This window comes from Notolepis coatsorum (assembly GCF_963971535.1).
Source record: "Notolepis coatsorum genome assembly, chromosome: 4".
In the NCBI taxonomy this organism is placed as follows: Eukaryota; Metazoa; Chordata; class Actinopteri; order Aulopiformes; family Paralepididae; genus Notolepis; species Notolepis coatsorum.
In genome coordinates this window covers 202,995,743-203,067,831 of record NC_140168.1, presented here as the reverse complement: position 1 = coordinate 203,067,831, position 72,089 = coordinate 202,995,743, and the positions used below count along the sequence as shown (strand labels likewise).

Genomic DNA, 72,089 nt, shown 5'->3' with positions numbered 1-72,089 from the left:
AGAAATGATTCTTATTGGGGATTGGAACACGGATATGCAACAAAAAGATGCACCCGTCTTCAAATCCTACAATAGGTTTTGTGATCTGCACGGCCTCAGCCAACTAATCACACAACCCACACGTGTGTGTGAGTCAACTCAGACTACCATTGACCTCATCCTGACCTCTGACAAGTCCAAGATCGCCAATAAAGGGGTTATAGCATGCGGGTTAAGTGATCATTATATGATATTCTGTACCCGCAAAAAGCTAAAACAAAAGGCTGGCTGTCACAAAACAGTCACATCTAGAGACCTAAAAACCTACTCTAGCGAGGCCTTTAATCCTTGAACTGGAGGGTCTGGACTGGTCAGATGAGCTCAATGGTACACTGGTTGAAGAAACATGGCTTGGCTTCAAAACCAAATTTTCAACGATACTAAACAACATGGCCCCCCTAAGAACCACCAGGGTAAAAAAATCGCGCTGAGCCGTGGATGCACGCTGAAATACTGACCGCTATGAAAACCAGAGACAAAAAATGCTCTGAGTTTCGTAAAAGTCAGTCAAAGCTTAACATAAGCACGAGCAGTGAACTCCAAGCCCACGTGACTGAACTCAAACTGCAAAGAAACAGACTAAGAAATGATGTAAACTCCATGATCAAAACAGCAAAGAAAAAATTCATCAATGACAAAACCGAGGAAAACAAAAACAAACCGCGTGAACTTTGGAAATTACTCAATAACCAACTAGGCTGCAGTAAAAAACTTAAAACCAGATTCTCAAACATAAACATAAAGACGGACAACACGCTCATCACAGAAAAGCTGGATGTAGCCAATTACTTAAATAGTTTCTTCACAAACATAGCCACAACACTGGTAAACAAACTACCCTCCCACTCAGGGCATTATGGGGTAGAACACATAGTAGCTTACTACAAAAACCTAGGGGTCCACAAAGACGACTTCAAACTGGAAATGGTAAACAACAGATGAGGTACTCAAAAAACTGAGCGCCCTCAACCTAACAAGGCCACTGGCCATGACAACATCCCCTCCAAATTCCTCAGAGACTCAGCAGCCGCCATCACCCCAGTCATCACACACATAATAAACCTCTCTATAAAACAGGGACACGTCCCCAAGGACTTCAAAATAGCGATTGAGTGACCCCTCTGCACAAAAAAGGCAGTAAATTAGACCCAGGCAACTACCGCCCTGTTTCTATCCTTACCTCCATCTCGAAAGTCATGGAAAAAATTGTATACGAACAGGTCGAAAAATACCTTGCGGAAAAAAATCTAATCTACGAATTCCAATCTGGCTTCAGAACATCCCACTCCACTGACACATGCCTTCTCTATTTAAACGACCACATCAAACAAGAGGTGGACGCGGGCAAATACTGCGGCATGGTCATGCTGGACCTACAAAAGGCCTTCGACACTGTCAATCACACCATTCTGATTGACAAGCTAAAAGCAATTGGTTTTGATAGTCTATCAGTGAGCTGGATGCAATCCTACCTGGAGGGGAGAGAGCAGATGGTGGAGGTAAACGGTACCCTATCCCCCCCCCTCACAGTAAACTGTGGTGTTCCACAAGGAAGCATACTAGGTCCGCTACTGTTCCTAATTTATGCAAATGACATGTCGTCAGCTTGTGACTGCAACTTGTTCCTGTTTGCGGACGACTCAGCCCTGCTGGTCTCTGACAAGAACAAATTACAGGTTGAAAAAACCCTCAGCTCAGAACTAAGCAAAATCTGCATATGGCTCGCTGATAACAAACTATCATTACACATGGGCAAAACAGAGTCCATTCTCTTCGGTTCAAATAACAAACTCAGCAAGACCGACGGCTTCTCAGTTACAGTGGGTGACAATATTGTCACAAGGAAAGAAGATATTACCTACCTGGGTTCCATCCTAGAGGCAAATCTTTCCTGTGACAAAATGGCATCCAATGTAATAAAAAAAGTCAACCAACGAACTCGTTTCTTGTACCGGATCTCCTCACTGGTAAACAAGAATACCCTGAAGACTCTAGCAGGAGCACTCATTCAAGGGTACTACGACTATGCTTGCACCTCATGGTACCAAAGCACCTCAAAGGCGCTAAAAACAAAATTACAAACATCTCAAAACAAACTGGTCAGACTACTGCTTGACCTTACTCCTAGAACCCACCTCACCCCTGCCCACTTTGACAACCTAGGATGGCTTAGAGTAGACGACAGAGTACAGCAACTTGCAATGGGCCTGGTCTACAAGATACACTACACGACCAAGGTACCCATGTACATGACTAAATACTTCCCAAAGGTCAGTGAATACCACGATCACAACACCAGAGGGAGCTCCACAAATCATGTTAAACCCAGATTCGGCTCAAACAAGGGACTAAACACGTTTCGCAATTATGCCACATCAATGTGGAACGCCCTACCCAAAGCTGTAAAGGAATGTGAATCACTACCCACTTTCAAAAACACTCTCAAAAAACACCTAAGGGAGACTGCAACTCGAAACTGGCCCCTGTAAATGTCCGAACACAACCCCCGCCAACACCCCCCCCCCCCCCACTCCTACCCCCCCCCCCCCCCCCCCCAACCACCTCCAATGTACAGTCCCACCCCCACCTACCCAATCCAATGTACAGTTTCTACGCCTAATGTATATACTCTTTTCTTTCTGGACTCTTTTTGTATCACAAATACAGTACTGTAATTGCAAATCTGGTATGTCATAAATGTATAGATGTAGCAGTACTGTCTATCTGTATGTCATGTATGTCATATATGTTACGATGAATTGGAAATGGGGGACCCTGGTGGAAACAAGACGAAAGTCTTTCTCTGGTCTGCATCCCCTTAACAATTGTATGTATTGAGCTGTACTGCACTGTACCCATTCTGCAATCTGTTAATAAAGTTTTCATTCATTCATTCATTCATTTTCAAGATGCAAAGCAAGTCAATACAATGAAAAACAGCAATGATCACTTACCACCACTAGATGTCGCCAAAACATACAAGAATGAGGATCTTGAGGATTACCACAAAAAAAAGATATAGTCAACACTTCTTATACTGATTACATGGTTTCAATTTTCAAATTCAAGTTTCTTTATTAGTTGTCATAGTAAAATACAGAATACTTTTCCATTAAATGCTTTTTTTTGTATGAGCTCTGGGAGTGTGCTAGATAAGAATAAATAAAATAGAAAGTCAAAAGTATGTAAACAAAAGGTGTTCAGTCAATACAGTATACTCTGTTTACTATATACATATATATACAATACAGAGTAAAAAATAGTAACAGTACAATACAGTATAAAGTACAATGGTCTGCTTTGGTCTCTTGGATTAAATGCCCTGGACAATGGGAAGCATTGTGCAGTTCTCTTTGTAGACCTCTCAAAGGCGTTTGATACAGTAGACCATCACTTGCTTTTGAATAGTCTAGCTAGCATTGGCCTGGATAAAGCCGCTTGTGCTTGGTTTCAGGACTATTTATCTTCAAGGTGTCAATCTGTGAATTCAGGTAACTTTCAATCTGATTTCCTGCCATTGTCTAAGGGTGTACCACAGGGTTCGGTATTGGGGCCGGTCCTCTTTACAATCTATATTAATGATATTGTTTCTAGTCTTTCAGCACTAGCAGGTTGTCAGGCTCATCTTTATGCGGATGATACAGTTGTCTACTGCATTGCGGATACTGTTCAGGAAGCTATTGTGAACCTGCAGCTTGCGTTTGACACTCTCCAAAATGCTCTAGCTAAGCTCAAGTTAGTGCTTAATGCTAGTAAAACCAAGTCTATGATGTTTTCTAGAGCCAGGGTTATAGATTATGACATGCTACACCTAACAACAGCAAATGGTTTGTATATTGAAAGAGTTAGTGAGTATAAATATCTTGGTATATGGCTGGATGATAAACTTTCTTTTAAATTCCATATAGATAACCAAGCTACAAAATTACGGCAAAAGATTGGTTTCTTGTACCGTAACCGCGCTAGTTTTCCTATGTTCTGTAGGAAAAGAATTATACAGGCTGTTTTTTTGTCAATATTGGACTATGGTGATGTCATTTACAGGCATGCGTCTGCGTCTACATTAAGGCCTTTGGATTCTGCCTACCACTCCGCCCTAAGATTTATTACGGGTGACAAATATGATACTCACCATTGTCTTTTGTATGAGAGGGTAGGCTGGCCATCTCTCTCGTTGCGACGTAGTTATCATGGGTATCTTTTTATCTACAAAGCAATTATTGGCAAACTTCCACCTTATATTACATCTTTGTTGGTCTGGAGTGCTGTCACCTACCAAACTCGTTCGAATGATCGGCTTGTGCTCAGGGTGCCTCGAGTTCGGTCTGAGCTTGGAAAATCTGCCTTCTCCTACGATGCTCCATACACATGGAATACCCTGCAAAAGACTCTAAAGCTCGGAACTTTCCCGTCATTCATGGAGTTTAAAGGCATTGCACTTGACCTATGTACTGAATCATGTAATTGTTTTTAATCCATCATTGTAGTAATTGTAATTCATTGTAATTATTAACTGTTATGATATTTGTGTCCTTTGTTAACTCGTCATCACTGTAAATGAGGGAAACCTCAGTGCTTTCACGAGTATAAATAAAGGTTTGAAATGAAATATAGTCATCACACAAGTATTCCTGGTGTGTTTAGGTTTTGTTTGTTTTGTTTTTTGTTTTTGTATGAAGCACATTCCATTAATATTAATGTAATTGAATTACATATACATTTAAATTAAAAGAATATATACTGCTGGATTGACAATACAAATATGGTTTCTTCTTTCTCTGAGAGAGAACAAGCCTAGATGTCCATGATGTCCGCGCTGGTCTTTAGACATCCTAGATGTCAACCTCAGAGGACCATTGAACTTCAAAAAACCTGTGATGAAAACCAACCTGAAAATAATGTGTATCTCCTCTTACGGAGCCACCCTGTGGAATGGGCTAGAAGAGGATGAACTAAAATATTGTGAAAACATAAATCAATTCAAATCTAGACTAAAAAAATCTATTTTTGATAGGTACAGAAGGGAAGAAGAGCTTTAATTGCGTATTAATAAAAAAAAAGAATACGTATGATACTGTATTGTACGTTATATCATAATACATTATATAATCATATTATAATTAATTTGTATATTATATTGAACTATATTTGCAGTATATACTATTATATTATGGTACTATATTATATTGTATATATCATGTACTATATATCTCATATCACATTATATATGTTGTATACACTATTATGTACTATATACTATTATATATACTATTATATACTGCAGGTATACTATACTGTAATGTGTACTGTAATGTATACTATATGTGTGTACTGTAATGTATACTATATGTATGTACTATGTATGTATGTAAATAAAATAAAAAATAAAGAAAAGAAACGTAAGTCTTCAGGGGTAGGGCCCGACAAGCCTAGTGCTTCTCCCTAGCCCTTTTCGGACAATTGGACAATGGTGCAATAGCAGCTGGTAAAACGTTGGCGATTTATGGAATGACCGTTGTTATGTGTCCAAAGCCCGAAATAAAAAATAACTGAACTGAACTGATGTCCACGCTGGTCTTTAGACGTCCATGATGTCAGCGCTGGTCTTTAGTCGTCCTAGATGAGGTCCACGCTGGTCTTTAGACGTCCATGATGTCAGCGCTGGTCTTTAGACGTCCTCGATGATGTCCACACTGGTCTTTAGACGTTCTAGATGTCCACGCTGGTCTTTAGACGTCCATGATGTCCACGCTGGTCTTTAGACGTTCTAGATGTCCACACTGGTCTTTAGACGTCCATGATGTCCACACTGGTCTTTAGACGTCCATGATGTCCGCGCTGGTCTTTAGACGTCCTAGATGATGTCCACGCTAGTCTTTAGACGTCCTAGATGATGTCCACGCTGGTCTTTAGTCGTCCTAGATGATGTCCACGCTGGTCTTTAGTCGTCCTAGATGATGTCCACGCTGGTCTTTAGTCATCCTAGATGATGTCCACGCTGGTCTTTAGTCGTCCTAGATGATGTCCACGCTGGTCTTTAGACGTCATAGATGATGTCCACGCTGGTCTTTAGACATACTAGATGATGTCCACGCTGGTCTTTAGACATCCTAGATGATGTCCACGCTGGTCTTTAGTCGTCCTAGATGATGTCCACGCTGGTATTTAGACGTCCTAGATGATGTCCACGCTGGTCTTTAGTCGTCCTAGATGATGTCCACGCTGGTCTTTAGTCGTCCTAGATGATGTCCACGCTGGTCTTTAGACATCCTAGATGATGTCCACGCTGGTCTTTAGTCGTCCTAGATGATGTCAGCGCTGGTCTTTAGACGTCCTAGATGATGTACACACTGGTCTTTAGATGTCCTAGATGATGTCCACACTGGTCTTTAGTCGTCCTAGATGATGTCAGTGCTGGTCTTTAGACGTCCTAGATGATGTCAGCGCTGGTCTTTAGACGTCCTAGATGATGTACACACTGGTCTTTAGACGTCCTAGATGATGACCACACTGGTCTTTAATCGTCCTAGATGATGTCAGCGCTGGTCTTTAGACGTCCTAGATGATGTCCACGCTGGTCTTTAGTCGTCCTAGATGATGTCCACGCTGGTCTTTAGTCGTCCTAGATGATGTCCACGCTGGTCTTTAGTCGTCCTAGATGATGTCCACGCTGGTCTTTAGACGTCCTAGATGATGTACACACTGGTCTTTAGTCGTCCTAGATGATGTCCACGCTGGTCTTTAGTCGTCCTAGATGATGTCCACGCTGGTCTTTAGACGTCCTAGATGATGTACACACTGGTCTTTAGACGTCCTAGATGATGTCCACGCTGGTCTTTAGACGTCCTAGATGATGTACACACTGGTCTTTAGACGTCCTAGATGATGTCCACGCTGGTCTTTAGTCGTCCTAGATGATGTCCACGCTGGTCTTTAGACGTCCTAGATGATGTACACACTGGTCTTTAGACGTCCTAGATGATGTCCACGCTGGTCTTTAGTCGTCCTAGATGTCCACGCTGGTCTTTAGTCATCCTAGATGATGTCCACGCTGGTCTTTAGTCGTCCTAGATGATGTCCACGCTGGTCTTTAGTCATCCTAGATGATGTCAGTGCTGGTCTTTAGTCGTCCTAGATTATGTCCACGCTGGTCTTTAGTCGTCCTAGATGATGTCCACGCTGGTCTTTAGTCGTCCTAGATGATGTCCACGCTGGTCTTTAGTCGTCCTAGATGATGTCAGTGCTGGTCTTTAGTCGTCCTAGATGATGTCCACGCTGGTCTTTAGTCGTCCTAGATGATGTCCACGCTGGTATTTAGTCGTCCTAGATGATGTCCACGCTGGTCTTTAGTCGTCCTAGATGATGTCCACGCTGGTCTTTAGTCGTCCTAGATGATGTCCACGCTGGTCTTTAGTCGTCCTAGATGATGTCCACACTGGTCTTTAGTCGTCCTAGATGATGTCCACGCTGGTCTTTAGTCGTCCTAGATGATGTCCACGCTGGTCTTTAGTCGTCCTAGATGATGTCAGTGCTGGTCTTTAGTCGTCCTAGATGATGTCCACGCTGGTCTTTAGTCGTCCTAGATGATGTCCACGCTGGTCTTTAGTCGTCCTAGATGATGTCCACGTTGGTCTTTAGTCGTCCTAGATGATGTTAGCGCTGGTCTTTAGTCGTCCTAGATGATGTCCACGCTGGTCTTTAGTCGTCCTAGATGATGTCCACGCTGGTCTTTAGTCGTCCTAGATGATGTCATTGCTGGTCTTTAGTCGTCCTAGATGATGTCCACGCTGGTCTTTAGTCGTCCTAGATGATGTCCACGCTGGTCTTTAGTCGTCCTAGATGATGTCCACGCTGGTCTTTAGTCGTCCTAGATGATGTCCACGCTGGTCTTTAGTCATCCTAGATGATGTCCACGCTGGTCTTTAGTCGTCCTAGATGATGTCCACGCTGGTCTTTAGACGTCCTAGATGATGTCCACGCTGGTCTTTAGTCGTCCTAGATGATGTCCATGCTGGTCTTTAGACGTCCTAGATGATGTCCACGCTGGTCTTTAGTCGTCCTAGATGATGTCCACGCTGGTCTTTAGTCGTCCTAGATGATGTCCACGCTGGTCTTTAGACGTCCTAGATGATGTCCACGCTGGTCTTTAGTCGTCCTAGATGATGTCAGCGCTGGTCTTTAGACGTCCTAGATGATGTACACACTGGTCTTTAGATGTCCTAGATGATGTCCACACTGGTCTTTAGTCGTCCTAGATGATGTCAGCGCTGGTCTTTAGTCGTCCTAGATGATGTCCACGCTGGTCTTTAGTCGTCCTAGATGATGTCCACGCTAGTCTTTAGTCGTCCTAGATTATGTCCACGCTGGTCTTTAGACGTCCTAGATGATGTACACACTGGTCTTTAGACGTCCTAGATGATGTCCACGCTGGTCTTTAGACGTCCTAGATGATGTACACACTGGTCTTTAGACGTTCTAGATGATGTCCACGCTGGTCTTTAGTCGTCCTAGATGATGTCCACACTGGTCTTTAGTCATCCTAGATGATGTCCACGCTGGTCTTTAGTCGTCCTAGATGATGTCCACGCTGGTCTTTAGACGTCCTAGATGATGTCCGCGCTGGTCTTTAGTCGTCCTAGATGATGTCCACGCTGGTCTTTAGTCGTCCTAGATGATGTCAGCGCTGGTCTTTAGACGTCCTAGATGATGTACACACTGGTCTTTAGACGTCCTGGATGATGTCCACGCTGGTCTTTAGTCGTCCTAGATGATGTCAGCGCTGGTCTTTAGTCGTCCTAGATGATGTCCACGCTGGTCTTTAGTCGTCCTAGATGATGTCCACGCTGGTCTTTAGTCGTCCTAGATGATGTCCACACTGGTCTTTAGTCGTCCTAGATGATGTCCACACTGGTCTTTAGACGTCCTAGATGATGTCCACGCTGGTCTTTAGTCGTCCTAGATGATGTCCGCGCTGGTCTTTAGTCGTCCTAGATGATGTCAGCGCTGGTCTTTAGACGTCCTAGATGATGTACACACTGGTCTTTAGACGTCCTAGATGATGTCCACGCTGGTCTTTAGTCGTCCTAGATGATGTCCACGCTGGTCTTTAGTCGTCCTAGATGATGTCAGTGCTGGTCTTTAGTCGTCCTAGATGATGTCCACGCTGGTCTTTAGTCGTCCTAGATGATGTCCACGCTGGTCTTTAGTCGTCCTAGATGATGTCCACGCTGGTCTTTAGTTGTCCTAGATGATGTCCACGCTGGTCTTTAGTCGTCCTAGATGATGTCCACGCTGGTCTTTAGTCGTCCTAGATGATGTCCACGCTGGTCTTTAGTCGTCCTAGATGATGTCCACGCTGGTCTTTAGACGCCCTAGATGATGTCCACGCTGGTCTTTAGTCGTCCTAGATGATGTCCATGCTGGTCTTTAGACGTCCTAGATGATGTCCGCGCTGGTCTTTAGACGTCCTAGTAGATGTCCACACTGGTCTTTAGACGTCCTAGATGATGTCAGCGCTGGTCTTTAGTCGTCCTAGATGATGTCCACGCTGGTCTTTAGACGTCCTAGATGATGTCCACGCTGGTCTTTAGACATCCTAGATGATGTCCACGCTGGTCTTTAGTCATCCTAGATGATGTCCACGCTGGTCTTTAGACGTCCTAGATGATGTCCACGCTGGTCTTTAGTCGTCCTAGATCAGGGGTGGGCAATTATTTTTCCCAGGGGGCCGAATGAGCAACTGAAAATATGTTGGAGGGCCGGGCCAAAATTCCAAACTCAATTATGCATAATATACATTTTATTTCTATATAAAAAGCAGTAAATGGCATTGTTTTGACCCCTGGTAAGAGTGTATGTTATTATTTGGCAATTAAAAGGTGAGGTTAGCTTTCAAAAATATCATTTATTCAAATAGAATTTATTTCCAAAATGATAAACAAAATGTGAAACATTAATAACAAAGGGCATTTTGAGTTTCATATACTATTGAAACAAGGATTTTCTTAGCTTTCTAAAGACATCACATCATCTTATAGCAAAAATAAACAAGACATGTCACTGAACTGTGTAAAGAAAAGTGTCCCAGTTTTGTAGCCTTTTTTACTTTACATGCCTATATTAAACAATTAATGTTTTCAGAACTGTGCAAAAAGAAGAAAAAAAATATCAAGTGTCCCATTTCACTTGTTATATTTCCACATTTTAGTGTTCTTCAGTTCTTTTTTTTTCATTCAGTGTGAGAAATCCAGTCTCTGTTGAGCTTTAACAAGTCCATCAAAGTCAGGTTGCATGTCTGAGGTGGAGATGCGAAGCACAGCTGCCAGATGTTCATCAGTGAGAGAGGATCTGTACCTGGACTTGGTAAACGTCATGACTGAGAATGTCTGTTCACATATGTAGGTGGATCCAAAGAGAACCAACATCTTCTGAGCATGTCTCCTCATGTTTGGAAAGTTCTCCTCCTTGAGAGCAGAGTAGAACTCTAGCAGTGATGCTGACTTAAAGTGCTCTTTCAGTAGTGAATCAGATTGCAGGTCAATGAGTTCAAGCTGAACAACTATCAACACTGCAGGTAAAGGGAGAGGAAACCAGCTGCATTTCATCCTCAACCTTTTTGAAATCTTGAAAACGCATTGAAAATTCATCATGCAGTGCTCCCAACATGGATGAGTACCTGTGCCGGTGATCAGCTGATGGTTTGACTTCTTTCAGGGTTTTCATGTGTTTGAGATTGTTGCTGCCTAGTTGCCTTGAAATTAATTGCAACTTTGTCATGAAGGCTTTCACATGGCTATGCATTTCATGAGCAAAAATGCCCTTGCCCTGCAGTTGTGTGTTCAGTAGGGATGGGTACCATTCACATTTGAACCGATACGGTACCGGTACCTGTGAATCGATACCGGTACCCAACGGTACCTTTTTTCTGTACTTTAGTCTCTAAAAATGTAATCTACCTACCTCAATTGTGGGAAAGAAAATCCAAACTTCAAATAACCACACTTTCGAACGTTTTCGGCTTGCCCCGACTGCTTTGTTGTTGAATCAAGTAAAATCCTAGGTAAGTGTATATTGTGCGTGTGAACGTTGACATGAAAAAAAAAGTTAAAAAAATAAATAAATAAATATTAAAAAAAATATATTTCTTTAATTTTTTTTAATTATCATGTAATCTTTCGCGGGCCGGTCAGAATCATCCCGCGGGCCGGGCCGTACAATGCCCAGGTCTGTCCTAGATGATGTCCACGCTGGTCTTTAGTCATCCTAGATGATGTCCACGCTGGTCTTTAGACGTCCTAGATGATGTCCACGCTGGTCTTTAGTCGTCCTAGATGATGTCAGCGCTGGTCTTTAGACGTCCTAGATGATGTCCACGCTGGTCTTTAGTCGTCCTAGATGATGTCAGCGCTGGTCTTTAGACGTCCTAGATGATGTACACACTGGTCTTTAGACGTCCTAGATGATGTCCACGCTGGTCTTTAGTCGTCCTAGATGATGTCCACGCTGGTCTTTAGTCGTCCTAGAATCCTAGATGATGTCCACGCTGGTCTTTAGACATCCTAGATGATGTCCGCGCTGGTCTTTAGTCGTCCTAGATGATGTCCACGCTGGTCTTTAGTCATCCTAGATGATGTCAGCGCTGGTCTTTAGACGTCCTAGATGATGTACACGACTCCACGCTGGTCTTTAGTCGTCCTAGATGTCCGCTCTGGTCTTTAGACGTCCTAGATGTCAGCGCTGGTCTTTAGACGTCCCGACACCACAGAGACTAGTGTCCATTGTTGCGTTTTCGTCGAGGGGTAAATAAATAGCATCGGGAGGAAACGTGATCCGTATAAATACAGTCCTTCGTTCTAACTTGTGGCACAACGGGCCCCTCCCCGGCGCCGCCCTCCGCACGGTTCAGTCTTATAGTCCTATATTGAGCTCCCAGTCAACCTGAAACCTCCACAGGGGCCACAATGAGAGGCATTGTGGATTCAGTTTCAGCACCGGGGCCTTCATCTCCAAGAAACCCTCATCGGGCTCATAGGGGATTTCAGGGGAGGAGGGGCAGCGGGGGGGGGGGCATGATGTGAGATAACACTATAGGTACGCTCACAGATACTGTGTGCACCAGGGGCGGCCTGGAGGTTCAGGGGGCCCGTTTCAAGATCAAATATGGGGGCTCTTATGTTATATTACCTTTCACTACCACACGGTTAACCCTTTCACTGCGACAATACAGAAGGTTAACCCTTTCACTGCCACACGACAAAGGGTTAACCCTTTCACAACCACACTACAGAAGGTTAACCCTTTCACAACCACACCACAGAAGGTTAACCCTTTCACTGCCACACGACAAAGGGGTAACCCTTTCACAACCACACTACAGAAGGTTAACCCTGTTAACCGTCTGTAGTATGGTAGTGAAAGGTTAACCTTCTGTAGTGTGGTAGTGAAAGGGTTAACAACGCCCCCATGTACATTTAGAGGAGAATGTGAAGCGGGCCTTGGACATAAAAAGTGATCTACACCATATCTCTATTGTCGTTTTTTATAATTTTTTTGCAGAGTTTGCTACTATAATGTAATTGTTTGATTTATCTCATTATATCATACATTCTAAGAAAAATATTTTTGAAGCACCGTGAATCAAACGGTAAATCAAACAGATACTTCTTTGAATAGTAAATATATTTGTTTCTGTAACTTCTCAGCGTCCCGGGGACCCAGTTTTTCCACGAGCATAGTTTATAGTAATGTATATTTTCATACACCGTAGTTTATAGTAATGTATATTTTCATACACCGTAGTTTATAGTAATGTATATTTTCATACACCGTAGTTTATAGTAATGTATATTTTCATACACCGTAGTTTATAGTAATGTATATTTTCATACACCGTAGTTTATAGTAATGTATATTTTCATACACCGTAGTTTATAGTAATGTATATTTTCATACACCGTAGTTTATAGTAATGTATATTTTCATACACCGTAGTTTATAGTAATGTATATTTTCATACACCGTAGTTTATAGTAATGTATATTTTCATACACCGTAGTTTATAGTAATGTATATTTTCATACACCGTAGTTTATAGTAATGTATATTTTCATACACCGTAGTTTATAGTAATGTATATTTTCATACACCGTAGTTTATAGTAATGTATATTTTCATACACCGTAGTTTATAGTAATGTATATTTTCATACACCGTAGTTTATAGTAATGTATATTTTCATACACCGTAGTTTATAGTAATGTATATTTTCATACACCGTAGTTTATAGTAATGTATATTTTCATACACCGTAGTTTATAGTAATGTATATTTTCATTAGAGCTGGGCATAGATTAATTTTTTTAATCTAGATTAATCTACCTGCAATCCTGGAATTAATCTAGATTAATCTAGATTAAAATGGCTCAAAAAAAAGAAAAAAGTCTGCCGAAGGCGTTCAAAATAGGTGTGTTCTACCCAAATAATGACCAGAGGAGGAGATTTATCCTATCCTCTTCATCTGAGGAGTCACTAGCTGTTCTATCTCCTTGTTCAACAGCATGAACATGTCTCTTCTTTTTGTAATTTCCAGTGTTTCTTTTAAAACCAGATTTATCGTAATTTTCTGTGCCCTTCCTTTGATGCCATTAACATTGTTACACTGATATTGACAGCTCTCTCCAGTGTCAAATCACTCTCTGTCAGTAGTTTCTTCTGTGAACCTTCATTTCTTAATCCACACACAAACCTGTCTCTCAATGTGTCTTTTAGTGAATCTCTAAATTCACAATGCTGCTGACTGGTTGCTCACACACAGACTGCTGCAGAAGCAGGTTTCTCAACAAATTCAGTGCAAGCTCAGTGTAACAGTTGCATGAATGAATGAATGAATGAAAACGTTATTTAAAGGATAACTCCACTATTTTGGGAAATTAGCTTATTTAACATCTTCCCTGGAGTTAGACAAGAAGATACATACCTTTTTTGTCTCTGTGCGTGCATTTTAGCTTTGGGAATAGACGCTCCGTTAGCATAGCTTAGCTTCATCACTGGAAGTGAGGCAGGACAGTAGCCTTACAGTGCCTTACAGTGTATTGCAAGGTCTGACATTGACCAAACTTGATATGCATGACCTTGGTGGGCTCTAGGTCAACTCCTGCAAAGGGGGTCAATGTCAGACTTTGCAATCAAAAGTTAGGGGGCTAATAACCCTTGCCATAATTTCAGTGCGCCCCCTAACTTTTGATTGCAAGGTCTGACATTGACCCCCTTTTCAGGAGTTGACCTAGAGCCCACCAAGGTCATGCATATCAAATTTGGTCAATGTCAGACCTTGCAATACACTGTAAGGCACTGTAAGGCTACTGTCCTGCCTCACTTCCAGTGATGAAGCTAAGCTATGCTAACGGAGCGTCTATTCCCAAAGCTAAAATGCATGCACAGAGACAAAAAAGGTATGTATCTTCTTGTCTAACTCCAGGGAAGATGTTAAATAAGCTAATTTCCCAAAATGTTGGAGTTCCCCTTTAAGGGGATGCAGACCAGAGAAAGACGTTTGTCTTGTTTACATCAGGGTCCCCCATTTTCATTTATTTGCTCCACATTGTCATTAGCCCCTTTCGTGACTGTGATGCACTGAGTGAATCCACAGTCACTTGCTCCTCAATAGGAAACCAACCTAGATTTACCATGAAGGACTGGTTCTGGCCGAACCGTTCGTTATACAAGTATCACAGAGAAATTACAAAGGTACTCACAGTTGCACGAGGGTTTCGGACAGAGATACGGGATGGTGCGCATGCGCTGTGATCACCCAACGGCGTTTATTAGCAACGCAGAGCTTTCAAACCATCCCGTATCTCTGTCCGAAACCCTCGTGCAACTGTGAGCACCTTTGAAACGACTCTGTGATTCTTGTATAACGAACGGTTCAGCCAGAACCAGTCATTCATGGTAAATCTTGGTTGGTTTCCTATTGAGGAGCAAGTGACTGTGGATTCACTCCGTGCATCACAGTCACGAAAGGGGCTACATTGTCATCAAACGGTCCAATATTTCCAATAACCCAAGCCATTTCTGTTGTAAACACTCACGATAGTCCAGTCGATCCTTCCTTTAGTGTGTAAAGTGGATTTCCTCCTCTTGTAGATGTTTCCCAGTGCCGCCCGTATCAACGTGAGCTAACATGCTAACTTGCTAACGTTAATAATGTAAACAAAGCTTGCAACGGACTTCTTTCTTGCATTGCGCAGATTCAGACGTCCTCATCGCCGAATTGTGTTTTATCCTGAGGACTTCTTAACCTCACCTGTATAACAATGATTACCGGACCACATTATTCTGACTACAGCTCCGGTAGTGCAATCACTTCCTGGTACCACAGCTGGGAACTACGGCAAGTATTTAAGGACAATACAGACCCAACGTTGAGAAAAAGATTAACGGCGTCAATTATATTATCGCGCGATACTAGTCTCGCGATAACGCAGCACGTTAACGCCGTTAACGGCCCAGCTCTAATTTTCATACACCGTAGTTTATAGTAATGTATATTTTCATCAGTGTTGGGACTAACGCGTTACAAAGTAACGCGTTACAGTAACGAAGTTACTTTTTGCCGTAAATAGTACTCTAACGCATTACTTTTTAAATTCAGTAACGCTACTTACGTTACTGAATGGTTTGTTAGTTCGTTACTGCGTTCTTTGTATGTAGATTCATAGCGAGCGTCCTTATTTCGCCTGCGTTTGTTTCGGTTACTGTAGAGAGCGTCTATTTCTTTCCGTAGCCTCATTTCTGGTTTGCTCATTTCTGATTGGCCACTGACTGACGTTCTCTGACGTTCTCTGACCAGACTGCGTCAGTCAGTGGCCACTGGCCAATCAGAAATGCGCAAACCAGCCATGAGGCTACGGAAAGAAATAGACGCTCTCTATAGTAAACAACAAGAGGACGCTCGCTATGAATCTACATAATAAGAATGCAGTAATAATAACGAACTAACAAACCATTTAGCAACTACTTGGAGAGATAATTAATATACAACATGGAAACGAGATAAAGAACATGTTTGAAGGGCTGCTGGAGTCAACTGGACTAACGTTACATCTCGACCACCGCAGACTGGTGAGTGCAATGTGTTCACTGAAACTCAAGATCAACGAATTTTGACTGTACGAAATCTGCCAGGGAATCTCATAATACTAATCAAACAATATAAATATAGTCCTTTCATGCACAATTGATATCCTAACTATTCTAACGTTGCAATGCTTTGATTGATATCTTAAACAGCGCTGCAAGATGGTTATGAATGAATGAATGAATGAATGAATGAATGAATGAATGAATGAATGAATGAATGAATGAATGAATGAATGAATGAATGAATGAAAACTTTATTTAACAGATTGCAGAATGGGTACAATACAGTACGGCTCAATACATACAATTGTTAAGGGGATGCAGACTGCAGACCTGAGAAAGACGTTTGTCTTGTTTCCATCAGGGTCCCCCATTTTCAATTCATATAGACATTTATGACATACACAACATACATGACATTTATGGCATATGGACATATAGGTATTTAGTACTGATACATTTGTGACATAAGCGGTATTCAAATATACAGTACTGTTACCCCTAGATCCTGACAGAGTATATACATATGATGGGGAGGGGACTGTACATTAGGAGGGGGTGGGTGGGTGGGTGGGAGAGAAATATACATACGGCGGGGAGGGAATATATAATGAAACGCTCTAGACCACATTGCTTAGCAGAGTTCGGTGATGTGAATGGAAACTGTCAAGTTGATCAACCGATTTTGAGTATATGGGGCATGGGACTTGAGCAATTTTTTTTTTTTTTTAATAACAAAATAGTTACTTTTCACAGTAACTCATTACTTTTGGGTGTAAGTAACTAGTACAGTAACGAAGTTACTTTGAAATGAAGTAACTAGTAAAGTAACTGAGTTACTATTTTTCAGTAACTAGCACAACACTGATTTTCATACACCGTAGTTTATAGTAATGTATATGTTCATACACCGTAGTTTATAGTAATGTATATTTTCATACACCGTAGTTTATAGTAATGTATATTTTCATACACCGTATAGTTTTTCGACAGCTCTTGAGTTGAAAACGTACCACCCCCCCCCCCCCCCCCCCCAAATTACAGACTGCACCTTTAACTCGACCACATTGAAGATTCAGAAACGTTGAAGCCCCCAAAAAAAAGCTGCAATCCGGGGAGCTTGCACGCACGCACACACACACACACACACACACACACACACACACACACCCACCCACCCACCCGCCCCCACCACACACATTTACATTTACATTTAGTTGACGCACACACACACACACACACTCTCTCTCTCTCTCTCTCTCTCTCTCTCTGGAGACAATAAGTGCTTTAAAATGTTTGCTTTGTGTAAGGAATCGATTGCCACTTGGATAACAAGCATCTGTTAGGTTGGTTCATCCACAGTTTATTAGAGAGAGAGAGAGAGAGAGAGAGAGAGAGAGAGAGAGAGAGAGAGAGAGAGAGAGAGAGAGAGAGAGAGAGAGAGAGAGAGAGAGAGTGAGAGATAGTGATAAGTATTTGTCAATGTTCACTGTGTTTATTGTATTGCTTTGGCAATGTAGGTTTTCCCCCTGTCATGCCAATAAAGAGATTTGAGAGAGAGAATTTGTATGCATTTCCTGCTTACTGAATAAGAAAATAACCAAAACTTGTATGCATAATCCGCTGGTTTATTACAAAAGGTATGAAAAAGAGAAATTACCTTTTTGTTTATTCGAAGAGTTCAAACCAAAAACACAGTGTGTCTGTTTTCATTAGCTGCCGTCTACTACAGGGTCGGTCCGAGATCTGTGTTTCGAGACGATCCGGGCGTACTCCCGTCCGGAGCGGTACATGGTCCGGGTTCTCCCCATGTCGGAGAAGTCCACGTGGAAGAGACCGAACCGAACACTGAACCCGTCGGACCATTCGAAGTTGTCCAGGAGGGACCAAGCGAAGTATCCCCTGACGTCCACTCCGTCCCCGATGGCTGAGCGCACACGGAACACAAACAATTATACACAGGGTTCCCCACAGACATTGCTAAATGAAATTCAAGGACTTTCAAGTAATTTTCCAAGCACTCTTTTTCCATTTCATCCAGTAGCTTTTGACCACCGGAGGAATCGGGACAAACCTGGTTCCTGGACTAGCCTGGTGCCTGGACTAGCCTGGTGCCTGGATTAGCTTGGTGCCTGGATTAGCCTGGTGCCTGGACTAGCCTGGTGGCTGGACTAGCCTGGTGCCTGGACTAGCCTGGTGGCTGGACTAGCCTGGTGCCTGGACTAGCCTGGTGGCTGGACTAGCCTGGTGGCTGGACTAGCCTGGTGCCTGGACTAGCCTGGTGGCTGGACTAGCCTGGTGCAGGGTTCCCACAGACAGTGCAATACAATTCACTTTTAAATGCTGTTTTTTTTATATAAAAAAAATCGAATCCAATATGTATGGCTTAAAACCAATTTCCGACAATTAGTTACACTTTAAATAAAAAAAATATTGAATTTCTTGATTCAGAACTATTTAAATCATGGATGAACAAAACTTTCAATGCGAATGGTTGATTTGAATTTCAATGACTTTTTAAGCACCAAAATTTGCTGTTTTCAAGGAATTCCAGGCCTCGACTTTTTCTTGGGTAAGAAATCAAGCACTTTAAGCACTTCAAGGACCTTGTGCAAACCCTGTTTACATGTTACTAAAGTTAAAGGTGGTATAGATAAAAAATTTATGTAGAGTAATCATTCAAAAGAATACATCCACAGAGGTTTTAGAAAGGTGCGGAATAAAAGTATTGCTTTTCCAATCAAAAGTATTGATTAATGAATGTATTCTTTATTTCTTTTTTGTGCGCGTCCAAAATGAATGTTGTTGTTTACATGTTGCAGGCATGTATCCCCTCCCTACTTCCCATTTCCCGACGTGGAATGCACCCGATTGGATAAATGACGTGCGGGTGCTCTACTGCAACATCTAGTGGCTGGATGTAATATATAGCACCTTTAATACAAAAGGTAGAGTATATCGAGTAGAGTAGAATTGTACTGTAGGTCAACAATCCCTCTTTAAGTTTCAGTGGCCATGGCTGTTTTATTTCACACTTCCATAACTTTGGTAAACAGACATTGACGTTGATATGCAGCGATGGAATAATTGAGGTGTCAGAAGCACACTAAGGGAGTGATTTATGTGTAAAATGTTGCAAGGAAAATTAATATAAAAGAGTAGCTAGTGGTCAAATTGGATTTCAGTCGTGTGTCCCAAACGATGACTGACATTAGCAGACTTGTTGTTGAAGCGGCTGGAGTCGGCGGAGAAATGCACAATTTGACGTCTGCCTGAGCGTGAAAATGGTTTGTTTACCTCGTCGAGGAGGAAGCACAATTAGGCGAACGAGATGAGAATGTGGAGAAAGACGTGGGCTACCTCATCGGCCTCGTACTTAGAAGATCCAACTCGAAATCCATTTGTAAACGGGAGGGCATCCCCCCCCCCCCCCCCCACACACTACAGGAAAACAAAACAACGAACCGGCCTGAGGGCGACCGACGGACCACTTAATACAGGGGCAGACGGCTCGTACCAGCTGAACGTGAGTTGTATATACCATCTTAATAATAATAATAATAATAATAATAATAATAACTCAAATTTTTATAGCACCTTTCAGGAAACCCAAGGTCACTTCACAGGGCTAGGGAAATGGGGCAAGTTTACTGTCTTGTTAGTAAACATTGGAGGAGACATGCTCTCTATACGCTCTATGTTTTGGGCCGCGATGGGTTAACAACACACAGAGATCTGCGAGTAATGCGCTTCAAGGAATGATCTATGAGGCCATTTGTATGCTATAAAATAATCTTGATTGGAGCTTAAATAGCATTTTATGGAGAGTCCACTCAGACGGAAGGGAAAGACTGAGAGGGAGTCTGAGTAGAAGAAGCCAAGTCTGGAAAATCTGAGGCGTTTGGCTGGAGGGGGGGGGGGGTTATGTGGTTATCCAGACCCTGTTTCTGGACAGTATCACAGACATCTCAAACGGACATTTAAACGGTTACGTGCGTGTGTGTAATAGCTTGCGAAACATGACATGTTTGTTTTCCATTTTTTTGGCGTCGGATTCGCGTTTTTCTCTTTTCAGCCGACCTTTCATATGGATGGTGAGATAAAGAGAAAGCCGTTACCTTCAGCCACCTCCAGGATGGTGTCCCGGTAGAACTCACAGCGCTGGACGTCCTCCAGCTGCACCGGCCCCACCTGGGAGAAGCCGTTCTCCGTGACGTAGACGCAGGGGCTGCCGAAGGTCTCCTGGGAAGGTCACGGCAGAGCAATTGTCCTCAAAAAACTTGTGGATCACAGCTGATTAGGGGTGTAATGACCTCACAACGATTAATTTCGATTACGATTATTCAGGCAACGATTCAATGCATCATGAAATCTCTTCATTTGACTATGATTCGATTAGATACATTTTTGATACATTTTATATCAGTTAATTCCCCAAAAGAAATTTAATACACAAATGTGGCTGGGGGAACTGATTCACTCAGCATGAATGGACTATAGGTCAATAAAAACAACACACACAAAAAATTTAACAGAAAAAAAATATATATATATATTAATTTAGATTATAATCGATTCTAACATTCAAATTGATGCATCGATTCTAATGTGTTAGAATGTGTTAGAATCGATGCATCGATTTGAATGTTTCGATTAATCGATGCATCGTTACACCCCTACAGATGATTTCAAGTTTCAAGTTTGTTTATTATTTGTCACAACAAAATACAGAATACTTTATGATGAAATGCTCGTTTCTGTATGATAGGGGCTGAAGTGCGATTCATCGAGTTTCAATTTCAATTACGACGTTGGCGTCATGAAGACAGGGCACTCAAGAAGACATAAATCTATTATTGCGCCGTGTGCTGCGTTGCTCTCATTTTGTCTTGTGTTGTAAATGCAGCGCACCCTTCCTTCACACCGGTGCGCTTCCCCCCCCTTCAAGCCCAAACAGTAGTGTCAGCTGGTGTCGAGAGGGAGGAGCCACGGCGCGTTTCTCCAGTTATTTTGAAATATCTTTGGTAACTTGTAGAAGACAACAGAAAGGCAGCCTTTTTGGTCGTGAAGAAAGGTAAAACAAACTCAGTTGTCATGTGATGTTCTCAAATCAATGAGTAATTGTGTTTACTAATGGCAATTTCAATATCAATCAAAATAATCACATTTTGCCATAATCCAGCAGCCCTACTGTTACGACCCTGGCTCAAAGGGACGCAACCTATGTGCAAACCGACACCAAAACCCGTGTTTAACTCAAAATACTACTCTAACAATGAATTACTGGTACAAACTAAAGAACAAATAATGAGAGAACGTGACAACTCTCTGTTAACACACACTCCTCTAGCCACAGACAGAGTGCATGTGTGTCTCAGAGACTGGTTTTAACCTGCCAGCAGGTATCCAATCAGCAGTAATTAGCTAATTAGCAGCCCTCACCTGCATGCCCAGTGACACAGGAGTGATCAAGCTCATGGTACATAACACCTCCCCCACCAAAATGGTTGCCCAAGAGGCAACCATCACACATCAAACCCATAAACAAAAAATATTGTGACCCATTAGTTGTCAGGGACACTACCACAACAGCGATAACGGGCCGGCCCTGTCAAACACGACCACCAACCGTGTCGCATGCTCCCCACTGTGGAACATTTGCCAATGCTGTGTAAAACAAAAAACAACCCTGTCCCGACTCTCGGGCAAGCTAGACCTCACAAAAGGTTCCGCCACTGCGGTATATGGCTGGAGTGGGGCAGGCGCCTCCTCCCCTGAGGCGTAAGACTTAGGACCCCATCGACAAACCAAGACCTTATCATATATGAGCTCCATTTCAACAGGCCCCTCCACCGATACCGACTTGTCAAAAATAGACTGCAAACCAAAATCAATTTGAGAACTAAGCTCACTGCGCTCAACAGGACAGAACACAGAAAAACAAAAACCATAGATCTCTGATACCACCACAGCGCCCATATCCATCCCACCTGGCACTGGCAGTTCAGGATACTGCAAACCGTGAACATCCAGAGTAGGATGTACCGCCTCAGGTACAGCCCCACCGTCCCTGGAACATGGCAATACATCAGTCACAAAAGAGTCTGGAACACCATCTAAAATGGCGTCACACAAAATAACATTGTCCTGATCAAAATGGCTGCCACTCATCAGACCAGGTTGCGAAGGCGGCTCCTGCTCCACAGGACACAGGTAACTAGGTTGACTATCACACCTAGTGCATGGCAGAGAATCAGTGTGGACACGTGAATCAATTTCAGAATCATCAACTGACATACTGGGACCATCCCTGCCCACAAGTGAAACATCAGGGACAATAGAGCTACTGTGGGAAGGCTGGCAGCCTAAGTCAGGCCTTGTAGCCTCTTCAACTAGAACGGTGTCACATGAATCAACAGCATCTCTCATAGCATCCTTCCCACACTCATCCTCCAATTCGTTCGTGGCCTCAGCCACCGTACAGGCTGGGAAGACCTTGAGACACTGCGCTGCCAGATCATCTCCAACCACATGCCTCTCCGGCACGCATGTCAACTCTGGTTTCACCACCGGGCCTGACACAAAGGCACAATCAAGAGAATCATTATGCAGAGGTACATCCACAGTGTGCTTTCCAAAATTCTCAACAGGTACACTTTTCAATTCAACAAAGAATGTGTCACTAAATGTAATGTCCCAAGTCGAAGTATCAACAACATCACTTTTGTCCTTTGACATTGCCCGTGTCACAGCACACACAGGGAACACTCCTGGATGTTTCTGTGCCAGCTCATTAGGGACCTCAGAAACCACAGGAATGGGAGTTACAACTGGAGTAGCCAACACTTTGTCACCAGCCAAATCATTCCCTAGAATGAAAGACACCCCTCTTATGGGAATGTGAGAACATACCCCCACAACAACATTGCCTGATACTAAGGGAGAATTGAGTGTGACCTCATGCAAAGGTGCATCCACAAATCCACCTCCAAAGCCATGAAACACGACACCGGAATGCAAAGAAGACTTTTCTGAAAACGGCAAAATCCCCTCCAGAATGAGGGACTGAAAAGCACCGGTATCTCTCCAAATTGTTATAGCCTGTTTGGACTCTAGTGCATTAGTCAGGGAAACAAATCCATCCATCATAAATCTTGAGGAACCCTCGAGCTCTTTGTCCACACGTTTGATACTTTCCCCATCACCCTCTAACGTTGGCATAGGTGTTCTGCATATGGTTTCTACCAGAGCCACCGTTCTGACATTTTTCTGTTCAAGCACCGGGCACCCAGCAACGATATGACCAGGCTCTTTACAGTAGAAACTAGGCTTGGGCGGTATGTCGGTATTACGGTATACCACGGTATTTAGAAATACCGACGGTATTGAAAATCAATACCGTCAAAATCAGTTGGGTTTCAGTTTATATTTACACTGAAACGGAGTTTCGACGGGGACTGCACACACACAGCACGGCCAGCAGAGGGCAGTTTCCTAATGATTGATTGGCTATTGTGAGTCACGTGAGGAAAACACAGAGGTGCATCACACTAACCTCAGTAACCTGTATGCATTTCCTCTATCTCTGAGCAGACTGCTAAAGCTTAAGCAATAATAATAATACGTTACAATTGAACGATGAAGCGTCGAAGTTAACCACCGTCACTCCAGCCCACGATGAGCTCCCTGACCACAGATGGCTAACGTTTTGTCAAACGAGCTAAACTTGCACACACTGTCGCATTTGGACAATTAAAGGACTGGAGTCTGTTCGGATTTAAGCAAAACCCTCACCTCCACGAGTCGCCAGTGACTTCATCCAGCACAACGAGACTACGAGAGACGGAGGCACTTCTTTGGGAATGTAATATAAAACGGGGTGAGTGAGTGTTGACATTTTTTAATCATAATGCAACTGGCTCACGTTGATACAAGGCTAACTAGCTACCATTAGCTCACGTCGATACCTGGATGGTGCCGGCAGGCGGCAGTGGCTACTGGCTACCTTCTGTGATTTGTTTACTTCGAGGTTGAAGAAAGTGCACTTTCAGGTTGAAAGGACGGCCCTAATCTCGACGTGTTTCAATATAAGCAAGCGTTATGTATGGTGATAATAACAAGTATATTGTTAGCTCCGCCGCTGGATGCTGCGGGCTTCTGGCTACCATTCTGAGAGCTAACGATAGTAGTACTGGATGCTGCGGGCTAACTGGCCATCTCCGTGATTTGTTTACTTGGTAACATGGGTTGCCACCCCCCCCCCCCCCCCCCCGCTGATGAAAATGAAAGTCATACCGTCATATACCGTATACCGGGGTATTAGGTCATCAGATTATGACGGTATGAAAGAAATTATACCGCCCAAGCCTAGTAGAAACATATAATCCCTTCTGGGAATGCACCAGCAGAACCACCCCGCCCAGGAGGTGAAGTTAACTGACCAGCAGACACAGGTTTTGGGAAACGGCCCCCCTGAACAGGACGCCTATCCCTGGACTCAACACAGTAGTCCTCCACAAAAACGGACTTGTGTGTCAACACAAACTCATCAGCGAAGACAGCAGCGTCGCCTATCTTCGATACCCTACGCTCGTTTGGATGAGTGGAAACGGTATCAGGAACACATCTTTTAAATTCCTCTAGGAGAATCAACTGTCTAAGCTGCTCTCTTGACTCTGCTTTCTGAGAGGTGCACCACCTGTCAAACAGGTTCTCCTTCTCTCTTCCAAATTCAACATACGAACATTGCCACAGAATTACAGAAAATCTTGGGAACAGAGATCCTTCCTAATGTACCAGAGGTGGAACAGTGCTTCAGATTGGGGACCCGCTCCATTGGCAATAATGCTAAGCCCAGAGTGATATTGGTTATACTGCGCCAAGTCAGAATAAAAGAAATGATTATTCGTGAAACTCGCAGGATGAAAGGCAATATGAAATACATGGAGGTACCAATACACTGCTTTGAAGATTATTGTCGTGATGTAGTGGAACTGCGTGCCAAGTTCAAGACGGTGATGTCTCAACTATACCTGGAGAAATACAGACCCCTACTAATATACCCTGCAATACATCGCATTGTCGATAAACAAGGAGCAAGGGTTCTCCTCAACTCGCCTGAAGATGCAGCCAAATTCTTGTCTGCACAACACGCAGAATAGTGTATAAATGGCCTTTTAATCTCAGTTATGCAAGGTCACCATATAGTACAATCTTTAATAACCGAGGATTTGGGACAGAGAGACCTACGTGCTCAGAGTTTTTGAATGCTTTCCCCGACGTGTTTATATTATTGCGGACATATTGGATTCAAGATTGGAACACTCCAGAACATACTGGAACATTCAAACAATGTAAAAATTACATATTGGAATAATCTAGAACATCGAAGCATTCTTTGATATTTGGAACATTCTGGAATATCAGCAATACCGTGGTCATTCACTACCAGAAGCCCCTCGGGGGAATAATCAACAGCTATCTAGATGCAGAACCACAGAGCCATCATAGCCAGCCGGCAGAAATATCACTCTACACAACGATCATCGCCCACCCCGGTCAGGGGAAATGCTGCATATACGTATTTAATTAACCAATTTATACTTTAGATGTTTAAGCATAGCAATGCTCTTTTAAGATCTAAGTTAATGTTCTCTTCCTTTTACTTGTTTTTTTTCTTTTTCATCCGCTCTCTCTGATTTATTGAGGCTCTCTCTTCAGTTCAATACCTTCATATTATTCATGGGTTACTATAAATTACACAAGTTCATATAAAATGTAAGTGATTAGGGCATGACAATTGAAGCTTATTTTTGGTCTTTATTTTTAGTTTTATCTCATTTACATTTTTATTTATTTATTTTTTACGGGAAAGTGGCCAAGCCACAGTCGACATTTTACTTATGGTAGAATTTAGAGTGTTAGATCCTATGGTATACATAGGAATGTTAAGGATAATTGGATCATTCTGGGATATCCGGTGGTGCAAGGGAGGGAGTCATACGCAAAGGTTGTGTTCATGGAACACAATCCTGTACGACTCTCGGTGGGAGGGAAGGGTAGGGGATTTTTATTTGTATATATGTATGTTTTTAAGCTCGGCTCTCAACGGGACCTCACTAGTGGGATGTATATCTATTACTGCCTCGCACTCTAGAAGCATTACCAAAAATTACAATGCAACATGTATAGACTATGGCTAGTTTGAATATAATGATATGGAACACCGGGGGAATAAATAACCAACTCAAACGCAAAAGCGTGCTCACACTGATGAAAAAAGAACATGTGGACATTGCTCTGCTAAGCGAAACACACATTCTAGGGAAAGACATAGATAAATTAGCGGACAACATATACCATAATATCAGTCACTCCTCTATTGGTACGAGAACTCGGGGTGTAGCAATAGTCGTTAAACGTAAGTTGAATATTGTACTAAAGGGAGTATGGTCTGATGTAGAAGGTCGGATAACTATAGCTAAGATTGAACATAAGAACAGGAAAATAGCGTTGATAGCGGTATACGCCCCAAATTTGTACGAAGAAGATTTCTTCACTACATTAACCAATGCAATGTTAGACATTCCCGATTACTCATTTATAATAGGAGCGGATTTTAATGCCATCTGGAACCCAAGGATGGACAAATCTTACCTCGCCTTTTCCAGCGAACAAAAGAATTCATCGAAGGCATTAAAGGATTGGTCAAAGATTACAGGTGTAAATGACTTATGGCGGTTACTTAATCCCACGACCCGAAAGTACTCTTGTCGATCTGCGAGACATAATACACTATCCAGAATAGATTATGTCTTTGCATCACAGAGACTATTTGATAATTATGAAGTGGAAATGATACCCAACGCACTATCAGATCACTGTTATTTACTCCTTAAAGGTACATTTGGTATACTATCCTCCCGAGCCCCAAGATGGCATTTAACTCGTTGCTGCTTAATAACAAGGAATTCATTACACAACTCAAAGAAGCTCTTATAGTATTCCAACGGGAGAATGCAAACTCGGTGCAAGACCCCAGAATAATATGGATGTCGGTAAAGGGAATGATCAAAGACTTCACGGATAGCTTTTCCTCCAAAATGCGCAAGAATCAAAGCACAAAACTGGCTGAGCTGGAAACGCTTTACTCAACGTTATTTAATTCTCTGAAATACAACAACTCAAACTCGACTAGAAAATCAAGTTAACGTACTAAAAATAGAGATCAATGCCATATACAGACAACAATCGGAAATACAAATACGCAGCACAAGACAACAGCAGTACTCCCATGGTTCCAAACCCAGCCACCTATTAGCCATGCGATTAAGAATTAATGCAACATTTGCAGATATAACTACCATTAGAGCACAACAAGTACTTGTAACAGATCCTGTAAAAATAAACGATACATTCAAAGTATTCTACTCCGACTTATATAAATCAGAAATGACCTTCGATCAAAACAAAATGGACACATTTCTTAATCAAATTATTCTCCCTAAACTTTCAGAGGATGACGCTAAACAGTTAGAAACACCGATCACACTAGAGGAACTCAAGAAGGCCATAACCGCAATGAAAAGTGGTAAGGCTCCTGGAAGAGACGGTTTCCCATCAGAAATGTACCTTTCTTGTTGGGACATAATTGGCCCCTTATTACTAAATATGATCTTATACTCAGTCAAGGAGGGGAACTTCCATAAAAATGACAATATTGCACTCATAACAGTCCTCCTTAAAAAAGACAAAGACCCCAACGAGTGCGGTAGTTATAGACCTGTAAGCCTCCTCGGAACAGATATCAAACTGTACTCTAAGGTATTAGCCATCAGATTACAAAAGCATATGACGTCTTTAGTTCACCCGGACCAAACTGGCTTCATAGGAGGCCGCCTGATCACTGAGAACATAAGACGTATACTGCACGTACTTGATGCCGACAAGGAGGACACCATACCTAAGGCGATGCTGTCCCTGGATGCTATGAAGGCCTTTGACAGGCTGGAATGGTCGTATCTGTGGGCAGTGCTAGAAAGGATGGGGTTAGGAAAAGGATTCATCGATATGATTAAAGTATTATACAAAGACCCATCGGCCATGATTACAACAGGCACAATCATCTCCCAAATATTTCCGGTATCACGCTCTGCCAGACAGGGTTGTCCTCTTAGTCCCGGGCTGTTCAATCTATCATTAGAGCCTTTAGCACAATATATAAGACAATCCCAATCCATAGAACCAATCGTAATCAAGGGCACACAACAAAAAATTTGTTTATATGCGGACGATGTAATATTGTTCATGCAAAACCCCAACACCACATTGCCTCATCTGCTCAAGTTGATTGAGGACTTTGGTGATTTATCGGGATTTAAGATAAATTGGCCGAAGTCGGCTTTCCTTCCACTTAACATCCCTGCAAAAAAAGATACAACCCTCCCAGGACAGATACCGATGGTAAAACATTTCAGATGCTTGGGAGTGGAAATATTCCCTACCATAAGACAAACGGTGAAGCACAACTACACAAAAATCCAAAACAAAATCAAAGACGACCTTGATAGATGGGCAAAACTTAAAAACACAGTACAAGCACGGATATCAATAGTTAAGATGGATGTACTACCTAAAATCAACTTCTTCAGTTCAATGCTACCGTTACCCCCTCCAGAGGGTTACTGGAAAAGATTACACTCCTCCACATACAAATTTATTTGGAATAACAAACTTTTTTCCTATATTTTAAGGCGTACACATTAAGTCCATTGACAACATGGTTTGACTCCCAAGCATTAGCATCCTGGAGAAAAATAGAAGAAAACATAGTAGCCCCACATAGACTGAAGGACATAGCATACACTAAACTACCAATCAAGCACTGTGAACGAAAATGTGGCCCCATAATTACTCATGCGATCCGGATATGGCGTGAATCACAAAAAAAAAATCCTAACCCACAAAAATGGCACAATCATACTCCCTTATTCAATAACAATGCACTCTTAATTGGAAAACGACCTATAAGATTCCCTATATGGGAAGAGCAAGGCATACACTCATTAGGGGATGTTTTTAACAAACAGGGTTTTTGTAGTGATAAAGAAATACGCAAAAAATTTAATCTCACCAAGTCCACATGGCTTTTTCACAAACAGTTAGAGCTATGTTTGAAGTCTCACGGTGTTCCATTAGACAGACCAATTGAACACCACAGATACCACAAACGCAAGAGAGACATCGAGAGGTTTTGTTTCAGAATTTTATCATCAATTACTAACGTCCTCGTATGAAACCCTCCAACTTGACTCTGTCTGGAGGAGGGATATACCAGACCTGGAAAATGACTTTGATTGGCAAGGAGCCTGGGCAAATGTCCGACTTACATCAAGGAACCCGGATCATCAACAAATCAATCTTAACTATATTCACAGGACATACTTGACTCCTATAAGACTGTGCCGAATGGGGCTTAAACAAGATTCCAAATGCACCCAATGTGCAAATGGGGACAAAGGGACATTTATGCACATGTATTGGGACTGCTCACCAGTTAAGGCATTCTGGAAAGATGTGACCCAACAAATATCAAAACTCGTATCTTGGAATATACCTGTACACCCCTCGGTATTATTATTGAATGATGTTTTTGAGTTTGCAGTGAATCCACAGCTAAAGAGATTGGTTTTATCGGGTATCACAGTAGCCAAAAAGCTGATCGCATCACGCTGGTTTCAACCGGAAAATATTTGCCGTAAAGTTTGGTTTCTTACATATCTCGATGTAATTTACCATGAAATATCTACAGCAAGAATTCTGGGTCTCAATGAATCCAAAATGTCAATGTGGTTAGAAGTGGTGGAGAGAATAAAAGCTAGCTTATAATGGTAGTGTCTGGTTAGGTGCGAGGGATAGTGGAGGTACTTCTCAAGGTGGGGTCCGGGAGGGGGGGGTTCGAGCTGAGCATATGTGTGTAGTTTTTTTTAGATAACAGGTATTAGGGGTATATCTTATATAAGACAACTAACTAAAATGTGATCTCATTGGATGTGCCCTGACAATTAATGCTTGTATATCTTATCGTGTGTTGTCATGTTTGTTTATATGTTTGTTTAAAAAATAATAAAAAAATAAAATACAAATTCAACATACGACTGTCCCTCCGACCTGCGATAACCTCTAAAACGCTGACGATAGGCCTCGGGGACTAACTCATAAGCCCTCAATATGGAAGCTTTAACAAGCTCATAGTCAGCACTTTGTTCAAGGGACAGAGCAGTATAGGCTTCTTGCGCCCTACAAACAAGAACACACTGCAGCAGCAGTGTCCAGGCTGTATCAGGCCACTTCAATGTGGTTGCCACCCGTTCAAAAAGGGGAAAATAACTTTCCACATCCTTCTCAAAAAAAGGAGGCACCATCCTAATATTCTTGCCTACATCAAAACCGGAACGCGACTCTGACTGCAGAGCCCCCGCCTGCAAGGCAGCATGCTTAAATTCAAGCTCCTTCTGCGCACGCTCGTGCTCCAGCAACATGTGTTTCTCCTTAAGCTCATGCTCCTCTTTCCTCTCCTCTCTCTCTTTAAGCTCATGCTCACGCTCCTCTCTCCTCTCTTTAAGCTCACGCTCCTCTCTCCTCTCCTCACGCTCTTGTAGCAACTGTATTTCCTTAAACTCCAACTCTCTAAGCATCCACTCACCCTCCGCACCAGATAGCAGCGGAGACGCGTCAGACAAAGTAGGCTCCTCCACCCTCGCCGCAAGCACCTGCTCCCTAACGAGCAAAACCCTCAAAGCACTCAAGGCAGTTGGTTTCAAACGTTTCTCACTGGCAGAAAGCTCTACCTTGTAGTGCACAGCAAGCTCCAGAAGCTGTTCTTTGGAAAACCTCTCCAACATGTCATGAGAAGGGCGATCAACAAAATCCTTAATGGAAGCCATCTTCACTGCACCAGCGCCACAACCTGCTCACTTTAGAGTCACTAAAAACACCCTAGCATACACAAATTACCTCAGACCCACTGAAGAACCACGAAGAACCACTGAAGAACCACTAAAGAGCCACTAACGAACCTCTATCCTACCTACCCTTAAGCTAATGCCCTGTAGACCTAACCCTCTTCAACCACACCTGCTACCAGCCAAAGATCATATTGACCATCCACCCGTCAAGTATATGGTATGGTACAAGACAAGTAGATGGTGCTAATCATTTCTCTGACTGCCCCAGGAGTATGTGGTGCACAGGAAGCTAACAAACAACCAGAAAATAATGTCCCTACCTACATGTGGTGTGCACTAAACTATATATTTTAACAGCATTAAGTAGTCACATCAAATTACAAAAGAATACGGCATACTCACCTGTTTGATGATCGGCTCAAGCCCCCACGTTACACAACATGTAACGAACACCACCCACACTATAGCACCACGACACACCATGCAAAACAAACAAAAAAAACACCAAACAAATTCTAGGGGTATTTGTTTCCAAATTCATCCCGGACGAGCGCCCAACTGTTACGACCCTGGCTCAAAGGGACGCAACCTATGTGCAAACCGACACCCGTGTTTAACTCAAAATACTACTCTAACAATGAATTACTGGTACAAACTAAAGAGCAAAGAATGAGAGAACGTGACAACTCTCTGTTAACACACACTCCTCTAGCCACAGACAGAGTGCATGTGTGTCTCAGAGACTGGTTTTAACCTGCCAGCAGGTATCCAATCAGCAGTAATTAGCTAATTAGCAGCCCTCACCTGCATGCCCAGTGACACAGGAGTGATCAAGCTCATGGTACATAACACCTACTGTCTAAAAAGACAGGGCGGGGCTACAGAGCGCCGTCAGGCCGTGATTGGACAGCAGCCACAACTCAGCCTCAACGGTCTCTGTGACAGGGCACGACGGCGGGAAATCACTCGTTTTCGCTAAATGTTTCCACCCAAACAACTGCTTCATTCAATGGAGCATCAGTGTGTTTCTGTTGAAAGGATTAAATGCTTGTCGGACACATATCAAGACACCAAGCAGATGTAAAATTGTTTTCTCCTTAGGGGTCTTGGGATATTTCATATGTTTTGGCTAATTTTGATTTAAATTGTATAATTCCCATTTTAAAATGTTTTACCATGGTATGTTTGGTATCTTTTTTTTTCAGCACAGCCTCACATATATGACCTGACAGTTAGTTTTCATATTGTATAATACTGTATATACTGTATACTGCATAATGTACAACACAAAACACAAAATCGGATTGAGAAAATGTGTTATTTTTAGTATGAACCAATGCAAACATATCAAATCAAGGATATAAAACAGTGGAAATGCACCCTCAGGTAGCATATTTACATAAACAAAAGAGAACAGATCAGAATTCAATTTACAAAGCATTATTTTCTCCATACACAGGTAATAAACACAGACGAAATTTTGATTCTCAACTGGAAATGATCACCAGCATGCTTTTTTTTAACAAAAAGTCAGTAAAGGTAATTTTTTTTACAAAAAAAAGAAAAAAAAATTTACAGTAAAAAGGTAAAAAATAACTAAATAATTAAATTGTGGGATATTCAATATACATATATACAGTACACATATGACTAGAGTGCAGTCATATAGAGTGCAGGATGCCTGAGGCGTATCCAAAAAAAATATTGCACCTGTCAAACTGTAACGCCTTTTGACAGGTGTTACCTGTGTATACGTGGCATGGGGGTCTAGCTGCGGTCCTGGGGGTCTGCACGGCATGAACCGGAGGGGCTGAGGGGCTGGATCAGGATCACTGTCGGTCTTCCAGGGCGTCTGATCTCCTGCCTGATCTCCTGCCTGGGCTGGACGTCTTGGCCTGGCCTGGGTTGTCCTGCATCGGCCTGGAGCAGGCTGCTCATCATGTCTGCACATAAATGGCACACACATTGTACATATAAGACACTGCTCATACAACACACACACACTGTATATACACTCAATATTCCATTCTGTATATATTGCGTACAAAGTCTGCAAACCTAGTTATAAGGGTTAGGGTTGGCTTGGGCACGCCCTGCCCCCCTAGATGTCCCAGGCAAATCATTGCTGTAGACAATGACATGTAAAAATACATTATTTTCAACTTTTATGAACAGAGTAATAACTAAAACAAAAGCACTAATAATAATAATAATAATAATAATAATAATAATAATAATAATAATAATAATAATAATAATAATAATAATAATAATAATAATAATAATAATAATAATAATAATAATAATAATAATAATAATAATAATAATAATAATAATAATAATAATAATAAGTCTCTCACCTGTCTTGGTTAGCCCTCCTTCCAATGTCTCACTGAACTGGTTGAAGGCAGGGCTTCTGCTCCTTGCTCCTCCTCACTGGATCGTCAACGTTAGCACATGGATAGCTCAAACTACTACTACTAAAACGTCTACTAATACTACTACTACTACTACTGCTACTACAACTACTACTACTGCTACTACTACTACTACCACTACTATTACTGCTAGTACTGCTACTACTACTGCTACTACTACTGTTATAAAAGTCGAACTACTAACTACTAACTGTCCGACAGAAATTATCTAGTGGACGAATTGTGCAGGCTTGTTCTACTCTTTCCGCCTCCTTCGTCACTTCCTCCCAATCTTTTCCGTTTCATTCTAGCACAAAAAATGGCCAAGATATTGATAAAAATGTAACGCATGTAAAATTATATCTGGCACATTTTACGCGTGCGTAAAAGTTTATTTAGCATCGAATTGAAATGATCCTGGTTGAGTCATTTATTGGTTTATCAAGACAAAATAAAAAGTAGCGTGTAGTTTCAAGGCCACGTCATAATGCCACGCCGAAGAAAACCCGGAAATGGACTAAGTTTTCGATACAGAGCGGCACAAACTGATGACGTCACTTCATCACGGCGCCGTGAGCCGCGACCGGGAACCGTTAATTTGACAAGCAATTTCAGGCAATTTAATACCCAGATAGTAAAAGGGGGCATTTTCCATATTTCAACTTAGTAAATCACACATCAGTCATTTTTAAAGAATGTGGAGGATTTCAACTTTCAGGAATTGCTCCTTGTTTGGCTCCGTTCACACTGCAGGCCTTAGCGCTCAATTCTGATTTATTGCTCAGATCTGTTTTTTTGTTTTGTTGGCTGTTCTGTATTTTCTTTAATTTTTAAAAAAAAATTACCAATATCCGGTCACATGAACCGGTCACATTCCTGAACTTGACCCACAGGCGCAAATTAACATTAAAGAAGATTGTGACAAATGTCAATATAGAGTGACGTAAAAAGTTACATGAAAGTCCCATGACTGTTCAGACTGAGGTCGCATTCCAAATAAAACAGACCTGTATCTGATTCAGGACCACATTATGAAAGTGGTCAAAATCAGAATTGAAAAGAACAGATTCCATGTGATTTGTGCTGCTCACACTGTTGGCTACCGAGCCCCGGTCAAGGCCGTTGGCGGAAAGTGGTGTTGTTGTCCAGCAGGGGGCACTCTGTCCTCTGGACTAGTCAGTAACAATGCCCCTGTTACGGTGATAGGGACACCGTATAGCTGCGAGTGCCGTCCCTCGTGAAAAAAGAAATCCAAATAAAATAAATAACCACACTTTCGACCGTTTTCGGCTTGCCATTGCCCTGACTGCTTTGTTGTTGAATCAAGTCAAATCCTAGGTAAGCGTATATTGCGTGTGTGAACGTTGACGTGATTTTTTTTTTTTTTTTAAATATATACCGTACTTTTCGCACTATAAGCCGCACCTGACTATAAGCCGCAGCAGCTAAATTGAATGATGTGTACATATATAAGCCGCACTGGACTATAAGCCGCAGGTGTTTTAATGTTTAATTACCATATGTAATTAGCATTGGGACACAATACTGTCGGACAAATAACAAGAATTAACTCATTTACAAGTTGTATTAAGTTTAGCAAATAAGGGAACAGATAAATAACATTTCAATGCAGTCAAAAAAGCAATATTTTGATTTTAACATTTTCGGGTTTGGTCACGTCGAGTCACATATAAGTCGCACCGTTATATAAGCCGCAGGGTCGAAAAATGGGGGGAAAAGCCGCGGCTTATAGTCCGAAAAGTACGGTATATAATTTTCTTTTTTTACAGTACCGAAATCTGGCACCGACGGATCTCACGTGAATCGGTACTCGGTACCCAAACCAACCCAACTATCCAAGAACCACGGTCGTCCTCACAGTCACTACCAACCTTGATGTAATTAAGAAGTTTCCTCAAACCGCGGGGCGCCACGGCGAGCCAGGACACCCCGCACACGGGCCAAGACGGGTCCACCACGCCCTCCGCATCCTGGTCACGCTTCATACTCAGCAGCGGTCCTTCTCCCCCTCCTCCGGGTCTCACCTTACGAGACGTGTAGTAGTTCAGCGCGAAGAAGTCCGCCGTGCCCAAAATGCCGGGCTCCTCCGTGGAGAACCGGGGCAGTCTGGAGCCGCCGGCACCGCCGCGGTGCCCCGCCTCCTCGCTCCGGGCCTCGGTGATGGCGGCCCTCATGGTCTCCGGGTAGTCTCCGGTGACAAACACGGGCCAGGCGAACCACCCGAGCGTGAAGGCCAGGTATCTCTCTGTGGCGGCTACGTCGTCCGTGCTAGCCGGGTCCAGCGGCTCGGCCCAGTCGCTGTTGATGGCCAGCGACACCGCGCCACCTTGTTCCGGCCTGTAGAGGGCGTCGTAGCTGTGCCAGGCCGCGGCGTGGGCGCGCAGCATGTTATGACCCGCGAGGTAGGCGGTGGCGAGGCCCGGCTCTTTGGTGCCGGGCGCGTGGAGGCCGTCCTCATGGCCCAGCTTGGCGCACACGTACGGCTCGTTGACGGTGATCCACAGTTTGACGCGGTCCCCGAACGTCTGGAAGCAAAAGCGGGCATAGGCGTCGAAGAGGGTCGCCAGCTCCGGGGATTTCCAGCCTCCCAGGTCCTGGAGAGCTTGAGGCAAGTCGAAGTGGTAAAGGGTGACCATAGGCGTCACGTTACAGGCCAGCAAATCATCAATGATCCGGTTGTAGTATTGTACACCTGTCAGATCAAAGTAGAGGGAGTTAATAGTCATGAATGGGTAATAGCGAGGTTTTTATTATTTATTATTATTATTATTATTATTATTATTATTATTATTATTATTATTATTATTATTATTATTATTATTATTATTATTATTATCTCCAATGTTACCCAGCGTTTGTAAGATAAGATAAAATATTCCTTTATTTGAAGATTCAGGCATCATAGCAGCATGGGGGGGGGAGGTACAGGTATGGGCAAGGTAATAGTAGAAAGACATAAATATAGGCAATAAACAGTGTGAACAAAGGCACATGAGGGTCGGTTACAATAAATATAGGCAATAAAAAAATTAGAGAGTAAAAGTAAACAGTATACACAAGGTACAGTATACACAAGGTACCCTAACTGGCATGATATACGTCATACGTTGTAGTCCGTGCAGGTTTTCATGGTTAAGAGTCAGACACACTCAGTGGTCAGACGTTCCTAATAGTTCTCCAGCTGCTGGCGGCAGTCCATGCCCACGGTTGTGGAGCCCGATGGCCGCTGGCATGAAGGACTGGCCAAGGCGGTTAGTGTAGTGTCAGGGGGGCGTGAATACTTTACCCAAGGCAGTTGTCGTTCCGCGTTCGGTTTGCGCGCCCTGATTGGCCTCTCAGCGCCCAATCGCGTTAGCCCTACTATCGCCTAACTACTCGCTCAATATACTACTATCACTCAAGCGCCGTGCATCAGCTTTCAGTTAACGTCGTATTGTTTTCGCCTCTCTATTAACGTAACTCGCTATTCATATCAATCGACATCACATCAATATAAATAACGTATTGTTTTCATCTCTCACATCAATATAAATAACGTATTGTTTTCATCTCTCTATTAACGTAACACGCTATTCATATCAATCGACATCACATCAACCCAGCCTCCTCCAATGTACAGTTTCTATGTCAAATGTATATACACTCTTTTTCTGGACACTTTTTGTATCACAAACAGTACTGTATTTGCAAATCTGGTATGTCATAAATGTATAGATGTAGCAGTACTGTCTATCTGTATGTCATGTGTGTCATATATGTTATGATGAATTGAAAATGGGGGACCCTGATGTAAACAAGACGAACCCTATTCCCCATACCTGGCTAACTGAGTTAGCCGGATAATTTTCAGCATAGCTTGACTTAAGCCAGACATTTACGTTCCCCGAAGTCGGATTTTCTAAATCGCCATGGTAACAGATCAGAAAGTTTGAACCTGCTCCGGAGCAGGGTTAAGTTCAGTTAGCTGGATGAACCATGGACCACAATGGAAACAAGCCTTGGCTTTATTGTGTTTTATCCATTTTTGACCTGCGTTATTGACACTGTTATTGTCTTGTCTTTTAAAATGTTTTTTTGTCATACGATTTGTGTCAAAATAAAGTATTCAATATTCAACTCGCAAAGAAGTGCCAGCTCGCTTCCTGAAATAATTACCACAGTGTAGATCTGCATTATACCATTCTAAATTATGTTTTTGTGCTTCGTTTTCCTAGAGGGGGCTTTTGAAATGTAAAATAATAGACCTAAATGCTGATAATAAATCATATTCAGCCTATAGATTTACTTTGTCCTAAATAAAATAATGCACGTCATATACGGCGCTCGGAGTCGCGATACACACTGCATGTGGTTATTTTAATAACGCCGCATTGCAAATGTGAATGCCGCGGGGATATCGGCCGTTTGGTTCTGATTAGTTTCATACATTCTCTGCTGTAGATTTGCTTAACGGAGCACCCGGATTGTGTTTCATTCAAGCATAAAATTGAAGTGTCTATGCGTGGATTGTGGTCTTTGTGGATTATGAATTACGAGGAATCTGAGGATTGTTGAATTGTATCATCACTCACACGTTATTGTGATATTGTAACTGGGATTAAAGTGTCTGATGAGATGCGCTGTTTGACGGATTAGAGCAATTGAATGAGCCGTTGACGTCACATTAATGCATTTGAGCAAATGCATTATCTGTTCAAGCACTGTTATCTGATGATGAACATGCGTCACTGGTATAAACCAAAGGTTAATCAATTCAATGCATATGGATTATGTCCGAAACAGATTCAAACCTGATTAATAGTGAAACTGTATAGCCGGCTCCAAGCCTCTCTGTTATTTCGGGGGTCGCGCCTTGAAAATTGTATTTATATATAAAATACATGTTACCTAAGCCGAGCGCATACAGTGCAGATATCCTCATAAGCATCTATTAATTCTTATCAATTAGATACTCTTTGGGCTTGTTTGTATCTACTTATTCTGAAAGAGTTTAACTAATTATTTTCCCTAGCAATAGATCTCATTCGATTATTCATTCCATTAAGCCTACTGCCAGCAGGCACATTTAAAGAAATATAATCTGATTGATTGGGGTAATGAGGGATTTAACATTAGCCTATAGATTATGCATTTAACTTGTCGGCGAGGCTATTGAGCCGTATGTATTGTACCCATTCTGCAATATGTTAATAAAGTTTTAAATCAATCAATCAATCAATGCCGTTAGAAAATCAGGATTTCTGCGATCGACACCTGCTGTCTTTTCAGCTGAGGCGGCCGCGCGCACTGATCCTGAGCATCAAGTCTGGTTCGAATTAACGAGACTGAATCCACCTTCGAGGAACAGGGAAAGCGCGGATTCAAACATCAGGTTAATTGAATCTGGATAATGGGACTTTTGATCGACTTAGTTGAACCAGGTACAGGGAATAGGGCGGTCTGCATCCCCTTAGCTATTGAGTTAGTATATTGTGAGACTCTTCGGCGGTAGCGAGTTAGGCGATAGGTAGTTGAGTGATAGTTAGTTTTAGTATATGATGCACGGCGGAGGCGAAAACAATACGAGGAAATGGGAACTGAAGTATTGAGCGAGTAGTAGGGCTAACGCGATTGGGCGCTGAGAGGCCAATCAGGGCGCACAAACCGAACGCGGAAGGACAACTGCCTCGGGTAAAGTATTCACGCGTCAGGTACAGTATGAGTCTGTGGCTGAACGTGCTCCTCACCTTGGCTAGCTCCTCATAGAGGGGGTAATATCCTATTATTATTATTATTATTATTATTATTATTATTATTATTATTATTATTATTATTATTATTATTATTATTATTATTATTATTATTATTATTATATATTATTATTATTATTATTATTATTATTATTATTATTATTATTATTATTATTATTATTATTATTATTATTATTATTATTATTATATCTCCCATGTTTTTACACCTCTCACAATCTTCCTGGACACTTTAAATTGTTTACACTTATTACTGTACATTTCACTGTATATTTCTGTAAATCTTTTGCTGGATAGTTTATATTTAAGAATTTAGAATGTACCGTAATTCCTCTAATAGTAACCGGGTCTCAAATACAAGCCGGGTCTCTATTAATGGCCGGGTGCGCTCTTGAGCTAAGCAATTATAAGCCGGCCTCCTAATACAAGCCGGGTTACTAATATACTGAGCTGCATACTGAGCTAGTTACTTGATTTCACCTTGAAAACGTTGAAATGACCAGTGACCACCTGTAATTGCACTGTTTACTATTTCATACAGTACTTGGTTTCAATAAATGAACCCAGTACATTTTACTGGGTTCAAACTGACACAAAATGTTGATTTATTCATTATGATCCGTTTGAAATATAGGCCTCCCTCTTATACAGGCCTCCTCCTAATACAAGCCTGGTACCCGCTACAGTTGAAACAAATACAAGCCGGGGTTACTATTAGAGGAATTACGGTATATACATACCAGAATGTATATCCCCGGACCGTATTTTATTCTTTATTCTATTTTATTCTTATTTTTATTATCATTATATTCTTATTCTTATTTTAGTCCTATTGACTACCTAAATGTTTATTGTTGTTCAATGTGAGCGATCTGTAGTACCGAATTTCCCTCTGGATTATTCAAGGATTTCTATTCTATTCTATTCTATTCATGTTCAGTTCAGAGTTTTTTTTTTCAGTTCAGAGTTTTTATTTGCCACATGGAATCATACAATCAGAGTTTCTTCATTACACAATCATAAATATCATTCCATGGACAAAAGGAGCAGGAAGAAGAATAAATCTTATAGTTACCTGCCCCTTATTCCTAAACTAAACAAGTATTTACTTAATGGTCGGCGTACAACCTAATTTACACAAATAATAATTTATACCATTATACAAGAAACACACAATCCACAGTTAAACAAGAAAAAATTAAATAATAATAATAATAATAAAGAATAAAGAATAAAAGAAAGAGAAAAAAAAGAAAAGATCTCACTATTCAGATCACATTTGATTTTCATACTGACTAAATATATATATATTTTTTTTAATTTTGAATTGATAAACACTATTACATCCCTTAAGCTCGCTATGGAGAGAATTCCACAACTTTACACCAATAACTGAAGGACACATCTGTTTAAGTGTGGTACGTGCAAACTGATGTTTAAAATTGTATTTTCTCCTACTAAACTCACTTTCTAAATGAAAAAGATTTTGTAGTTTTTCTTAAGTTTAATTATGTTACCCAGCCCTTGTGTCTTGGGATATGACTTTGGGTTCCACAGAAGATGATGATGATAATAATAATAATAATAATAATAATAATAATAATAATAATAATAATAATAATAATAATAATAATAATAATAATAATAATAATAATAATAATAATAATAATAATAATAATAATAATAATAATAATAATAATAATAATAATAATAATAATAATAATAATAATAATAATAATAATAATAATAATAATAATAATAATAATAATAATAATAATAATAATAATAATAATAATAATAATAATAATAATAATAATAATAATAATAATAATAATAATAATAATAATAATAATAATAATAATAATAATAATAATAATAATAATAATAATAATAATAATAATAATAATAATAATAATAATAATAATAATAATAATAATAAACTTTATTTGTATAGCACTTTTCATACAGAAGTTGCAGTTCAAAGTGCTTCAGAACAGTAAATAATACAGGCATAAGCGAGCATAAAAAAGATAGAGGTAGCAAGGTAAGGTAAATCACAGTGTTTCACATTAGGATCTAGCATCCCAATAGGCCTTTCTGTTTACAGTTTCATTCAGTAATACAAATAATAAAAATAGAATAGACAGAGTAAAAACAAAGTGCGGTTAGCTTTAGGCTAATAGAAAAGTCCATTCATAATAAAAATAAAAAAAAAACACCGGTCTGTAACAGGGAACACTGCATTATCGATAGGGTTGGGCATCGTTTAGATTTGAACGATTCCGGTTCCGATTCTCCATTTCGATTCCTGTTCTAAACGATTCTCGCTTCAGGTCAAAACAGGTCACAGCTTATTTCGCAGGAGATTTTTTTATTTTTATTTTTTTTATCTTAAATTTTTTTCATACTATTCACATTGTCAGTTGACTTGATACAGTTTAATTTGCTGTACTGTAACTAGGGTATTAATTAACAAAGTATTATTATTTTTTTTAAGAATCGAAATTAAGAATCGAAATGGAAGTTAGGAACCGGTTCCTATTAGAACCGGTTCTCGGTGCCCAACCCTAATTATCGAGACAGCGCCCCTAGGAGGATCTGGCCGGTAATGCACTTTTCCGAATTCCAAGAGTAGGGTAAATCTGCAGTGCCACTCTGTGACATTGAGGTCGCTTTCACATATAGTTTTGGTGGACTCGGTGCGGTTCTGGGGGTGAAGTTGCAACATTGTTGCATTCTTCATTTGGTTCGCCTGCGTTCACATAGAAATCTGTGAGGCGGACCGAGACCTTCTGGACAACGTCACGCGGTCGAAAAGGGCGCTCGGCTATTGGACAGTGGAAATGTGTGTGTGGCTGCGAGCCCGTGTGTGCGCGCGCGTGTGTGTGTGTGTCTGTGTGTGGACTGTCTGCGAGCCCTCCAGATCAGCGGAGCGAGTTTTGACATGGCATTGATCCATTGTTCTATTGAAGCACATTACCACCATCCTCTCGCTAAACAACTTGTAGACCACGGTGTTTTTATGAGAGCCCACAAGTAGCTGTTTTATTAATAATATAATAAGCCACGTTTTTTCTTCCTTCTTCCCAAGATGCACAGATATATAGATATATAGATAGATAGATAGATAGATAGATAGATAGATAGATAGATAGATGCAGTGTGCTTGTTTTGCAGTGAATGAATGCTGCGAGCAGTGGTAATAATAATCACTTCCTATATTTGGTTCGCGTTTGGTCCGCTGAAGCCGAACCGAGACCTACGTTTTCAGGCGGACCAGAGTTCGCCTGTTTGGTCCGCGAACCGAGTTCGACACGCATTCACACAAACCCGAAAAACCGGACTATCGAATTCTGGTCCGAAAGTCCGGACCAAACAGCCCCTGTGTGAAAGCGACCTGAGTAGGATATTAAAATTGAATAAAAGCCAAAACAACCTTGCCACGTATATATATATACTAGGGATGCCCCGATCACGTTTTTTGCCACCGATACCGATCACCGATCGTCGTGAGCCATATCGGCCGATACCGATCCGATACCGATCGTTTTTGATTAAAAGAAATTAAATTTTTCTTTTTTTTTTTTTTTTTTTTATAAAATATATATATTATATAATTAGACTTGTACTTGTATTATCTGCGAGACATCGCCACCACGCAACAAGCTCCACTGTCTGTGTGTACTCTAGTAGCCTCCAGCTACAGCCAGGATTCTCCGGAGCTGCAGCTGGACCTATACTCGAGTAGCCTCGAGCTACGGCCAGGATTCTCCGGCGCTGCACCTGGACCCTATTGGTATAACGTTACTTAACTGTGCTCAGCAAGCCCTCAGCTCGAATACGCATCGAATCAGTGTTATAAGACATTGATATCAGGAGCTATCTGTTAGGGCTGTCTTAAATACTTCGAAGCTTCGAAGCTTTGTTCGATGGCACAAGCTTCGAACATGAAAAAAAAATCGAAGTAAAAAATAAATAAAAAAAAAAAAGATAAAAAAAATTGTGTGTGTGTGCGTGTGTGTGTGTGTGTGTGTGTGTGTGTGTGTGTATGTGTGTGTGTGTGTGTGTGTGTGTGTGTGTGTGTGTGTGTGTGTACTACCCATCCCAGTTAGGACAGCCGAATCCCGTCCAATCTTTCGCCGTCGACTAAAGACTCACTTCTTCAACCATTATCTGAAATGATAAAAAAAAAAGAAAAGAAAAAAAATCTAACCGTGACTAACCTTACTGTCATGCACTTTTCCTAATAAACTAACCTACACTGTAACACGCAACACTTTGATAAACATTGTTACTCAGCTGATAGAGTTGTACCCTTCTTGCTGTCTTGTCGTACAGAACTTGTAAGTCGCTTTGGATAAAAGCGTCAGCTAAATGACTAAATGTAAATGTGTGTGTGTGTGTGTGTGTGTGTGTGTGTGTGTGTGTGTGTGTGTGTGTGTGTGTGTGTGTGTGTGTGTGTGTGTGTGTGTGTGTGTGTGTGTGTGTGTGTGTGTGTGTGTGTGTGTGTGTGTGTGTGTGTGTGTGTGTGTGTGTGTGTGTGTGTGTGTGTGTGTGTGTGTGTGTGTGTGTGTGTGTGTGTGTGTGTGTGTGTGCACGCGCATGGGGCCATTGGGTGGGGCCGGGGGACAAATACACTGGAGGAAAGTAACCCAGCTCAGCACTGCCCAAATTATATCATCACTATTGCCTGTTTGAAGGATATCATCCTCAAATACATATACACCTACATGCCTTGTAGAATTCCACACATAAGAAAGAAAGATACTGGGATGAATAAACAAAATAGGAAATAAAATTTAGATAAGGTGCTACTGAGATGTTTTGGTGAGTTCTTTGTTTTTTTGTGGAAGTTGCCCTTCTTAAAAATGCATGAACATTCACTGATAATTGGTCTGTAGTGGAGTCTACAAGGTCTACATTGCCGGACCATGTAGAATCCGGACCTTGTAGACTGACATAATTCTGTGCATAGTTTAGTCTACACAGGCCATATTTCAAATAATCAAAATCTTACTTCATTCATCTTAAACATTCTTGATTTGGGGGATTGGTAGTTCCCATGAAATCTGTAGTTGTTCAAACGACAACAGCGATCCACCTTGAATTAAATCACACAGCCGAGTGAAACCTTGTTGGCTCAGTCACAAAATTAATTAATCCAACCCACTTTATTTATAGAGCACATTTAAAAACAACAAAGTTTATGAACGTGCTGTACAAGTCCCACAACATAAGATAAAAAAAATAAATAAAAAATCGAAGCTTCGAATTAAAATCGAAGCTCGGCCCCGAAGCTTCGATTGCCAAAAAAAGATTCGAAGGTCAGCCCTACTATCTGTAGCTACTGCTAGCCGGATATATAACGTTAATACAACGCCTCAGTGAATTATTTAGTTCAATGGGACATTTCGTTTTTAACAGTGAACTAACTTGCGCTAACATGAGCTAACAGCTAAGAGCTAACAGGTATCATACCTACCTACTATACTTGCTAGAGCGTTTGTTGATGTCAGGAGCTATCGGTAGCTGGCCGGCTAGATACCGTTCGGTTAGACAATGCCTCATCATGTATTAAACTAAAAGTGAATAGTTGACTGGGTCATTTTGTAACGGTAGCTAAGCTAACGTTAGCTCAGGGAGACGCCGACACGCCGTCCTCCCGTGTCTCAATAGACTAGACCCGTGTTTACATGCGTGCGGGAGGGGCTGGACTCGAGAGCAGACAGAACTCAGCGACAGCGACTGAGATCGGGTTTGACGATCGGTGAAAATAAAACATTATCACCGATCAAGGATCGCATATTTATACTGAATATCGGCCGATAACGATCGGTGGCCGATCGATCGGTGGCCGATCGATCGGGGCATCCCTAATATATACGTGGTTGGCCCTTTAAGCATGGCGCCAAAACACGTATATATACGTGGTTGGCCCCGAATGTGTTAAGATTTACCGGGTACCTTTTTGATTGACATGCCGCGTGGTCCCGTCGGGCAGCAGGCGGGCCCAGGAGAGAGACAGGCGGTAGTGGGTCAGTCCAAGCTGCTGGACACACCGTAGGTCCTTCTCCCAGAACTCGTAGCTCTTACAGGCCTCGTCTCCGTCCTGTTGTCCAAACACTCTGCCTTTCTCGCGACAAAACGTGTCCCAGATACTCGGACCCTTGCCGTCTGCATCCCAGCCACCTGACGTCACCACCGCGGATACAAAGTTTCAAGTGTCAAAACGTGGTATGCAGGTAATGGGCCAGTAATTTGGTTTAGAATGAAAGCTTTAAGTGTGCAGGCGCAATAAAGCTGCAAGGAAGAGAGATGTTGATAAGATAAAGAATGATTAAGTATTTTATGGGTTATAAAAGGCAAACCCCTTGCAATAATTACCATCTTACTGAGCCTTTACAAAAGCCCTGTGTTAAAAGAACATTCTACCTATACATCGTAAAATAAGATGCTTATTCTTACCATATATATATCCATATCTGTCTGTACATACTTAAACCTTCTATATGCCTTGCCTAAGTACGTATACACCTGCATATAACTGTATGATAGCGTGTACAATAATGCTGTATACCGTGTATATATATTTATTCTTACCATATATGTAGTATATATATATTATCCATATGTCTGAATATACCTGCATATAATCCATATAACTCTGTATAATAGCATGTACAATAATGCTAACGTGTATATATTTATTCTTACCGTACATATATCTGTCTGTACATACCTGCATATAATCCTTTATACAAATCTGTAGATACTATATCTATTGTACATATCCCTTACCTACTCTTACTAGTTAAACTGCTGGCCAGTATGACTTACTTACTACCATAGTGTCGTTATACCGTATTACCTGTATCACTGTACATATTAATACTACAACTCTGTACACACATCTGATTAGCACTATTGCTCAGTAGTACTAATTTATATATTTTATATCCAGTTAAATCTCCTGTAAGCTACATTGTATATTATAATACTGTTCCACTTTACTGTTACATTTGAACTCTGGTTGGATGCAAAACATGTCTTTGTTGTACTGTAGGCCTACTTAGATTCAAATGTCTAATAGACATGCACGCATACCGCAGTCTCAACAGATTTGTTTTACATTGCGTTTTACAGATGATCTGTACAGTGGGTGACAATAGTCACAAGGAAAGATGAAATTACCTACCTGGGTTCCATCCTAGAGGCTAATCTCTCCTGTGACAAAATGGCATCCAATGTAATAAAAAAAGTCAACCAACAAACTCGATTCTTGTACCGGATCTCCTCTCTGGTAAACAAGAATAGCCTGAAGACTCTAGCAGGAGCACTCATTCAAGGGTACTACGACTATGCTTGCACCTCATGGTACCAAAGCACCTCAAAGGCGCTAAAAACAAAATGACAAACATCTCAAAACAAACTGGTCAGACTACTGCTTGACCTTACTCCTAGAACCCACCTCACCCCTGCCCACTTTGACAACCTAGGATGGCTTAGAGTAGACGACAGAGTACAGCAACTTGCAATGGGCCTGGTCTACAAGATACACTACACGACCAAGGTACCCATGTACATGTCAAAATACTTCCCAAAGGTCAGTGAATACCACAATCATAACACCAGAGGGAGCTCCACAAATCATGTTAAACCCAGATTCGGCTCAAACAAGGGACTAAACACGTTTCGCAATTATGCCACATCAATGTGGAACGCCCTACCCAAAGCTGTAAAGGAATGTGAATCACTACCCACTTTCAAAACCACTCTCAAGGGACACCTACGGGAGACTGCAATTCGAAACTGGCCCCTGTAAATGTCCTAACCCAACCCCCTCCAATGTACAGTAATTTACATAGTATGGTTGTCAATATTCCAATGTACAGTTTTTCTTGTTTGTAGTGCCCCCCCCCCCCCCCCCCCATGTACAGTTTTTTCTTGTTTGTACAGTGTCCCCCCCCCCCCCCCCCAATGTAAATTACTCAGTATGGTTGTCAATATCCCAATGTACCCAACCCCCCCCCCCCCCACACAACCCCACCCAACCTCCTCCAATGTACAGTTTTTACGTCAAATGTACTCCCTTTTCTTGACTCTTTTTGTATCACAAACAGTACTGTATTTGCGGTCTGCATCCCCTTAACAATTGTGTGTATTGAGCTGTACTGTATTGTACCCATTCAGCAATCTGTTAATAAAGTTTTCAATCAATCAATCTCTTAACTTCTTATTAGATATAGCATGTGTGTGTGTGTGTGTGTGTGTGTGTGTGTGTGTGTGTGTGTGTGTGTGTGTGTGTGTGTGTGTGTGTGTGTGATTGATGATTGATTGAAAAAAATTATTAACAGATTGCAGAATGGGTACAGTACAGTACAGCTCAATACACACAATTGTTAAGGGGATGCAGTCATGCAGACCAGAGAAAGACTTGTCTTGTTTACATCAGGGTCCCCCATTGTGAGTGCGCGTGCGTGTGGTCACCGTGCATTATTATTCCTTGTCTCACACAACAAGGAAACATGGAGTAGGCCGATTATATATCATGTTATGTTATTATGAGTTATGACAAGGGGAACATGTCCCGGGTTGTTGTGCAGCTACATACCTTCAATCTGATACGCGGCGGTCGCTGCTCCCCACGCGAAGTATCGCGGGAACGACATGTCTCGCGGTGATGACGGGCCGGAGGGGGGGGGGGCAAGAAGCGGAACACTCTTTACGTTGAGCGGTTTCTGCTGTACAACCATAGATATATATTATCTATGTGTACAACAACGTGTTTACACTTTTCACGGTCAGTCCTCCTGCGTGGGCGATGTTGTAGAATATGAATTGAACCCGTGCGCGTACACAGAGAGAGAGAGAGAGCCTGGTCTCACGTGGTCACTTCTTCCATAGACGGCATCTGACTAACCGCCTGTGACACACACGTAAACACACACAGCCAGTCGACCACCGCACTTCCGCGTTACATGGAGCTCGTGATGGGGTGAATGAATGAATGAATGAAAACTTTATTTAACAGATTGCAGAATGGGTACAATACAGTACGGCTCAATACATACAATTGTTAAGGGGATGCAGACCTGAGAAAGACGTTTGTCTTGTTTCCATCAGGGTCCCCCATTTTCAATTCATATAGACATATATGACATACATGACATACAGATAGTCAGTACTGCTACATCTATACATTTATGACATACCAGATTTGCAAATACAGTACTGTTTGTGATACAGAAGGAGTCAAGAAAAGGGAGTATATACATTTGACGTAGAAACTGTACATTGGAGGTTGGGTGGGGGGGGTTGGGTACATTGGGATATTGACAACCATACTGGGTAATTTACATTGGAGGTGGTTGGGGGGGGGGGGGGGGGGCGGGGGGCATACTGTATAAACAAGTAACACTGTACATTGAGGGGGGGGGGGGAGGAGACACTGTACAAACAAACACAATTGTACATTGAACTATTGACAAAACCATACTAGGTAAATGACTGTACATTGGAGGGGGTTGGAATGATTGGGTTAGGATATTTACAGGGGCCAGTGTTGAATTGCAGTCTCCCGTAGGTGTCCCTTGAGAGAGGTTTTGAAAGTGGGTAGTGATCCACATTCCTTTACAGCTTTGGGTAGGGCGTTCCACATTGATGTGGCATAATTGCGAAACGTGTTTAGTCCCTTATTTGAGCCGAATCTGGGTTTGACATGATTTGTGGAGCTCCCTCTGGTGTTGTGATCGTGGTATTCACTGACCTTTGGGAAGTATTTTGACATGTACATGGGTACCTTGGTCGTGTAGTGTATCTTGTAGACCAGGCCCATTGCAAGTTGTTGTACTCTGTCGTCTACTCTAAGCCATCCTAGGTTGTCGAAGTGGGCAGGGGTGAGGTGGGTTCTAGGAGTAAGGTCAAGCAGTAGTCTGACCAGTTTGTTTTGAGATGTTTGTAATTTTGTTTTTAGCGCCTTTGAGGTGCTTTGGTACCATGAGGTGCAAGCATAGTCGTAGTACCCCTGAATGAGTGCTCCTGCCAGAGTCTTCAGGGTGTTCTTGTTTACCAGAGAGGAGATCCGGTACAAGAATCGAGTTCGTTGGTTGACTTTTTTTATTACATTGGATGCCATTTTGTCACAGGAGAGATTAGCCTCTAGGATGGACCCCAGGTAGGTAATTTCATCTTTCCTTGTGACAATATTGTCACCCACTGTAACTGAGAAGCCGTCGGTCTTGCTGAGTTTGTTATTTGAACCGAAGAGAATGGACTCTGTTTTGCCCATGTGTAATGATAGTTTGTTATCAGCGAGCCATATGCAGATTCTGCCTAGTTCCGAGCTGAGGGTTTTTTCAACCTGTAACTTGTTCTTGTCAGAGACCAGCAGGGCTGAGTCGTCCGCAAACAGGAACAAGTTGCAGTCACAAGCTGACGACATGTCATTTGCATAAATTAGGAACAGTAGCGGTCCTAGTATGCTTCCTTGTGGAACACCACAGCTCACTGTGAGGGGGGGGGATAGGGTACCGTTTACCTCCACCATCTGTTCCCTCCCCTCAAGGTAGGATTGCATCCAGCTCACTGATAGACTATCAAAACCAATTGCTTTTAGCTTGTCAATCAGAATGGAGTGATTGACCGTGTCAAAGGCCTTTTGTAGGTCCAGCATGACCATGCCGCAGTATTTGCCTGCGTCCACCTCTTGTTTGATGTGGTCATTCAAATAGAGAAGGCATGTGTCAGTGGAGTGGGATGTTCTGAAGCCAGATTGGAATTCGTAGATTAGATTTTTTTCCGCTAGGTACTTTTCGACCTGTTCGTAGACTATTTTTTCCATGACTTTCGAGATGGGGAACATAGATATAATATATCTGTGTTCTATATTATATATCTATGATGGGGAAGGAAGGGGGAAACGGAGCGCGTGAAATTCCGTGAATGAAGACCACTGCACTTCCGCGTTACATGGAGCTCGTGATGTGGAAGAGATTGATTGATTGATTGATTGAAAACTTTATTAACAGATTGCAGAATGGGTACAATACAGTACAGCTCAATACACACAATTGTTAAGGGGATGCAGACCAGAGAAAGACTTTCGTCTTGTTTACACCAGGGTCCCCCATTTTCAATTCATCAGGACATATATGACATACATGACATACAGATAGTCAGTACTGCTACATCTATACATTTATGACATACCAGATTTGCAAATACAGTACTGTTTGTGATACAGAAGGAGTCAAGAAAAGGGAGTATATACATTTGACGTAGAAACTGTACATTGGAGGAGGTTGGGTGGGGGGGGTTGGGTACACTGGGATATTGACAACCATACTGGGTAATTTACATTGGGGGTGGGTGGGGGGGGGGGGGGCACATTGTATAAACAAGCAAAACTGTACATTGAGGGGGGGGGGGGGGACTCTGTACAAACAAACAAAATTGTACATTGGACTATTGACAAGACCATACTAGGTAAATGACTGTACATTGGAGGGGGTTGGGTTAGGATATTTACAGGGGCCAGTGTTGCATTGCAGTCTCCCGTAGGTGTCTCTTGAGAGAGGTTTTGAAAGTGGGTAGTGATCCACATTCCTTTACAGCTTTGGGTAGGGCGTTCCACATTGATGTGGCATAATTGCGAAACGTGTTTAGTCCCTTATTTGAGCCGAATCTGGGTTTAACATGATTTGTGGAGCTCCCTCTGGTGTTGTGATCGTGGTATTCACTGACCTTTGGGAAGTATTTTGCCATGTACATGGGTACCTTGGTCGTGTAGTGTATCTTGTAGACCAGGCCCATTGCAAGTTGCTGTACTCTGTCATCTACTCTAAGCCATCCTAGGTTGTCAAAGTGGGCAGGGGTGAGGTGGGTTCTAGGAGTAAGGTCAAGCAGTAGTCTGACCAGTTTGTTTTGAGATGTTTGTAATTTTGTTTTTAGCGCCTTTGAGGTGCTTTGGTACCATGAGGTGCAAGCATAGTCGTAGTACCCCTGAATGAGTGCTCCTGCCAGAGTCTTCAGGGTATTCTTGTTTACCAGAGATTGATTGATTGATTGAAAACTTTATTAACAGATTGCAGAATGGGTACAGTACAGTACAGCTCAATACATACAATTGTTAAGGGGATGCAGACCAGAGAAAGGTTTTCGTCTTGTTTACATCAGGGTCCCCCATTTTCAATTCATCATAACATATGACATACACGTCATACAGATAAATCAAATCAAATGTATTTGTAAGGCCCAACAACACACGTTAATGTCCCCATGATAGACAGTACTGCTACATCTATACATTTATGACATTTATGACATACCAGATTTGCAAATACAGTACTGTTTGTGATACAAAAAGAGTCCAGAAAAGAGAGTATATATTTGACGTAGAAACTGTACATTGGAGGGGAGCATCTATGTTCCCCGGGTCCTATGTTCCCCGGGTTCTATGTTCCCCGCTTTGATTGATTGAAAATGTTAGACCACCAGCCCTGATTCCAAACCTTAACCAGTTCGAAAGAGGGCCTAAGCTTAACCGTTCGAAACAAGGCGGACATTAATAATTAATAAAATAATAAAAATTAATAAAATTTTCAATCTATTAACCAATCAAAGCGGGGAACATAGAACCCGGGGAACATAGGACCTGGGGAACATAGGGATGATCCCCATTGGAGGAAGTTGGGTAGGTGGGGTGGGGGGGGACTGTACATTGGAGGTGGGGGGGTTGGGTAGGAGGGGTGGGTGGGGGACACTGTACAAGCAAAACTGTACATTGGAATATTTACAAAACCATACTTGGTCATTTACTGTACATTGGAAGGGGTTGGGTTAGGACATTTACAGGGGCCAGTTTCGAATTGCAGTCTCCCATAGGTGTTCTTTGAGAGTGTTTTTGAAAGTGGGTAGTGATTCACATTCCTTTACAGCTTTGCGTAGGGCGTTCCACATTGATGTGGCATAATTGCGAAACGTGTTTAGTCCCTTGTTTGAGCCGAATCTGGGTTTAACATGATTTGTGGAGCTCCCTCTGGTGTTGTGATCGTGGTATTCACTGACCTTTGGGAAGTATTTTGACATGTACATGGGTACCTTGGTCGTGTAGTGTATCTTGTAGACCAGGCCCATTGCAAGTTTCTGTACTCTGTCGTCTACTCTAAGCCATCCTAGGTTGTCAAAGTGGGCAGGGGTGAGGTGGGTTCTAGGAGTAAGGTCAAGCAGTAGTCTGACCAGTTTGTTTTGAGATGTTTGTAATTTTGTTTTTAGCGCCTTTGAGGTGCTTTGGTACCATGAGGTGTGTTGTGAAGGGCCAGATTAAAATGAGAATATCCCTTTATCGTTTGATATACTTTGTATATTATTTATATATATACACGGAATATCCCTTTACCTGCGTTCAGACCAGAGTAATATTCGCTCTCCTATTGGACAGCGCCCCCAGGCGCCAGCGCGCAAGCCCCCAACGGCAAGTTCAAAGACAACTGCAGGCATGTCAGAACATGCCCCGGAGTCAGCGTAGTAATACGAGACAAGGACTGAGGTTGGGACTAGATATTCACTTAAGTATATATGCTGCGGCAGGTGCGAACAGCAGTAGTGTTCGTCTAAGTAGCTGTTTCATCAAGTTCGGTAAAACAGTGAAGTGAGCAACCTTGCGTCTAAACAGAGCATTGAGAACCGCGTGCGAATAGAATGGTAAAAGTGTCAGAGTTTAATGAAGTAACGTTGAGTTCGACTTAATCTAATGTGAAGTAAATAGTCGATCATTTATTGTATATCGTGCGGCCACAGTTCTTCCGTGTGTAGCATTACCCAGCGGTTCGTCGTGTCTTTAGCTAGTGTACTTAACCAGGCTGTGTGGCCTAAATACGTCGCCCACACCCGAGGAGTCCTAGGCGGAGAACCGTTGGACATGTACACAGGAGAATCGGCGTCGGCGATTGCAGAACCATTCCTGGTTGGATTATATTGATTTGGGACGTGACCACCGGAGAAGAGCATCGGTGATTTCCACTATCGTTTGGGATTTAACCTCGTGAGGATTACAACTCGGGCCTGCCTCGTGGACGGGGCTGGCTAGCTGTCGTCAATGCTGTCGGGCATTTGGATTACAACTATTGCTTTTGCTGCTGATCAAGGGAGTTTACAAGGACCGACTCCTGTACCTGGAGTCTCTTTATTCCTCATTGAATCAGACGGAGTACCCGAACATTCCTCTACCCTCCAGGCCTTACACCCCGGAGGGAACCCATTGTCTCCAGTCGGTACCAGTGTTGCCCTATATAATTGCTACTATACAACAGGTGGCGTCAACTTAGACCCATCGTAGGATTCCTGCTATTCTTAGTGACTTATGCTCTTGACTGACTTTACGCATACTCTTCGCCATACAAGCGCGACCCTAATTCTCATTCTGTAACCTAACGTTGCCTAATAATAATAAATTACCCTCAAATACTATTTCTGTGTCAATGCCGTGTTCTTGTGGGTGTTCACCATCTATATTTGATGTACTGTCTGGCCAGTAATTAAAGTACATAACTAGCAGTGGTTTAATCTATCACAATCTTTAATACAGTCAGGGTTTTGTAACCCCTCAGTTACAAGGTGCAAGCATAGTTGTAGTACCCTTGAATGAGTGCTCCTGCCAGAGTCTTCAGGGTATTCTTGTTTACCAGTGAGGAGATCCGGTACAAGAATCGAGTTTGTTGGTTGACTTTTTTTTTTTTTTTATCCACTTTTTCTCCCATTTTCTATATTTTCTCCCATCCCAATTTCGTATCATCCAATTCAACCCTCCCCTGTCACGGACGCTGTTTCTTGCCTCCCACAAGCCGGCTGCAATGTGGACTAAGTCATACATAGCACAAGTCCCCTCCGGTACTTGAGGTAACAGCTGTCGCATCTTTTCACCTGCGCAGCTCGATCTCTCAGTGGCGAGGAGTAACGCGTGGGAGGCTCACGCTGCCCCCGACACTTCCTGATTCTACTGCACAGGCGCACCAACCGACCTGTAGGAGTCGCTGTCCACAACGCCCGATCCCCACCCATCAGTTTCCCACCCCCTAATACGGCCAATGTGTATTAGTACGGACGACCAGCTAAACTGAAAGCAAATGTGGAGCGCTGAGCTCGAACTGACGAGCCCAGCGTCTCCAGCATTTCGTGGCGAGCGCCTTGCCCACTACGCCACGTAGCCGCCCCATTGGTTGACTTTTTTTATTACATTGGATGATTGGACAAGTGGTGCAGTGGTTTATTATGAGTCCAACCCGCAGCTTTCGGTCGAAAGGTAGGAAAGAGAGAGGGAGGGGGTTCACTTCTGGATTCGTCTTACGTCACAAGGAGCACGTTCGCTGAATGTGTGTGTGTGTGGGGGGGAGTCGCGGTTTTGATTGATTGATTGAAAACTTTATTAACAGATTGCAGAATGGGTACAGTACAGTACAGCTCAATACACACACTTGTTAAGGGGATGCAGACCAGAGAAAGACTTTCGTCTTGTGTACATCAGGGTCCCCCATTTTCAATTCATCATAACATATATGACATACAAGATATACAGATAGACAGTACTGCTACATCTAGACATTTATGACATACCAGATTTACAAATACAGTACTGTTTGTGAACCAAAAAGAGTAAAAGAAAAAGAAGAGAGTATATACATTTGACGAAGAAACTGTACATTGGGGGGGGGGCTGCACATTGGAGGTGGTGGGGGGGGGTAGGCGGGGGGGGGGGGACTGTACAACTGTACAAGCAAAACTGTACCTTGGAATATCGACAAAACCTACTTGGTTCTAAGAAGAGGGTCTTGTCATCTTCTCAAGTTGATTGAGGACTTTGGAGATTTATCGGGATTTAGGATAAATTGGCCGAAGTCGGCCTTCCTCCCACTTAACGCCCCTGCAAAAAGAAATATAACCCTCCCAGAAGAGATACCGATGGTAAAACACTTTAGATGTTTGGGAGTTGAAATATTCCCTACCATAAGCCAAACGGTGAAGCACAATTACATAAAAATCCAAAACAAAATCAAATACGACCTTGTCAGGTGGTCAAAACTTAAAAACTCAGTACAAGCACGGATATCAATAATTAAGATGGACGTCCTACCTAGAATCAACTTCTTCAGCTCAATGCTACCGTTACCCCCTCCAAAGGGTTACTGGAAAGAATTACACTCCTCCACATACAAATTTATTTGGAATAACAAACCACCACGTATAAAAAGATCCACCGCACAGAGAAACAAAGCAGACGGTGGTATGGCATTTCCAGATTTCCACCACTATTTTAAGGCATACACTTTAAGACCACTGACAACATGGTTTGATCCCCAAGCATCAGTATCCTGGAGAAATTTAGAAGAAAATATAGTAGCTCCACATAGGCTGAAGGACATAGTGTACACCAAATTATCAATTAAGCAATGCGAACGGAAATTTGGCCCCATAATCACTCATGCAATCCGGATATGGCGTGAAACACAAAAAAAAGACTCTATCCCACATAAATGGCATAATCATACTCCCTTATTCAATAACAATGCACTCTTGATTGGAAAACAACCTATAAGATTCCCTAGATGGGAAAAGCAAGGCATACACACATTAGGAGACGTTTTCAACAAACAGGGTTTTTGTAGTTTTGATGAGATATGCAAAAAATTTAATCTCACCAAGTCCTCATATTATTTTTACGCACAGTTATTGGCATGTTTGAAGGCTCACGGTGTTCCATTAAGGATACCAATTGTACACCACAGATACCACAAATTCTTCTATGAAAGAGAGACATCGAGAGGTTTTGTTTCAGATTTTTATCATCAATTACTAACGGCCTCGTATGAAACCCTACATCTAGACTCAGTCTGGAGGAGGGATATACCAGACCTGGAGATAGACTTTGACTGGCAAGAAGCCTGGGCAAATGTACGCCTTGCATCAAGGAACCCGGACCATCAACAAATCAATCTTAACTATATTCACAGGACATACTTAACTCCTATAAGACTGAACAAAATGGGTCTTAAACAAGACTCCAAATGCTCCTTATGTACAAATGGGGACGAAGGGACATTTATGCACATGTACTGGGACTGCCCACCAGTTAAGATATTTTGGAAAGAAGTGACCCAGCAATTGTCAAATCTCTTAACTCTGGATATACCTGTACACCCCTCTGTATTACTGCTGAATGATGTCTTTGAGCATGCAGTACCTCCACAGCTAAAGAGATTGGTTTTATCCGGTATCACAGTGGCTAAAAAGCTGATAGCATCACGATGGTTTCAACCGGAAAAAATGTGCCGTAAGGTCTGGATTCTTACATATCTCGATGTGATTTATCAAGAAATATCAACAGCTAGAATTTTGGGTCTCAATGAATCCAAAATGGCAATGTGGTTAGAAGTGGTGGAGAGAATAAAAGCCAGCATATAATGGTAGTGTCTGGTTAGGAACAAATTATAATGTTTGGATTATCCAATGGGGGGTCCGGGAGAGGGGGGTACGAGCTGGAGCATATGTGTATTTGTATATCCTATTGTGTGTTGTCATGTTTGTTTATGTGTTTGTTTAAAAAATAATAAAAAAATAAAATACAAAAAAAAAGAAGAGGGTCTTGTGTATTCTTGGATTAGGTCATTTACTGTACATTGGAGGGGGTTGGGTTAGTCGGTCATCAACAACTGCGCTGTTTGCGCTCCGTAGTGCCCGCCCCCTTTGGCGAAGATGGGCTCATTTTAAATAGGGGTTCTTTTTTATCTTCTGGTGCCTTATGACCACTTAGATCAATTGTTTTGCCTAAAGCCAGCTCCTTCTTCATGCCATATAGTGTCTGACATGAGAAAATAAACACAACAGGGTGGAACAAAGTTAAATGATGTGTATGTCATAAATGTCACTGTGAATTGAAAATGGGGGACCCTGATGTAAACAAGACAAACGTCTTTCTCTGGTCTGCATCCCCTTAACAATTGTGTATTGAGCCGTACTGTATTGTACCCATTCTGCAATCTGTTAAATAAAGTTTCCATTCATTCATTCATTCATTCATTCATTCATTCATTCATTCAAACATGGAACATTGAAGAATAGTTGTATATTCTATACTAGTTTGGTGTCATTTACTAACTCATCATTTATCCATTATCTACATTAAATGTAGCCTACTTTTTTGCACCATATAAGTGGGATAGGTTATGTTCAAATTTGTAAACTTTTTGATAGATGGAACGCCCGAAAGGGGATCAATAAAGGAATATCTTATCTTTTTGGAATGGTATCCATTGTAAATCAGAATGTAGTTTCACGGCACTGATTGCTGATATAAACAAACCTTTCACAGCCACGTAATACAGCAAGTATAATAAAAAAAATCATATTCCTGTCTCGTTTTAATCATTGTACCATGAGCTCTATGAATGAAAATATTCCTATTTTCATTTAGTAGGGGCGACCCTTTTGTCTATGGTATGTTTGGATCACTGAATGGGCCTTTAAAAAGCAATATAGAAGTATAGTAACTTAGGCTACGTTCACACTGCAGGCGAAAGATCAAATGTTTTTGCAAATTTTTTGCTCATTTACTGAACGAGCTACTGCTTTTAAATCTGGGGATGCAACCAGTTATAAACTGGCTAGATACTTGCTGGAGCGGTCAATAAGAGCCGCCAAGCGCTCCTATGGAGAACGTATTGAAGGACATTTTACTGGCAGTGACCCCCGTCGGATGTGGCAGGGACGGAACACTATCACTTCCTACAAGCCCAGGGGCCTCGCCTCCGTTGGAGGTGATCACTCGCTCCCCGGTAGACTGAATAACTTTTACTCCAGATTTGATGAAAGTAACACAGAGCATCCTGTTTTTATTCCTTCTAACTCCAGTGACTTGTCTGGGCTGACTGTCACAGAACATGAGGTGCGCAAGGTCCTGTCCAGTACTAAGGCTAGGAAAGCCACTGGCCCGGACGGCACTCCTCCCAGGGCCGTCAGACTCTGCTCTGAGCAGCTTGCCCCTGTGCTCACAGACCTTTTCAACATGTCACTGGAGTGCCGCCTTGTTCCAAGGAGCTTCAAGGAATCTACTATCATTCCGGTTCTCAAGAAATCACCTGTGACTTGTCTTAATGATTACAGACCTATTGCTCTAACCTCAGTTTTAATGAAATGTTTAGAGCGGCTAGTGCTGAATTATAAAAGGTCAGATTCCTACCTGTCTTGATCCCTGGCAGTTCGCCTACAAGAAAAATAGATCAGTAGATGATGCTATTTCCTTAGCTCTTAATCCTGTGTATGAACACTTAGATAAGAAAAACTCCTATGTTAGAATGCTTTTTATCGATTATAGCTCTGCTTTTTTTTTTTTTTTTTTTAATCTTTCTTCCCCTCCTTTTTCCCGATTTTTCTCCCATCCCACCCTTCCTGGTTGTTGCGTACTTTCCCCTACTGTTGGTCCGGGAGACCGGAGACTGTCACATGCTTTCCTCCGACGCATGTGCAGCCTGGGGCAGGCCAACCTGGCCGCGCAGGTTCTCACCGGGGAGAGTGTAGCGTGTGGGAGGCCACACTATCTCTCCTCAGTTCCAACCCTCGCTGAGCAGGCGCCCCGACCGAACTGTAGGGGTCGCTGTCCACAACGCCCAGGACCCACCCTTCAGCTTTCCCACCCCCTGATACAGCCAATTGTATCAGTGTGAGAGGCCAGCCAAGCTGATAGCAACGCCGGGAGCTGGATTCGAACAGGCGAATCCTAGTGTCTCCCGGTGTTGGTGACGAACGTAGTCTCCGTGCGCCACCTGCCCCCCATAGCTCTGCTTTTAATACGCTTATTCCATCTAATCTGATCCACAAACTTCAGTGTCTGGGTCTATGTGACGCTGTCTGTGAATGGATTCTTAGCTTTTTAATTTTGAGACCTCCTCAAAGAGTCAGGATTGGAAACAATATGTCTGATGAAATTGTTTTAAGTACTGGTTCGCCACAAGGCTGCATTCTCAGCCCTTTACTGTTCTCTCTCTGCACTCATGACTGTAGCCTACTGCTTCCTATGATAACAATCTGATAGTAAAGTACGCTGATGATACCACGGCCATTGGGCGTATAAACTCAAATGACAAGTCATTTTACAGATCAGAGGTGCAGAACCTAGTTAGGTGGAGTGAGACCAATAACCTCACCCTAAATGCTTCCAAAACTAAGGAGCTAGTCATCAATTTTAGACGTAGCAAGGTATCCCATCTCTGCATTACCATAAATGGCTCAGAGGTGGAGATGGTGAGCAGTTTTAAATTTCTTGGGGTCACTATTTCAAATTACCTGAGCTGGCACTCCAATACCAGAACCATTGTTAAAAAGTCCCAGCAACGTCTTTTCTTTCTTAGGAAACTGAAAGAGTTCACAAATAACAGGGTGATTCTACACAACTTCTATCGCTGTGTGATTGAGAGCGTTCTTACTTCCTCCTGTACTATATGGTTTGGTAACATTACAGACCAGGAGAAGAAATCTCTGAACAGAATTGTGCATCTCGCACGCAAGACAATCGGGGTTAGCCTGCCAGCTCTAGAAGAGATCTATGGTGCCAGGCTGCTTTCCCGTGCCTCTGGCATTATCAACGACCCCTCTGGTCACCCAGCCGCAGGCCTCTTTGTCCCCCTCCCGTCGGGCAGACGCTACCGCTCTATCACATGCTCTACCTCTCGGTTTACTAAGAGTTTCTTCCCCAGTGCTGTGCGCAGCCTGAATAACTCCAAAGGCTAGATTTGTATATTATCCTATTTTGTTATTAGTCAGGTTGTGGAAGTGCTGTTTTTGTGTGTTTGTGCATCATGCACTTTGATTATATGCACTTTTACTGTAAATTGTGCCTCTATGCATTATGCACTTTACTATGATATGCACTTTTAGGGGATGTTGATATCAACTTTAGCATTTGTCCTTTTATACTGTCTGTGTTTTTACATTTTTTTTTCTGTACTGTTTCTACTCTGCTCCTGTATTGGATTAGTTGTAGACACAGAGTGTTTGCTCTGTACCTGTATTCCAATGTGGATTTGTCCATACATGGCAAATACAATCTCTGACTCATACGTGACCAGTGGCGGCCGCTGGGTATTCGCCACTAGGGGGCGCTATACCAAACATTTTGCAAAATGCAAACATGTACAGTACAGTACCACGCAACACTCATGCATGGCAAGACGTGAGCGATTCGACTCACGCTCACGGCAATGAATCGGCTCTTATGAACGAGTCGCTCAGCTGTTACTACAACAACACACAACCAGTCAAATAAAGTATAGTCTAGACTCTAATTCACAACTTGAAACACAATATATAAATAGAAAAGTTAGAAACAAAACTCGCCCGTCTACAAACAGGCAGATCTCTCCTTCTCTCTCTCACACACAGCGCGACGTGGAATCGATTCGTTACACAATCAGACCTATTATATACCAAGAATAACTTCAGTATGAGTACAGGGCTGTACACATATTTTGCATATTGTTAAACGAGCCAAGGCTAGCTATTAAACTATCGATATGAATCGAAAATCTGGGACCCTGATGTAAACAAGACAAACGTCTTTCTCTGGTCTGCATCCCCTTAACAATTGTGTGTATTGAGCCGTACTGTATTGTACCCATTCTGCAATCTGTTAATAAAGTTCTCATTCATTAATTCATTCAAACATAGACGATATTGAACAAGCCATAATCCACGTATTTTCAATCCGAGAGAGCTGCAGTAGTTAAATCAATGAGCCATCGATAAATAAACAATCAGCAATGTCTCGCTTCATGAATGGCCAGCAGTAGAGAGAGAGAGAGAGAGAGAGAGAGAGAGAGAGAGAGAGAGAGAGAGAGAGAGAGAGAGAGAGAGAGAGAGAGAGAGAGAGAGAGAGAAAGAGAGAGAGAGAGAGAGAGAGAGAGAGAAGCCAGCGTTAGCTGAGTGGCAGAGAGAGAGAGAGAGAGAGAGAGAGAGAGAGAGAGAGAGAGAGAGAGAGAAATATCGCTAATCTACCTTGTTGTTGGCAGAGAAGGGCTTGTTGATAAAGTATATCCACTCCATGGCATTGTCCATCCAGCCTGTGTTGATGTCCATCCATTGTCCATGCATGTCCCTCCACACTGCATCCATAATATAGCTTGTTAATAGCCAACAAGTACTGTGAGTGCCTTTGTCCATGTCCGCCTCGAACAGCCTGCAAACTACCTGGTGTTCTATCGCCATGCTCTAAGACAAACTCTAACCTTAACCAACTTTGAAAGAGTGCCTAAGCCTAACCGTTGAAAGAACTTGCCATCACGCTCCAAGACAAACAGCTGCAAGACAAACAGCAGTTAGCCAAGTGTTAGCTCAGCTGAGCTCGTTGCCACAACACTCAACAAGTACATTTCTTTGTTCTTTGTCCATTTCCGCTCGAACAGCCTGCAAACTACCTGGCGTTCTATCGCCATGCTCTAAGACAAACTCTAACCTTAACCAACTTTGAAAGAGTGCCTAAGCTTAACAGTCTAAAGAACTTGCAGTCACGGCACGGCACGCTCTAAGACAAACAGCTGCATGCATCTCACAACAACACAACTATCTCAACCAAGCTAGAAGCTAGAATTGGAACATTAGAAATTGGATTCGGCCAATCAGAGATCGTCTCTGTGAAATTCTGCCATGGAAAAAAATGCTGGCGTCGGCCAATCAGAGAGCGTCTCCGCGAAATGCGGCTATGGAAAATCCTTCACGGAAGTTCACACTGCTGGCTAGACCGCTTCAAATCGCGCTCGGATTCCAACATAATAGTCATATTTCAACACACAACGCCGTATGCACTGATTGGCTGTGACGGAGACAGCGATCAAACTGTGACGCACACGCAGAGCGCTATCGCGTATTGCCCCCGAGAAATACGAAAAAATTAAAAAAATTAAAAAAACGTGATGTCACTTCCTGCTCTGGAAAACGATGTTTTTTTAATTTAGATAATAACGTTATATTGTGCATTGGAAATACAAACATACTTAAAATGAGTAAATATTATTAATTTTAAACATGTTTATATTATTTATAGGGCTATAAAACACAAAAACGAAAAAGTTTTATTCTCTTCTTCTCTGATTTAACAGCAGCTGGCCAGCAGGTGGGTCGGCGCCCTAGCGCCCCTAGTGGTAGAGCCGCCACTGTACGTGACTCAGATCTGATTATTTTATGACAGTGTGAACGGCACAAATCACACGGAATCTGATCTTTTCAATTCTGATTTGGAGCCACTTTCATGTGGTCCGAAATCAAATACAGGTCTGATCTTTTGCTATGCGACCTCAGTCTGAACAGTCATGTGACCTCAGTCTGAACAGTCATGTGACCTCAGTCTGAACAGTCATGCGACCTCAGTCTGAACAGTCATGCGACCTCAGTCTGAACAATCATGTGACCTCCCAGATAGCAAAAGGTGTTAATTCAATGTTGATTTATGGTCAAAATGCTTGATTTTTGGTTAAGGTCGACGATTGATGGTGAATCACCCATTAACCGCTAAAGCAATTGACTAATGTTGAAAACATATCATTGAATCAATATTGTTTTGTGGTTGCATTTTAATGATTGAAATGCCAATATCTAATAAATGTTGAATCAACGGATGCTGCTCAACGTATGCTGTCGTCATTGTCTCATCACCCAGACTGCACTGCACTTGTGCTGCCCCGCCTCCCAGAATGCACCTGTGCGGCAGCTTCCTGGCTGCTACCTCATGTCTCTCTGCATCGTTAAGACTGGTGAGTACTGCATGGCAATAATGTCGATTATGTTGTATGTTGTATGTTGTATGTATGCTTTCGATTGCAAACGCCAGCGGAGTAGTGCCGTGTTCGTTTTTACATGGTAGAGAATATTATATTAACCGTTATTCATGCCTGCTAGCTGAAGCTAATTTAGCTAGTAGCGTTAGCAGTTAGCTATGATGAATGTTTCTTGATTTTGGTGTTTAGTGATATCCACCTGTTGTATATACTGTTATACATTTTATGTAGGCTAACGCTCTTAAGCGCGGTGAAAATGAGTGCGGCGAAACTATTGAAAGAAGTAATGTAACAAGCGGTAGATACAATGTGCAAGCACTGGAGTCATATTGGGAGTTGGGGCTAACTAGCTTAGCTCTGTGGAAGAGCCGCGGTAAATCTAGGGACGTTAAGGCGGCGAGGTGAGAGATTTGACGAAACACTGTGGAAGATATTGTTGTTAAGAAGCGAGTCGAGTGGTTCGTTGGTGTGATTGTGGCCGTATTAATGGTTATATTTAATGCGGTAATAAGTGTAAGACGATGTTGTTATGGAGAAGCAGTCGCGGGTTGATGACGTCATATTGTGGGACGTAGGAAGGGGAGCATGAGGCTGGCTAGGCTGTTAGCTTGCGTGCGACTGTTTTGTGAGTTTGCGGGCGACATGTGTTATGATTAGAGTTTTGAAAATGATGGTTAGGAAGTATTAGAGGACGCGGTGGATGTCGTGGCATTGTATTAGGACGAAACTGAGTGTTTTGTGATAATAGTTGTACGTTGTCGCGGTGTACATCGGTTGCTGTGCGTTTGCGCTTCTGCGCATGCGCGTTACAACGCGGATCGCTGTTTTTTCTTTTCATTCGCTCTGGGGATGGATAACGGGTGAGGAAATATTTGGCATTGTGTTCAAATGTTTGTATTTGTATATTGATATTGTATGTTTGTGTAACAAGGGGAAGAGATGTGAAATGTATGATGATTAGATTATGGGAGTATGTTGTATGTTGTATGTTGTATGTATGCTTTCGATTGCAAACGCCAGCGGAGTAGTGCCGTGTTCGTTTTTACATGGTAGAGAATATTATATTAACCGTTATTCATGCCTGCTAGCTGAAGCTAATTTAGCTAGTAGCGTTAGCAGTTAGCTATGATGAATGTTTCTTGATTTTGGTGTTTAGTGATATCCACCTGTTGTATATACTGTTATACATTTTATGTAGGCTAACGTCAGTAACGTTTCAAAATGTGGCTTATGATGTATTCTTTAACAGGATACACTGGCACAATCAGTTAGCTTAGCATTGCTGCTACCTTGCTTGCTAAAAAGTCATGGTAAACCGGGCCTGTCTCTCTCCCTCCCTCCCTAATGTGTTTGTGCTTAAAACAGTGAATGATGACCGCATGTTCTCAGAGCATTTTCAGAGCACTGTTAAACTGTTAAATGGTCATTTTAAAACTAATATAAGAAATTAATGTATATAGTGGTATATTTATGAGGGGAAAAAAATATTTGCAACAACTTTTAACATTTATACAGGTAGGTTATTGATAACTAATTCTGCTATGAGTGTCATATTACAGTGACATTCATACAGTATCCTTTGATTTCACATAATTTAATTATTATTTCACAATAAAATACTGTAATCAAAATCCTCTGTAATATCACATCAGATTTTGTAATCTCACAATAACATAGCAATATTTCACATTTAATTATTATTTCACAATAATAGTAATCAAAATCGAAAGGTCCATTTGCATATTATTGGTATCTAGGGACATCTATGGACCTCAGGGAATGTATTCACATTGTCAGAAATATTGTGTCTATTACTAGGCTTGCTTAAATTGTGATGAAACAAATGAGAATATGAATTATGATGTTTCTTTGCATCTTTGACAGTGAATAACACCATGCTAACAATGACCAAACATTAAAAACTGCCACTGATCTCGTTCAGTCCCCTCTTGAGGTCATGTGTAAAAAAAAATCGAAGGAAATTAATAAAGGGAAGATGATTAAACCGAAGGTTCTGTAGATGCAGTACTGAATTCTCCCATCCGGACCAATGCAATTTGAAATATTATTATAGAATATGATGCTTATAAATGACCTTATTATAGCCAATTCGCACATTTATATATATATTATCTTTCAAATGCCTGAGTTCAATTTGGATTTAGTATCACCAGGCATGCATAAGAACAGATAATAATCGACTGTAATCTACTGTACTTTAAAATTTTCCCCACAGTGCAACCGTTTTGAAACTAATTTCAGATCTAATTGTTTCTCCCACTTTGGCCTCCTGACAGACACCGATGCCCTTCAAAAGATCCAAGATGCCCTGGGTCAGAGAGGACGGACCATCCTGCAGTTCTGCCAGAAACTGGACAACCCGGAGATCAGGGAAGTTCTGGCCAGATATGATCCAGAGGCTTCGAAGAACACTCCTTATGGTGTACTTCAAGGAGCCTACGGAGAAACTGCTGCTCGGAGTTGATGTAAGTTTTATTTATTTAAATATTAAAATATTTGAAATGCTAAACGAGTGATTACAAACCCTACAAACACTGTGATAGACCCTCTAAACACTGTGATAGACCCGACAAACACTGTAAACACTGTGATAGATCTATCACAGTGTTTAGAGGGTCTATCACAGTGTTTAGAGGGTCTATCAGTGTTTAGAGGGTCTATCACAGTGTTTGTAGGGTCTATCACAGTGTTTGTAGGGTCTATTACAGTGTTTAGAGGGTCTATCACACCCTCTAAACACTGATAGACCCTCTAAACACTGGGACAGACCCTCTAAACACTGATAGACCCTCTAAACACTATGATAGACCCTCTAAACACTGTGATAGACCCTCTAAACACTGTGATAGACCCTCTAAACCAGACCTGGGCATTGTACGGATGATTCTGACCGGCCCGCGAAAGATTACATGATAATAAAAAAAAATTAAAAAAAAATTAAAAAAAAAAATTTTTAATTTTTTTTTTTTTTACTTTTTTTTTCATGTCAACGTTCACACGGACAGTATACGCTTAGGATACATGCTCAGAAGATGTTGGTTCTCTTTGGATCCACCTACATATGTGAACAGACATTCTCAGTCATGACGTTTACCAAGTCCAGGTACAGATCCTCTCTCACTGATGAACATCTGGCAGCTGTGCTTCGCATCTCCACCTCAGACATGCAACCTGACTTTGATGGACTTGTTAAAGCTCAACAGAGAATGGATTTCTCACACTGAATGAAAAAAAAATAACTGAAGAACACTAAAATGTGGAAATATAACAAGTGAAATGGGACACTTGATATTTTTTTTCTTTTTTTTGCACAGTTCTGAAAACATTAAATGTTTAATATAGGCATGTAAAGTAAAAAAGGCTACAAAACTGGGACACTTTTCTTTACACAGTTCAGTGACATGTCTTGTTTATTTTTGCTATAAGATGATGTGATGTCTTTAGAAAGCTAAGAAAATCCTTGTTTCAATAGTATATGAAACTCAAAATGCCCTTGTTATTAATGTTTCACATTTTGTTTATCATTTTGGAAATAAATTCTATTTGAATAAATTATATTTTTGAAAGCTAACCTCACCTTTTAATTGCCAAATAATAACATACACTCTTACCAGGGGTCAAAACAATGCCATTTACTGCTTTTTATATAGAAATAAAATTTATATTATGCATAATTGAGTTTGGAATTTTGGCCCGGCCCCCCAACATATTTTCAGTTGCTCATTCGGCCCCCCGGGAAAAATAATTGCCCACCCCTGCTCTAAACACTGTGACAGACCCTCTAAACACTGACAGACCCTCTAAACACTGTGATAGACCCGACAAACACTGTGATAGACCCGACAAACACTGTGATAGACCCTCTAAACACTGTGATAGATCTATCACAGTGTTTGTCGGGTCTATCACAGTGTTTTGAGGGTCTATCACAGTGTTTAGAGGGTCTATCACAGTGTTTAGAGGGTCTATCACAGTGTTTGTCGGGTCTATCACAGTCTTTAGAGGGTCTGTCACAGTGTTTAGAGGGTCTAGCAGTGTTTAGAGGGTCTATCACAGTGTTTAGAGGGTCTATCACACCCTCTAAACACTGATAGACCCTCTAAACACTGTATCAGACCCTCTAAACACTGTATCAGACCCTCTAAACACTGTGACAGACCCTCTAAACACTGTGATAGACCCTCTAAACACTGATAGACCCTCTAAACACTGTGACAGACTCTCTAAACACTGTGATAGACCCGACAAACACTGTGATAGACCCGACAAACACTGTGATAGACCCTCTAAACACTGTGATAGATCTATCACAGTGTTTGTCGGGTCTATCACAGTGTTTTGAGGGTCTATCAGTGTTTAGAGGGTCTATCACAGTGTTTAGAGGGTCTATCACAGTGTTTGTCGGGTCTATCACAGTCTTTAGAGGGTCTATCAGTGTTTAGAGGGTCTGTCACAGTGTTTAGAGGGTCTATCACAGTGTTTAGAGGGTCTATCACAGTGTTTAGAGGGTCTATCACACCCTCTAAACACTGATAGACCCTCTAAACACTGTGACAGACCCTCTAAACACTGTATCAGACCGTCTAAACACTGTGACAGACCCTCTAAACACTGTGATAGACCCTCTAAACACTGATAGACCCTCTAAAGACTGTGATAGACCCTCTAAACACTGATAGACCCTCTAAACACTGACAGACCCTCTAAACACTGTGATAGACCCGACAAACACTGTAAACGCTGATAGATCTATCAGTGTTTAGAGGGTCTATCACAGTGTTTAGAGGGTCTATCAGTGTTTAGAGGGTCTATCACAGTGTTTGTAGGGTCTATCACAGTGTTTGTAGGGTCTATTACAGTGTTTAGAGGGTCTATCACACCCTCTAAACACTGATAGACCCTCTAAACACTGGGACAGACCCTCTAAACACTGACAGACCCTCTAAACACTGTGATAGACCCGACAAACACTGTGATAGACCCGACAAACACTGTGATAGACCCTCTAAACACTGTGATAGATCTATCACAGTGTTTGTCGGGTCTATCACAGTGTTTTGAGGGCTATCACAGTGTTTAGAGGGTCTATCACAGTGTTTAGAGGGTCTATCACAGTGTTTGTCGGGTCTATCACAGTCTTTAGAGGGTCTATCAGTGTTTAGAGGGTCTGTCACAGTGTTTAGAGGGTCTAGCCGTGTTCAGAGGGTCTATCACAGTGTTTAGAGGGTCTAGCAGTGTTTAGAGGGTCTATCACAGTGTTTGTCGGGTCTATCACAGTCTTTAGAGGGTCTATCAGTGTTTAGAGGGTCTGTCACAGTGTTTAGAGGGTCTAGCAGTGTTTAGAGGGTGTGATAGACCCTCTAAACACTGTGATAGATCTAGAAGTGCATGGATACACATTGTATTGCCTAGATGGTGTCAGGCTAGGCGATTGCTTAATTCTCTTTCCTGTCCAGTCTAACTGGATGCTGACTGTAGCTTGTTACTGTAGACCTACAGAGTGAGTAATTGAGTGATTAAAAAAAATCGCACTCGTGTGAAGTGAGGGGTGCTCTTATCATCGTACATCATCTCACCCACCTCTCTTCCTCCCTTTTTTATTTTTGTGTCTATCAGCTGCTGCTCGACAGTTTGACCCCAAGCTGACCGACCAGGACTACAGCGAAACTGTCAAGAAGTGGCTTCGTTATGCGCCAGACCGGGAGGGAGGCATCTCAAGGAACCGAAGTGACCCAAACTTAAGTCAAGCGAACCAGAGTCAAACTTAGGGTACCCCAGCACAGCACAGCACACACTGTTTCCCTGGTTCATACAGTACAAGGAATTACCCTGATGGACATGTTCTTCCATGGACGGCATCTACTTGAATGACATGCTGCTTCAGCCTGTTCTTGGAACCGAAGTGACCCAAACTTAATTGTCAAGCGAACCAGAGTCAAACTTGGGGTACCCCAGCACACTGTTTCCCTGGTTCATACAGTACAAGGAATTACCCTGGACACTGTTCTTCCATGGACGGCATCTACTTGAATGACATGCTGCTTCAGCCTGTTCTTGCAGTGTTTATTTTTTTAATTTTTAATTTTAACCTTTATTTACCCAGGGTAGGTTCGCTGAGCACAGATGCTCTTTTTCAGCTACGCCCTGCTTCACATTCACAGAGTTCCATTCACACCTGGGAGCTGCCCAGGCCTAACAAAATTAATAGTTGGTTTCAGGTTGCCGACCGACCCTGCCGATTTAGGTGCGACCCAATATATTTTATGAGTTTTTAGAAAAAATTATAAAAAAAAAAAAAAAAATTTTTTTTTTTTTTTTATAAAGTTTCATAGAAATCTTAGTCAAACATTTAGTATTATGGATATTAAACATGCTGGCAGAGTACATGCATCCATGTTGTTGTGAACATTTTAATTAAATAAAGAAATTCCCTATCCATAGTCGCCGTGGGAAAGAATAAAATAAAAAAATAAAATAAAATAAATTCCCTACCTACCCATGGCCAAACTGACAACCAACCTGAAACCAACTATTAATTTTGTTAGGCCCCAGTACAACCACAGTCTGACACTGTTGGCCACTGAGCAACTCCACTGGAGCAGTTGGGGGTTTAGTGCCTTGCTCAAGGGCACTTCAGCGGTTGGTGTTAAGGGTATGGGAGAGAGTTATATGGGAGAGAGTTATTGTTATGGTTTGTAACCGACCCCAATCGCACAACACAAGACAGGTATGGTGGTTTGCCAAGAAACAGATATTTATTGTGAACAGGGAAAAAGGGCACTGTCCCTTTAAGGGAGAAAACACAATGCACTGGAAACACAAGAGGGGAAGGTAAAGTGCCTTTAAGAGGCGGGTAGGAAAAGGGAACACTATGGGAAAGTAAGGGAACGCCTAAGGGAAGGTTAAGGGAACGCCTTGGGACAGAGGAACTAGAGACTAGGTAAACCAGGGACAAGGAGAACTAGGGAGAGAGGACTAGGGACTAGGAGAGCTAGGGATAGAGGACTAGGGACTAGGAGAACTAGGGATAGAGGACTAGGGACTGAGGGGACTGAGGCCCGCGGAGGCGGGCTGGGGTACAGGGAGGAAACGGGGACTGGTGGGAAAACATCTGGGCCGCTCTGCAGGACAGAGGAGAGAGTTAATGCACAAAAGGGAAAAAACAGAGCAGGTGCAGAACAGTCCAAATAACAAAGTGAACAAAGTAATAATATCTTCGTGTGACAAACACACAGGGGGAGATGTAAAGTCCAAAAATACTATTCTAAGTGAGAACCAAAACAGAGGCATTACGCTGGGAGATGAAATGTCCAAACTAACTAACAGAGGCAATACGCTGGGAGATGAAATGTCCAAACTAACTAACAGAGGCAATACGCTGGGAGAGTGACATCACAATCAAAACTCACCCAGGCGTATGCGTAAAGGTACAGGAACAGCAGCGGGAACGGGGGCAAGAGGCATTACGCTGAGTGAGTGACATCACAATCAAAACTCACCCAGGCGTATGCGTAAAGGTAAAGGGGCAGCAGCGGGAACGGGGGCAAGGGCACTACGCTGGGTGAGTGACATCACAATCAAAACTCACCCAGGCGTATGCGTAATGGTACAGGGACAGCAACGGGGCGAGGGCATCGCCACCGGGTGGCTGGCAGTCCGAGCCGAGGAACAGAGCGCTGGAACAGGCGGCGGTGGCGAAGGTGTCGTCACCGGGTAGCCGACTGTCGGAGCCGAGGACAGAGTGGTGCTGGAACAGGCGGCGGTGGCGAAGGTGTCGTCACCGGGTAGCCGACTGTCGGAGCCGAGGAACAGAGTGGTGCGCCACTGCTTGAGTGCGCACCGGAACCGAGAGACGCGTCGGGGTGCGTCTGCGAGGAGGAGTGTGCCAAGCACGAAGGTCTAGAAGATGCGCGTTGCGCGCTGGTCTGGAGAGCGTGCCAAGCTCGAGGGTTCTTGGAAGATGCGCGTTGCGCGCTGGTCTGGAGAGCGTGCCAAGCTCGAGCGTCCTTGGAAGATGCGCGTTGCGCGCTGGTCTGGAGAGCGTGCCAAGCTCGAGGGTTCTTGGAAGATGCGCGTTGCGCGCTGGTCTGGAGAGCGTGCCAAGCTCGAGCGTCCTTGGAAGATGCGTGTTGCGCGCTGGTCTGGAGAGCGTGCCAAGCTCGAGGGTTCTTGGAAGATGCGCGTTGCGCGCTGGTCTGGAGAGCGTGCCAAGCTCGAGCGTCCTTGGAAGATGCGCGTTGCGCGCTGAGGACTGGAGAGCGTCTGCGCTGGTCTGGATGTGCGTCAGGACGAACAGCTGCGCGGGGGTCTGCAGTGGAACGCTGGGGTGCCTCCCGTGGAAGTACAGGGAGCGCAGACCAGTCTCCCCCACAGGCAACGGCGACAGCTGGCGAAGGCTGGAGCAAACATCTCGACGCCGGAGAATGGAACAGCATAGGCAGACAGAGGATCTCCCGAAAGAGTCTAGATGTTTAGAGAAATATGACTCGGCAAGTATACAACACGACCCCACGCCAAAACGAGGGGAAGCGCCCTGGTATTTAAAGCCCACAGGGGGACTAATTAGCCTGCCACCACAGGTGCGAGAGATAATAGAATATCGAACAGGTGTGGCCACTAAGGGTAAGGAACGAGAGGGTGGGGGCTAGAGAGAGTGAGTGAGAAGGGAAAATAAACAGTATAGAAGGGAAATAAACAGTATAGGCTTAAAGAAACAGAGAAAGGTAGTGAGCAGCGGGCAAAACCTCACAGTATCCCCCCCTCCAACGGGAGCCACCCGGCGACCCAAAACAAATACAGACAGAGTGGCAGGGGGCAAAACAAGAGGTACTGGCCAAGCCAGCAGGGGAAGCCACCACAAGAGTGGGGCTAGCAAAAGAAACAGGGTCGCCGAGGGGTAACTGGGGGAACTGGTCTAGAGGAACT

At 42.4% G+C, this 72,089-nt stretch overlaps 1 protein-coding gene across 1 annotated transcript; it reads right to left on the bottom strand.

Annotated features, from left to right (window-relative positions):
• Positions 1 to 17,891: 17,891 nt before the first annotated feature.
• On the bottom strand, positions 17,892 to 47,999 carry gba3 (glucosidase, beta, acid 3; the record flags this gene model as incomplete). The annotated part of the gene is made up of 5 exons (XM_084312197.1): positions 17,892 to 18,106; positions 20,298 to 20,421; positions 35,455 to 36,275; positions 45,295 to 45,519; positions 47,942 to 47,999. The coding sequence occupies 5 exons, from the start codon at positions 47,997 to 47,999 to the stop codon at positions 17,892 to 17,894; spliced, it is 1,443 nt and encodes a 480-aa protein (XP_084168323.1).
• Between the last annotated feature and the right edge of the window lie 24,090 nt (positions 48,000 to 72,089).